Genomic DNA, 72,089 nt, shown 5'->3' on the forward strand with positions numbered 1-72,089 from the left:
CTCGCCAGGACGAACAAGAGTCTCTGCTATCAGGAGCCAGCGTCCCCCAGCTAAGGAGAGAAGGTACACTCCACGTAGCGATCTATGGTTTTACCTCCGTGAGCATGGAGAAGATATGAGGAAGTGGGATGGGAAACCCACCTCTTCCTTAGCAGCCCGGGTACGTGAACTGAAAAGAGGAACAAATACCATAAAGAACTCTTCAAGGGTAAACGTTGCTCCAGTCTCTCGTGGGCGAGACTCCAGACGGTACAGGAATGATGATACGTCTGATCCTCTTGAAGGGACCTCCAGGTCATACCCACAAGAAGAGCACAATGAGTACCATGACCAGGACTAGGGGTGCCCTGCCTCTAGCCAGGTAGAGGAGAGGGACAATCGAGTCTATTGGACTGTGTGGATTCGGTGGCCTGGCACATCAGAGCCACAAAGATATAAGGCTTTAGTGGACACTGGCGCACAATGTACATTAATGCCATCAAGATACGTAGGGGCAGAATCCATCTCCATTTCTGGGGTGACAGGGGGATCCCAACAGCTGACTGTACTGGAAGCTGAAGTGAGCCTGACTGGGAAGGAATGGCACAGACACCCCATCGTGACTGGTCCAGAGGCCCCGTGTATCCTTGGCATAGATTACCTGAGGAGTGGGTATTTCAAAGACCCAAAAGGACTTCGTTGGGCTTTTGGCATAGCTGCTGTGGAGACGGAGGAAATTAGACAGTTGAACACCTTGCCTGGTCTCTCAGAGGACCCCTCTGCTGTGGGACTGCTGAAGGTTGAAGAACAGTTGGTACCGATAGCCACAGCAACAGTGCACCGTCGGCAATACCGCACCGACCGAGACTCTGTGACCCCTATACATAAGATGATCCGTGAACTGGAGACCCAGGGGGTGGTCAGCAAGACTCGCTCACCCTTTAATAGCCCTATATGGCCAGTGCGTAAGTCCAGCGGAGAGTGGAGGCTGACGGTGGATTACCGTGGACTCAATGAAGTCACACCACCCCTGAGTGCTGCTGTGCCGGACATGCTGGAGCTCCAGTACGAGTTGGAGTCCAAGGAAGCCAAGTGGTATGCCACCATTGACATAGCCAATGCCTTTTTCTCCATTCCTTTGGCAGCGGAGTGCAGGCCACAATTTGCTTTCACTTGGAGAGGTGTGCAGTACACCTGGAATCGACTGCCTCAGGGGTGGAAACACAGTCCCAGCATTTGCCATGGACTGATCCAGACTGCACTGGAAAAGGGTGAGGCTCCAGAGCACCTACAGTACATTGATGACATCATCGTATGGGGGAACACAGCGGGCAAAGTCTTCGAGAAAGGAGAGAAGATAATCCAGATTCTCCTAAGAGCCGGTTTTGCCATTAAACGGAGTAAGGTCAAGGGACCTGCTCAGGAAATTCAGTTCCTAGGAGTGAAGTGGCAAGATGGACGCCGTCTAATTCCAATGGAGGTGATTAACAAAATAGCAGCCATGTCCCCACCAACCAGCAAGAAGGAAACACAGGCTTTCCTAGGCGCTGTGGGCTTTTGGAGGATGCATATCCCCGAGTATAGTCAGATTGTAAGCCCTCTCTACCTTGTGACACGGAAGAAAAATGATTTCCAGTGGGGCCCCGAACAACAACAAGCCTTTGAACAAATTAAACAGGAGATTGCCCATGCGGTAGCCCTTGGGCCAGTAAGGACAGGACAGGACGTGAAGAACGTGCTCTACACCGCAGCCGGGGAGAATGGCCCCTCTTGGAGCCTCTGGCAGAAAGTGCCTGGGGAGACCCGAGGACGACCGCTGGGATTCTGGAGTCGGGGATACAAAGGATCTGAAGCCAGCTATACACCAACTGAGAAAGAGATCCTGGCTGCCTATGAAGGAGTTCGAGCTGCCTCAGAAGTAATCGGCACCGAAGCGCAGCTCCTCCTGGCACCCCGACTACCAGTGCTGGGCTGGATGTTCAAGGGAAGAGTTCCTTCCACACATCATGCCACCGATGCCACATGGAGTAAGTGGATGGCTCTGATCACGCAGCGAACCCGGATAGGGAATCCTAATCGCCCTGGGATTCTGGAAATTATCACCAATTGGCCCGAAGGTGAGAGTTTCGGACTATCCTCTGAAGAAGAGGAGGAGAAGGTGACACGAGCTGAGGAGGCCCCACCATATGACAAGCTACCCGCAGATGAAAGGCGATATGTGCTCTTCACGGATGGCTCCTGCCGCATTGTAGGGACAAACCGAAAATGGAAGGCAGCTGTATGGAGTCCCACACGGCGAGTTGCAGAAGCGACCGAAGGACAAGGTGGGTCAAGTCAGTTTGCAGAGCTTAAAGCCGTTCAGTTGGCTCTGGATATAGCTGAACGAGAGAAGTGGCCAAGACTCTATCTCTACACTGACTCATGGATGGTGGCCAATGCTCTGTGGGGATGGCTGGAGCGATGGAAAAAGGCCAACTGGCAGCGCCAAGGGAAACCCATCTGGGCGGCGGAGATGTGGCAGGACATCGCTGGCCGGGTAGAGAAGCTGAGTGTGAAGGTCCGTCACGTAGACGCTCATGTAGGCAAGAAACGGGCTAATGAGGAGCATCGTAACAACGAGCAGGCGGACCGAGCTGCCAGGATTAAAGTCTCTCAGGTAGATCTGGATTGGCAGCACAAAGGAGAATTATTTCTGGCTCGATGGGCCCATGACGCCTCCGGTCACCAGGGGAGAGATGCAACATACAGATGGGCTCGTGACCGAGGGGTGGACTTAACCAAGGACATTGTCTCACAGGTCATCCATGACTGTGAGACATGTGCTGCCATCAAGCAGGCCAAGCGGGTGAAGCCTCTGTGGTATGGTGGACGGTGGTCGAAGTACAGGTATGGGGAAGCCTGGCAAGTTGACTACATCACGCTCCCCAAAACCCGCCAAGGCAAGCACTACGTACTGACCATGGTAGAAGGAAGCACTGGATGGTTGGAGACATACCCCGTGCCTCATGCCACTGCCCGGAATACCATCCTGGGCCTTGAAAAACAAGTCCTGTGGCGACACGGCACCCCGGAGAGAATTGAGTCTGATAATGGGACCCATTTCAAGAATGGCCTCGTAGACACCTGGGCCAAAGAGCACGGCATTGAGTGGGTGTATCATATCCCCTACCATGCACCAGCTGCTGGAAAAGTTGAGCGGTGCAACGGACTGCTGAAAACCACTCTGAAGGCACTGTGTGGGGAGACTCTCAAACACTGGGAGCTGCATTTAGCAAAGGCCACCTAGTTGGTCAACACCCGAGGTTCCATCAATCGAGCTGGCCCTGCCCAATCAGAACTTTTGCATACTGTAGATGGAGATAAAGTCCCCGTGGTACATATGAGAGGAATGTTAGGGAAGACTGTTTGGATTAGTCCCACCTCAAGCAAAGGCAAACCCATCCGAGGGATTGTTTTTGCTCAGGGACCTGGTTCCACGTGGTGGGTAATGCAAAAAGATGGGGAGACACGTTGTGTACCACAAGGGGACCTAATTTTGAGTGAGAATGGTCTGTAATGTTTCATTGTATATATATATATAGATAGATAGATAGATAGATGTATATAGTTTTAAAGGGATATAGTTTTTAAAGGGGGTTAATTTGGGCATGACATGGATGGCATAGAATAAGGGGTGGATAATGTCCTAGTTAGGACAGCTGAGATCAGTTCATCATGGTGGGTGTAACCCAAAACTGTATTCTATAGCCTTCCATGTCATTTCCCAGAAACTAGACTATTGTTGTCAATAGACTATTCGCACCTTCTGCCCATAGAGCCTGACTCCTCAGGCTATAAACTAGGTGTTAAGAGGCCTGTGAGATAGGAAGATGTTTCTGTCCTCACACCCTTTGTGAACTCCCCGCCCTGAGGAGAGTACCAAGCATTCCTGCCTGAACTGGAGGATATATAATCTTGGAGTTTTGGAACATTTTTCAACCCACTCGTGGGATCCAGAGGACGGCTGCATCTCATCGCTCTCAACCAGACTTAGACCACCACTGGACTGCGATCACCAGTTCTGGCCAGACTGCAGCAGCTCTCCCACCAGCAGGTTCTTCCCCTCTCCCTTTACTTTGGACTCAAACAGGGCCCAAGGAACACCACTTTGTTCAGGCCCCAGGGTACTGGGTTATACATTTGGGTTTTTGTGGGTTGAGACCAATTGTTTGTTTGTATTATTGTACTTACTGTATTATTTTAATAAATTGTCATTCTGACTTATAATCTCTCCTTTGAGTTGGGTTCATGGTTTTGCAAATATTGGGCCCAAGTAATACACAGCAAGAGTCAAACAATGCCCATGCTAGTCCAAAGACTGGAATCCAGGTCTGCAGTGGCTACAGGATCATGCCTTCTCAAAGCAATGCCCATTCCTGAATACACTAGAAGTTATTATTCTGTACCATTAAGTCCATGATATTACCATTCTTATTTTGTTCTAAGAGACAATTCTACAGCAATGACATATCAGAAAGAAACTACAACATAACAAAAGGGTAAAACTTACTTGCAAGGCATTCTAAGTTACAGGGAATTTTCTGTATTATTAGCTTTAAACAGCAAGATTTTAACTGGGGATTTTTTCAGCTTGCTTAGTTGTAGAATGCACGTATCATACAGTAAAAAATGCCCAATTTTATGCTGAAAGTGATAAGTGAATAATGTATATACTTCCTTTGTTTCAGACAATTAGTAGAGGCTTGAAAGGGATGCAGTTGTTAGATTTTATAGTTTACTCATTCTAAACTGAAGCGTATAAACATACATGGTTATAAATGTAAGTTATCATGAGTTAAACTTGCATTATTTAAGATATGGAAAAACTATACTGAATTATATCTGTTGATTCCATTCTATTTAGAGTCTACAAAAGGAACTATTAGAGTAGTAAAACTGATGGGAAAATGCAATAAAATAATGACAATATTATATTTTATGTCCCCCAAATGTTTTCCTGTGATTATTTTCTAAGGATATTTATGGTTAAGAAAAGTGCCTGGCTTTTAGAATAAGTGATGCTAAATCTGCAGCCAAGCACAAAGAAGTCATCCCTCTAGAATAAGCATATGATAAATTCTAGAAAGTGCTTGGGAATTCATATCACTGCTAATAGATGAGGTGTAGCAACTCACTGATAAAGGCCAAAAATCCCTCTTCCTATAATGGCCAGCAAATCTGGCTTGAAGCTTAGGATCACAGACCACTTTCAAACTGCAGAGGAACTTTAGCAGTCAGCCACGTCTGGTTTGAGCAGAATCTCTGTAGTAACAAAGAGAACTTTCACCCTTTAATTCCCTTCAGATGTTGTCTTAGTATCTGAGCATTGCAGTCAGCAAGATCAAGTGAGGCTATCAAGATCCCAACGAGAAGTTTCCCTACTGTCATCATCTCATTGCTTTCCCATTCCTCTGTATTGCCCTTCCTTTTAATTATCTCCAAATCCTTCTTCACAAAGACTTCACTTAAGTTTTCTGAAATACAGCTGTTTAAGTGTCAGCATATAATGATAGGTAATTGAATAACTGTCAGCAGGAGATACTGGAGGAGACACACAGAACTCCCCCTTCTCAGCATCAGTATAAATTATCGGACATACAGACAGCAACAGCACACTATATCTCCAGTTACACAAGGAAAGCTATCCCATGCAGTGTCACTCCAATGAAAATGCTTCCGATTTTAAATATTTACTTCCAAGGCTTGATCATCAAGCTTTTACAAAAATCCATGAGAGCCTCAAAAGACATCTTGTATTCAAGTGCACATAACTGGTTGCAGAGCCCCTGTCAGATGTTACATTTCCAAATCCCAACCCTGCAAGCAGATATTCACACATTTTATAATTTTTTTATTTGTGGAGATAATATCACCCATTAGAGTCTTGTGGATAGAAGTACTTCTCTGTGAGGAAAAGCTGTCCAGAATACTTATTACACAGCAACTCCCAGGTTTTATCTTCTTCCTGTATGGACCTCACATACATGGGCCTTCTCTGCATCAGCCTGCTGCTCAACAGGAATAAAATAGCTGGGGAATATCATTCCTAAAAAATGACACACTGATTACAGACTCTCCCTTTGACATCAGACTTTCTCCTACATTCATGATGCCAGACTCCCTCCTTCTTCAATGCCAAAAACCTTCTTTCCTCTATGATGCCAAACTCCCTTCTTTCTCTATAATGCCAGACTATTTCTTTCCTCTGTGTTGCCAGATGCATGTGTTACTCTATAATTCCAGACTCCTTCATTCTTCTTTGATGACAGATTCTCTTCTTCCTTCATCATGCCAGATTCCCTTCTTTCTCTGTGATGCCAGAATATTTCCTTCCTCTGTGATGCAGACTCCCTCTTAGCTCTATGATGACAGACTCCTTTCTTCCCTAGTGACGCCAGATTCTCTCCATTCCTCTTTAATGCCAGCCTCCCTATATCTTATATGATGCAAGACACCCTCTTACCTCTTTGACGGCAGACTCCCTCTTACCACTACCATACAAACTCCTACCTTCCTCTATGATTCCAAAATCCCTCTCATCTCTATGCTGGATCTCCTTTCTTCCTCTATGATTACAGATTTCATCCTTCCTCTATGATGCCAGACTCACTCCTTCCACGATGTTCCATTCCCTCCTTTCTCTATGATGCAAGACCCCCACTCACCTCAGTGATGCAAGACTCCCTGCTTCTTTTATGATACCTAAATTCCTTACCTCTAGGATGCCAGACTCCTTGGTTCCTCTATGATGCATGATAACATCCATGCTCTATAATGCCATACACCACTGTTGTTCCGTGACACCAGATTCCATCGTTCCTCTATGACTGCAGATTCCCTCCTTCTACTTTGATGCAAGATTCTCTCTCACCTCTATGATACCAGACTCCTTCCTCAATGACCTGATTCCCTTCCTCCCTCTCACCACTATGATAAAACTACTACCTTTTTCCATGATTCCAGACTCCATATAACCTCAATGATGACAGGCACCCTCCTTAACCCCTCATAGCAGAATTTATTACTTCAAGATGCCAGACTCCTTCCTTCCTCTATGATGCTGACAAAGTACTTTCTTTTTTCCTCAATGAAGAAACAATCCTCATCCTCCCTGACGCCAGACACCCTCCTTCCTCCATAAACCCCATACATCTCACAGTGATGCAGGCCTCATAAACGCAATGACTTCATAAAGCCCCTAAACCTCATAAAGAGGTTCTCATCATAAAAACAATGTCCTCATAAAACCATAAATATCAAAAAGCCTCTGTCCACATAAAGCCAACCCACCTCATAATACTGCAGGCCTCATGAAAGCACTGACCTCACTGAGTCCATAAACATCATAATGGGGCTCTCATCATAAAAGCAATGTACTCAGGAATGCCATGAACCTTGTAAAGGCACTGTCCTCATAAAGCCCATACTTCTCATAATGGTGAAGGCCTCATAAAGGGAATTTCCTCATAAAATCCATAAATGTCATAATGGTAGAGCCTTGATAAAGGCTCTGTCATAATAAATGCCATACACCTCATAGTGATGCAGGCCTCATAAATGCACTGTCTTCATAAAGTCCATAAACCTCATAAAGAGGCACATCATAAAGACGGTGTCCTCATAAATGCCATAAAGGTATTGTGCTCATAAAACCCATACAAAAATAATTATGCAAACTTCATAAAAACTCTGAACTCATAAACCCCATACATCTCATAGTGATGAAGGTGTCATAAAATCCGTGTCCTCTTAAACTCCATAAACCTCATAAAGAGGCTATCACCATAAAGATGATGACCTCATAAACACTATAAATGTCATAAAAACTCTACCCTCAAAAGGTCCATACACATCATAATGGTGTAGGCCTCAAAAAAGCATTGACCCCATAAACCCCATATATCTAATAACGATACAGACCTGATAAAGGTATTGTCCTCATGAAGCCCATAAACCTCATAATAGTGAGGCTTTCATAAAAGCTCTGTCATCATAAATGCCATACAACTCATGATGCTGCAGGCCTCATAAATGCACTCTCCTCATAAAGTCTATAAACCTCATAAAGGGGCACATCATAAACACAGTCTCTACAAAAACCCCATAAATGTCAAAAAGCCTCTGACCCCATAAAGCCCATACACCTCATAATGGTGCAAACCTCATAAAAAACACTGACCTCATAAACCCATTCACCTCATAATGGTGCAGGTCTCCTAAAGGTACTGACCTCATAAAGCCCAGAAACCTCATAATGGTGGAGCCTTCATAAATGCTATGTCATCATAAACACCATTTACCTCATAAAGATGCAGGCCTCATAAACACATTGTCTTCATAATGTCCAAAATCTCAAAAAAACAGGCATCGTAAAGAGGATGCCCTCATAAACCCCATGACCCTCATAAAGATTTTGCTCTCATAAACCCCATCCATAAAGGTACTGTCATCATAAAGCCCATAACCCTCATAATAGTGGAGCCCTGATAAAAGCTCTGTCATCATAATTGCCATCCACATCATAATGAGGAAGGCCTCATAAACATACTGTCCTCTTAAATTCTCTAAACCACATAAAGAGGCTCTCGTTATAAACACGATATCCTCATAAACCCCATAAACGTAACAAAGACTCTGACCTCATAAAGCCCATCCAACTCATAAAAGTACAGGCTTCATAAAAGCAATGACATCCTAAACCCCATACATCTCATAGTGGTACAGGCCTCATAAAGGGACTTTCCACATAAAGCCAAGAAACCTCATCATGGCAGAGCCTTAACAAAAGATCTCTTATTATTAACGCCATAAACATTATAGTGATGCAGGTCTCATAAATGCACTGACACCATAGAGCCCTTACAATTCATAAAGAGGTTTTCATTATAAATGTTATACACTCAAAGACCCTATGAATGTCATGAAGGATCTACCCAAATAAAGCTCATGAACCTTATAATGGCGCAGGCCACATAAATACACTGACCTCATAAAGCGAATGCATGTCATAATGGTGCAGGTCTCATGAAGGCACTGACCTCATAAAGCCCAGACACGTCATAATGGTGCAGACCTCATCATCACAGTGACCTCATAAAGCCCAGACAGGTCATAAAGCTGCAGACCTCATCATCACAGGGACCTCATAAAGCCCAGACACGTCATAAAGGTGCAGACCTCATCATCACAGTGACCTCATAAAGCCCAGACAGGTCATAAAGCTGCAGACCTCATCATCACACTGACCTCATAAAGCCCAGACACGTCATAATGGTGCAGACCTCATCATCACACTGACCTCGTAAAGCCCAGACACGTCATAAAGGTGCAAACCTCATCATCACACTGACCTCATAAAGCCCAGGTATGTCATAATGGTGCAGACCTCATCATCAGACTGATCTCATAAAGCCCAGACACGTCATAATGGTGCAGACCTCATCATCAGACTGATCTCATAAAGCCCAGACACGTCATAATGGTGCAGACCTCATCATCAGACTGACCTCATTAAGCCCAGGTATGTCATAATGGTGCAGACCTCATCATCACACTGACCTCATAAAGCCCAGACGCGTCATAATGGTGCAGACCTCATCATCACACTGACCTCATAAAGCCCAGACACGTCATCATGGTGCAGGTCTCATCATCACAGTGACCTCAGAAAGCCCAGACACGTCATAAAGGTGCAGACCTCATCATCACAGTGACCTCATATAGCCCAGACACGTCATAATGGTGCAGACCTCATCATCACACTGACCTCATAAAGCCCAGACATGTCTTAAATGTGCAGACCTCATCATCACAGTGACCTCATAAAGCCCAGACAGGTCATAAAAGTGCAGACCTCATCATCACAGTGACCTCATAAAGCCCAGACATGTCATAACTGTGCAGACCTCATCATCACAGTGACCTCATAAAGCCCAGACATGTCAAAAATGTGCAGACCTCATCATCAAAGTGACCTCATAAAGCCCAGACATGAAATAAATGTGCAGACCTCATCATCACAGTGACCTCATAAAGCCCAGACATGTCATAAAGGTGCAGACCTCATCATCACAGTGACCTCATAAAGCCCAGACATGTCATAAAGGTGCAGACCTCATCATCACAGTGACCTCATAAAGCCCAGACAGGTAATAAAGGTGCAGACCTCATCATCACAGTGACCTCATAAAGCCCAGACAGGTCATAAAGGTGCAGACCTCATCATCACAGTGACCTCATAAAGCCCAGAAAGGTCATAAAGGTGCAGACCTCATCATCACACTGACCTCATAAAGCGCAGACACCTCATAAAGGTGCAGACCTCATCATCACACTGACCTCATAAAGCCCAGACACGTCATAATGGAGCAGACCTCATCATCAGACTGACCTCATAAAGCCCAGACACGTCATAATGGTGCAGACCTCATCATCACACTGACCTCATAAAGCCCAGACACGTCATAATATTGCAAAACTCATCATCAGACTGACCTCAAAAATCCCAGACACGTCATAATGGTGCAGGCCTCATCATATGACTGACTTCATAAAGCCCAGACATGTCATAAAGGTGCAGACCTCATCATCACAGTGACCTCATAAAGCCCAGACACGTCATAAACGTTCAGACATCATCATCACAGTGACTTCATAAAGCCCAGACACGTCATAATGGTGCAGACCTCATCATCACAGTGACTTCATAAAGCCCAGACACGTCATAATGGTGCAGACCTCATCATCACAGTGACCTCATAAAGCCCAGACACGTCATAATGGTGCAGACCTCATCATCATACTGACCTCATAAAGCCCAGACACGTCATAATGGTGCAGACCTCATCATCACAGTGACCTCATAAAGCCCAGACATGTCATAACGGTGCAGACCTCATCATCACACTGACCTCATAAAGCCCAGACATGTCATAATGGTGCGGACCATATCATCGCAGTGACCTCATAAAGCCCAGACATGTCATAATGGTGCAGACCTCCTCATCACACTGACCTCATAAAGCCCAGGTATGTCATAATGGCGCAGACCTCATCATCACACTGACCTCATAAAGCCTAGACACCGAATAATGGTGCAGACCTAATCAGCACAGTGACCTCATAAAGCCCAGACATGTCATAATGGTGCAGACCTCATCATCAAAGTGACCTCATAAAGCCCAGACATGTCATAATGGTGCAGACCTCATCATCACAGTGACCCCATAAAGCCCAGACATGTCATAATGGTGCAGACCTCATCATCACAGTGACCCCATAAAGCCCAGACATGTCATAATGGTGCAGACCTCATCATCAGACTGACCTCATAAAGCCCAGACATGTCATAATGGTGCAGACCTCATCATCACAGTGACCTCATAAAGCCCAGACATGTCATAATGGTGCAGAACTCATCATGACAGTGACCTCATAAAGCCCAGACATGTCATAATGGTGCAGACCTCATCATCAGACTGACCTCATAAAGCCCAGACATGTCATAATGGTGCAGACCTCATCATCACAGTGACCTCATAAATGCCACACATGTCATAAAGGTGCAGACCTCATCATCAGTGACCTCATAAAGCCCAGACATGTCATAATGGTGCAGACCTCATCATCACAGTGACCTCATAAAGCACAGACACGTCATAATGGTGCAGACCTCATCATCACAGTGACCTCATAAAGCCCAGACAGGTCATAAAGGTGCAGACCTCATCATCACAGTGACCTCGTAAAGCCCAGACACCTCATAATGGTGCACACCTCATCATCAGACTGACCTCATAAAGCCTAGACACGTCATAATGGTGCAGACCTCATCATCACAGTGACCTCAAAAAGCCCAGACACGTCATAATGGTGCAGACCTCATCATCACACTGACCTCATTAAGCCCAGGTATGTCATAATGGTGCAGACCTCATCATCACACTGACCTCATAAAGCCCAGACACGTCATAATGGTGCAGACCTCATCATCACAGTGACCTCATAAAGCCCAGACATGTCATAATGGTGCAGACCTCATCATCACACTGACCTCATAAAGCCCAGACACGTCAGAATGGTGCAGACCTCATCATCAGACTGACCTCATAAAGCCCAGACACGTCATAAGGTGCAGACATCATCATCACACTGACCTCATAAAGCCCAGACACGTCATAATGGTGCAGACCTCATCATCACAGTGACCTCATAAAGCCCAGACACGTCACAATGGTGCAGACCTCATCATCACAGTGACCTCATAAAGCTCAGACACGTCACAATGGTGCAGACCTCATCATCACAGTGACCTCATAAAACCCAGACACGTCATAATGGTGCAGACCTCATCATCACAGTGACCTCATAAAGCCCAGACACGTCATAATGGTGCAGACCTCATCATCACACTGACCTCATAAAGCCCAGACACGTCATAATGGTGCAGACCTCATAATCACAGTGACCTCATAAAGCCCAGACACGTCATAATGGTGCAGACCTCATCATCAGACTGACCTCATAAAGCCCAGACATGTCATAATGGTGCAGACCTCATCATCACAGTGACCTCATAAAGCCCAGACATGTCATAATGGTGCAGAACTCATCATGACAGTGACCTCATAAAGCCCAGACATGTCATAATGGTGCAGACCTCATCATCAGACTGACCTCATAAAGCACAGACATGTCATAATGGTGCAGACCTCATCATCACAGTGACCTCATAAATGCCACACATGTCATAAAGGTGCAGACCTCATCATCACAGTGACCTCATAAAGCCCAGACATGTCATAATGGTGCAGACCTCATCATCACAGTGACCTCATAAAGCACAGACACGTCATAATGGTGCAGACCTCATCATCACAGTGACCTCATAAAGCCCAGACAGGTCATAAAGGTGCAGACCTCATCATCACAGTGACCTCGTAAAGCCCAGACACCTCATAATGGTGCACACCTCATCATCAGACTGACCTCATAAAGCCTAGACACGTCATAATGGTGCAGACCTCATCATCACAGTGACCTCAAAAAGCCCAGACACGTCATAATGGTGCAGACCTCATCATCACAGTGACCTCATAAAGTCCAGGTATGTCATAATGGTGCAGATCTCATCATCAGACTAATCTCATAAAGCCCAGACACGTCATAATGGTGCAGACCTCATCATCACACTGACCTCATTAAGCCCAGGTATGTCATAATGGTGCAGACCTCATCATCACACTGACCTCATAAAGCCCAGACACGTCATAATGGTGCAGACCTCATCATCAGACTGACCTCATAAAGCCCAGACACGTCATAAGGTGCAGACATCATCATCACACTGACCTCATAAAGCCCAGACACGTCATAATGGTGCAGACCTCATCATCACAGTGACCTCATAAAGCCCAGACACGTCACAATGGTGCAGACCTCATCATCACAGTGACCTCATAAAGCTCAGACACGTCACAATGGTGCAGACCTCATCATCACAGTGACCTCATAAAGCCCAGACACGTCATAATGGTGCAGACCTCATCATCACAGTGACCTCATAAAGCCCAGACACGTCATAATGGTGCAGACCTCATCATCACAGTGACCTCATAAAGCCCAGACACGTCATAATGGTGCAGACCTCATCATCACACTGACCTCATAAAGCCCAGACACGTCATAATGGTGCAGACCTCATAATCACAGTGACCTCATAAAGCCCAGACACGTCATAATGGTGCAGACCTCATAATCACAGTGACCTCATAAAGCCCAGACATGTCATAATGGTGCAGACCTCATCATCACAGTGACCTCATAAAGCCCAGACACGTCATAATGGTGCAGACCTGATCATCACAGTGACCTCATAAAGCCCAGACACGTCATAATGGTGCAGACCTCATCATCATACTGAGCTCATAAAGCCCAGACACGTCATAATGGTGCAGACCTCATCATCACAGTGACCTCATAAAGCCCAGACATGTCATAACGGTGCAGACCTCATCATCACAGTGACCTCATAAAGCCCAGACACGTCATCATGGTGCAGGTCTCATCATCACACTGACCTCATAAAGCCCAGACATGTCATAATGGTGCGGACCATATCATCGCAGTGACCTCATAAAGCCCAGACATGTCATAATGGTGCAGACCTCCTCATCACACTGACCTCATAAAGCCCAGGTATGTCATAATGGCGCAGACCTCATCATCACACTGACCTCATAAAGCCTAGACACCGAATAATGGTGCAGACCTAATCAGCACAGTGACCTCATAAAGCCCAGACATGTCATAATGGTGCAGACCTCATCATCAAAGTGACCTCATAAAGCCCAGACATGTCATAATGGTGCAGACCTCATCATCACAGTGACCCCATAAAGCCCAGACATGTCATAATGGTGCAGACCTCATCATCAGACTGACCTCATAAAGCCCAGACATGTCATAATGGTGCAGACCTCATCATCACAGTGACCTCATAAAGCCCAGACATGTCATAATGGTGCAGAACTCATCATGACAGTGACCTCATAAAGCCCAGACATGTCATAATGGTGCAGACCTCATCATCAGACTGACCTCATAAAGCCCAGACATGTCATAATGGTGCAGACCTCATCATCACAGTGACCTCATAAATGCCACACATGTCATAAAGGTGCAGACCTCATCATCACAGTGACCTCATAAAGCCCAGACATGTCATAATGGTGCAGACCTTATCATCACAGTGACCTCATAAAGCACAGACACGTCATAATGGTGCAGACCTCATCATCACAGTGACCTCATAAAGCCCAGACAGGTCATAAAGGTGCAGACCTCATCATCACAGTGACCTCGTAAAGCCCAGACACCTCATAATGGTGCACACCTCATCATCAGACTGACCTCATAAAGCCTAGACACGTCATAATGGTGCAGACCTCATCATCACAGTGACCTCAAAAAGCCCAGACACGTCATAATGGTGCAGACCTCATCATCACACTGACCTCATAAAGCCCAGGTATGTCATAATGGTGCAGATCTCATCATCAGACTAATCTCATAAAGCCCAGACACGTCATAATGGTGCAGACCTCATCATCACACTGACCTCATTAAGCCCAGGTATGTCATAATGGTGCAGACCTCATCATCACACTGACCTCATAAAGCCCAGACACGTCATAATGGTGCAGACCTCATCATCACAGTGACCTCATAAAGCCCAGACATGTCATAATGGTGCAGACCTCATCATCACACTGACCTCATAAAGCCCAGACACGTCAGAATGGTGCAGACCTCATCATCAGACTGACCTCATAAAGCCCAGACACGTCATAAGGTGCAGACATCATCATCACACTGACCTCATAAAGCCCAGACACGTCATAATGGTGCAGACCTCATCATCACAGTGACCTCATAAAGCCCAGACACGTCACAATGGTGCAGACCTCATCATCACAGTGACCTCATAAAGCTCAGACACGTCACAATGGTGCAGACCTCATCATCACAGTGACCTCATAAAGCCCAGACACGTCATAATGGTGCAGACCTCATCATCACAGTGACCTCATAAAGCCCAGACACGTCATAATGGTGCAGACCTCATCATCACAGTGACCTCATAAAGCCCAGACACGTCATAATGGTGCAGACCTCATCATCACAGTGACCTCATAAAGCCCAGACACGTCATAATGGTGCAGACCTCATCATCACACTGACCTCATAAAGCCCAGACACGTCATAATGGTTCAGACCTCATAATCACAGTGACCTCATAAAGCCCAGACACGTCATAATGGTGCAGACCTCATCATCACAGGGACCTCATAAACCCCAGACACGTCATAAAGGTGCAGACCTCATCATAACAGTGACCTCATAAAGCCCAGACATGTCATAATGGTGCAGACCTCATCATCACAGTGACCTCATAAAGCCCAGACACGTCATAATGGTGCAGACCTCATCATCACAGTGACCTCATAAAGCCCAGACACCTCATAATGGTACACACCTCATCATCACACTGACCTCATAAAGCCCAGGTATGTCATAATGGTGCAGACCTCATCATCAGACTGACCTCATAAAGCCCAGGTATGTCATAATGGTGCAGACCTCATCATCACAGTGACCTCATAAAGCCCAGACACGTCATAATGGTGCAGACCTCATCATCACACTGACCTCATAAAGCCCAGACACATCATAATGGTGCAGACCTCATCATCACACTGACCTCATAAAGCCCAGACACGTCATAATGGTGCAGACCTCATCATCACAGTGACCTCATAAAGCCCAGACACGTCATAAAGGTGCGGACCTCATCATCACAGTGACCTCATAAAGCCCAGACACGTCATAATGGTGCGGACCTCATCATCACACTGACCTCATAAAGCCCAGACACGTCATAATGGTGCAGACCTCATCATCACAGTGACCTCATAAAGCCCAGACACGTCATAATGGTGCACACCTCATCATCACACTGACCTCATAAAGCCCAGACACGTCATAAAGGTGCAGACCTCATCATCACACTGACCTCATAAAGCCCAGACACGTCATAATGGTGCAGACCTCATCATCAGACTGACCTCATAAAGCCCAGACACGTCATAAAGGTGCAGACCTCATCATCAAAGTGACTTCATAAAGCCCTGACACGACATAATGGTGCAGACCTCATCATCACAGTGACCTCATAAAGCCCAGACATGTCATAAATGTGCAGACCTCATCATCACAGTGACCTCATAAAGCCCAGACATGTCAAAAATGTGCAGACCTCATCATCACAGTGACCTCATAAAGCCCAGACATGTCATAAAGGTGCAGACCTCATCATCACAGTGACCTCATAAAGCCCAGACATGTCATAAAGGTGCAGACCTCATCATCACAGTGACCTCATAAAGCCCAGACAGGTCATAAAGGTGCAGACCTCATCATCACAGTGACCTCATAAAGCCCAGACAGGTCATAAAGGTGCAGACCTCATCATCACAGTGACCTCATAAAGCCCAGACAGGTCATAAAGGTGCAGACCTCATCATCACAGTGACCTCATAAAGCCCAGACAGGTAATAAAGGTGCAGACCTCATCATCACAGTGACCTCATAAAGCCCAGACAGGTCATAAAGGTGCAGACCTCATCATCACAGTGACCTCATAAAGCCCAGACAGGTCATAAAGGTGCAGACCTCATCATCACACTGACCTCATAAAGCCCAGACATGTCATAATGGTGCAGACCTCATCATCACACTGACCTCATAAAGCCCAGACATGTCATAAAGGTGCAGACCTCATCATCACACTGACCTCATAAAGCCCAGACATGTCATAATGGTGCAGACCTCATCATCACAGTGACCTCATAAAGCCCAGACATGTCATAAAGGTGCAGACCTCATCATCACAGTGACCTCATAAAGCCCAGACACGTCATAAAGGTGCGGACCTCATCATCACAGTGACCTCATAAAGCCCAGACACGTCATAAAGGTGCGGACCTCATCATCAGACTGACCTCATAAAGTCCAGACATGTCATAATGGTGCAGACCTCATCATCACAGTGACCTCATAAAGCCCAGACATGTCATAAAGGTGCAGACCTCATCATCACACTGACCTCATAAAGCCCAGACACGTCATAATATTGCAAAACTCATCATCAGACTGACCTCAAAAATCCCAGACACGTCATAATGGTGCAGGCCTCATCATATGACTGACCTCATAAAGCCCAGACATGTCATAATGGTGCAGACCTCATCATCACAGTGACCTCATAAAGCCCAGACACGTCATAATGGTGCAGACCTCATCATCACAGTGACCTCATAAAGCCCAGACACGTCATAATGGTGCAGACCTCATCATCATACTGACCTCATAAAGCCCAGACACGTCATAATGGTGCAGACCTCATCATCACAGTGACCTCATAAAGCCCAGACATGTCATAAACGTTCAGACCTCATCATCAAAGTGACTTCATAAAGCCCAGACACGTCATAATGGTGCAGACCTCATCATCACAGTGACCTCATAAAGCCCAGACATGTCATAAACGTTCAGACCTCATCATCAAAGTGACTTCATAAAGCCCAGACACGTCATAATGGTGCAGACCTCATCATCACAGTGACCTCATAAAGCCCAGACATGTCAAAATGGTGCAGACCTCATCATCACAGTGACCTCATAAAGCCCAGACATGTCAAAATTGTGCAGACCTCATTATCACAGTGACCTCATAAAGCCCAGACATGTCAAAATGGTGCAGACCTCATCATCACAGTGACCTCATAAAGCCCAGGTATGTAATAATGGTGCAGACCTCATCATCACAGTGACCTCATAAAGCCCAGACATGCCATAATGGTACAGACCTCATCATCACAGTGACCTCATAAAGCCCGGACATGTCATAATCGTGCAGACCTCATCATCAGACAGACCTCATAAAGCCCAGTCATGTCATAATCGTGCAGACCTCATCATCAGACTGACCTCATAAAGTCCAGACATATCATAATGGTGCAGATCTCATCATCAGACTGACCTCATAAAGCCCAGACATGTCATAATGGTGCAGACCTCATCATCAGACTGACCTCATAAAGTCCAGACACGTCATAATGGTGCAGACCTCATCATCAGACTGACCTCATAAAGCCCAGACACGTCATAAAGGTGCAGACCTCATCATCAGACTGACCTCATAAACACTAGCCAACTCATAATGGTGCAGACATCATCATTACACTGACCTCACAAAGCCTAGACACGTCAGAATGGTGCAGACCTCATCATTAGACTGACCTCATAAAGACTAGCCAACTCATAATGGTGCAGACCTCATCATCACAGTGACCTCATAAAGGCCAGACACGTCATAATATTGCAAAACTCATCATCAGACTGACCTCAAAAATCCCAGACACGTCATAAAGGTGCAGACCTCATCATCACAGTGACCTCATAAAGCCCAGACACGTCATAATGGTTCAGACCTCATCATCACAGTGACCTCATAAAGCCCAGACACGTCAGAATGGTGCAGACCTCATCATCACACTGACCTCATAAAGCCCAGACACGTCAGAATGGTGCAGACCTCATCATTACCCTGACCTCATGAAGCCCAGACACGTCATAATGGTGCAGACCTCATGATCAGACTGATCTCATAAAGCCCAGACACGTCATAATGGTGCAGACCTCATCATCACAGTGACCTCATAAAGCCCAGACACGTCATAATGGTGCAGACCTCATCATCACAGTGACCTCATAAACCCCAGACATGTCATAATGGTGCAGACCTCATCATCACAGTGACCTCATAAAGCCCAGACATGTCATCATGGTGCAGGTCTCATCATCACAGTGACCTCATAAAGCCCAGACATGTCATAATGGTGCAGACCTCATCATCACAGTGACCTCATAAAGCCCAGACACGTCATAAAGGTGCGGACCTCATCATCACAGTGACCTCATAAAGCCCAGACACCTCATAATGGTGCGGAACTCATCATCACACTGACCTCATAAAGTCCAGTCAAGTCATAATGGTGCAGACCTCATCATCACACTGACCTCATAAAGCCCAGACATGTCATAAAGGTGCAGACCTCATCATCACAGTGACCTCATAAAGCCCAGACAGGTCATAAAGGTGCAGACCTCATCATCACAGTGACCTCATAAAGCCCAGACAGGTCACAAAGGTGCAGACCTCATCATCACAGTGACCTCATACAGCCCAGACAGGTCATAAAGGTGCAGACCTCATCATCACAGTGACCTCATAAAGCCCAGACAGGTCATAAAGGTGCAGACCTCATCATCACAGTGACCTCATAAAGCCCAGACAGGTCATAAAGGTGCAGACCTCATCATCACAGTGACCTCATAAAGCCCAGACAGGTCATAAAGGTGCAGACCTCATCATCACACTGACCTCATAAAGCCCAGACATGTCATAATGGTGCAGACCTCATCATCACACTGACCTCATAAAGCCCAGACATGTCATAAAGGTGCAGACCTCATCATCACACTGACCTCATAAAGCCCAGACATGTCATAATGGTGCAGACCTCATCATCACAGTGACCTCATAAAGCCCAGACATGTCATAAAGGTGCAGACCTCATCATCACAGTGACCTCATAAAGCCCAGACATGTCATAAAGGTGCGGACCTCATCATCACAGTGACCTCATAAAGCCCAGACACGTCATAAAGGTGCGGACCTCATCATCAGACTGACCTCATAAAGTCCAGATATGTCATAATGGTGCAGACCTCATCATCACAGTGACCTCATAAAGCCCAGACATGTCATAAAGGTGCAGACCTCATCATGGCACTGACCTCATAAAGCCCAGACACGTCATAATATTGCAAAAGTCATCATCAGACTGACCTCAAAAATCCCAGACACGTCATAATGGTGCAGGCCTCATCATATGACTGACCTCATAAAGCCCAGACATGTCATAAAGGTGCACACCTCATCATCACAGTGACCTCATAAAGCCCAGACACGTCATAAACGTTCAGACCTCATCATCACAGTGACTTCATAAAGCCCAGACACCTCATAATGGTGCACACCTCATCATCACAGTGACTTCATAAAGCCCAGACACGTCATAATGGTGCAGACCTCATCATCACAGTGACTTCATAAAGCCCAGACACGTCATAATGGTGCAGACCTCATCATCACAGTGACTTCGTAAAGCCCAGACACGTCATAATGGTGCAGACCTCATCATCACAGTGACTTCGTAAAGCCCAGACACGTCATAATGGTGCAGACCTCATCATCACAGTGACTTCATAAAGCCCAGACACGTCATAATGGTGCAGACCTCATCATCACAGTGACTTCATAAAGCCCAGACACGTCATAATGGTGCAGACCTCATCATCACAGTGACTTCATAAAGCCCAGACACGTCATAATGGTGCAGACCTCATCATCACAGTGACCTCATAAAGCCCAGACACGTCATAATGGTGCAGACCTCATCATCACAGTGACCTCATAAAGCCCAGACACGTCATAATGGTGCAGACCTCATCATCATACTGACCTCATAAAGCGCAGACACGTCATAATGGTGCAGACCTCATCATCACAGTGACCTCATAAAGCCCAGACACGTCATAATGGTGCAGACCTCATCATCACAGTGACCTCATAAAGCCCAGACACGTCATAATGGTGCAGACCTCATCATCACAGTGACCTCATAAAGCCCAGACATGTCATAAACGTTCAGACCCCATCATCAAAGTGACTTCATAAAGCCCAGACACGTCATAATGGTGCAGACCTCATCATCACAGTGACCTCATAAAGCCCAGACATGTCATAATGGTGCAGACCTCATCATCACAGTGACCTCATAAAGCCCAGACATGTCAAAATGGTGCAGACCTCATCATCACAGTGACCTCATAAAGTCCAGACATGTCAAAATGGTGCAGACCTCATCATCACAGTGACCTCATAAAGCCCAGACATGTCAAAATGGTGCAGACCTCATCATCACAGTGACCTCATAAAGCCCAGGTATGTAATAATGGTGCAGACCTCATCATCACAGTGACCTCATAAAGCCCAGACATGCCATAATGGTACAGACCTCATCATCACAGTGACCTCATAAAGCCCGGACATGTCATAATCGTGCAGACCTCATCATCAGACAGACCTCATAAAGCCCAGTCATGTCATAATCGTGCAGACCTCATCATCAGACTGACCTCATAAAGTCCAGACATATCATAATGGTGCAGACCTCATCATCAGACTGACCTCATAAAGCCCAGACATGTCATAATGGTGCAGACCTCATCATCAGACTGACCTCATAAAGTCCAGACATGTCATAATGGTGCAGACCTCATCATCAGACTGACCTCATAAAGCCCAGACACGTCATAAAGGTGCAGACCTCATCATCAGACTGACCTCATAAACACTAGCCAACTCATAATGGTGCAGACATCATCATTACACTGACCTCACAAAGCCTAGACACGTCAGAATGGTGCAGAACTCATCATCAGACTGACCTCATAAAGACTAGCCAACTCATAATGGTGCAGACCTCATCATCACAGTGACCTCATAAAGGCCAGACACGTCATAATATTGCAAAACTCATCATCAGACTGACCTCAAAAATCCCAGACACGTCATAATGGTGCAGGCCTCATCATCAGACTGACCTAATAAAGCCCAGACATGTCATAAAGGTGCAGACCTCATCATCACAGTGACCTCATAAAGCCCAGACACGTCATAATGGTTTAGACCTCATCATCACAGTGACCTCATAAAGCCCAGACACGTCAGAATGGTGCAGACCTCATCATCACACTGACCTCATAAAGCCCAGACACGTCATAATGGTGCAGACCTCATCATTACCCTGACCTCATGAAGCCCAGACACGTCATAATGGTGCAGACCTCATCATCACAGTGACCTCATAAAGCCCAGACAAGTCATAATGGTGCAGACCTCATCATCACAGTGACCTCATAAAGCCCAGACACGTCATAATGGTGCAGACCTCATCAGCACAGTGACCTCATAAAACCCAGACATGTCATAATGGTGCAGACCTCCTCATCACACTGACCTCATAAAGTCCAGGTATGTCATAATGGCGCAGACCTCATCATCACACTGACCTCATAAAGCCTAGACATGTCATAATGGTGCAGACCTAATCAGCACAGTGACCTCATAAAGCCCAGACATGTCATAATGGTGCAGACCTCATCATCAAAGTGACCTCATAAAGCCCAGACATGTCATAATAGTGCAGACCTCATCATCACAGTGACCCCATAAAGCCCAGACATGTCATAATGGTGCAGACCTCATCATCAGACTGACCTCATAAAGCCCAGACATGTCATAATGGTGCAGACCTCATCATCACAGTGACCTCATAAAGCCCAGACATGTCATAACGGTGCAGACCTCATCATCAGACTGACCTCATAAAGCCCAGACATGTCATAATGGTGCAGACCTCATCATCACAGTGACCTCATAAATGCCACACATGTCATAAAGGTGCAGACCTCATCATCACAGTGACCTCATAAAGCCCAGACATGTCATAATGGTGCAGACCTCATCATCACAGTGACCTCATAAAGCCCAGACATGTCATAAAGGTGCAGACCTCATCATCACAGTGACCTCATAAAGCACAGACACGTCATAAAGGTGCAGACCTCATCATCACAGCGACCTCATAAAGCACAGACACGTCATAATGGTGCAGACCTCATCATCACAGTGACCTCATAAAGCCCAGACACGTCATAAAGCTGCAGACCTCATAATCACAGTGACCTCATAAAGCCCAGACACGTCATAAAGGTGCAGACCTCATCATCACAGTGACCTCATAAAGCCCAGACAGGTCATAAAGGTGCAGACCTCATCATCACAGTTACCTCGTAAAGCCCAGACACGTCATAATGGTGCAGACCTCATCATCATACTGACCTCATAAAGCCCAGACACGTCATAATGGTGCAGACCTCATCATCACAGTGACCTCATAAAGCCCAGACATGTCATAAACGTTCAGACCTCATCATCAAAGTGACATCATAAAGCCCAGACACGTCATAATGGTGCAGACCTCATCATCACACTGACCTCATAAAGCCCAGACATGTCATAAACGTTCAGACCTCATCATCAAAGTGACTTCATAAAGCCCAGACACGTCATAATGGTGCAGACCTCATCATCACAGTGACCTCATAAAGCCCAGACATGTCATAATGGTGCAGACCTCATCATCACAGTGACCTCATAAAGCCCAGACATGTCAAAATGGTGCAGACCTCATCATCACAGTGACCTCATAAAGCCCAGACATGTCAAAATGGTGCAGACCTCATCATCACAGTGACCTCATAAAGCCCAGACATGTCAAAATGGTGCAGACCTCATCATCACAGTGACCTCATAAAGCCCAGACATGGCAAAATGGTGCAGACCTCATCATCACAGTGACCTCATAAAGCCCAGACATGGCAAAATGGTGCAGACCTCATCATCACAGTGACCTCATAAAGCCCAGGTATGTAATAATGGTGCAGACCTCATCATCACAGTGACCTCATAAAGCCCAGACATGTCATAATGGTACAGACCTCATCATCACAGTGACCTCATAAAGCCCGGACATGTCATAATGGTGCAGACCTCATCATCAGACAGACCTCATAAAGCCCAGTCATGTCATAATGGTGCAGACCTCATCATCAGAGTGACCTCATAAAGTCCAGACATATCATAATGGTGCAGACCTCATCATCAGACTGACCTCATAAAGCCCAGACATGTCATAATGGTGCAGACCTCATCATCAGACTGACCTCATAAAGTCCAGACATGTCATAATGGTGCAGACCTCATCATCAGACTGACCTCATAAAGCCCAGACACATCATAAAGGTGCAGACCTCATCATCACAGTGACCTCATAAACCCCAGACACGTCATAAAGGTGCAGACCTCATCATCACAGTGACCTAATAAAGCCCAGACAGGTCATAAAGCTGCAGACCTCATCATCACAGTGACCTCATAAAGCCCAGACACGTCATAATGGTGCAGACCTCATCATCACACTGACCTCGTAAAGCCCAGACACGTCATAAAGGTGCAGACCTCATCATCACACTGACCTCGTAAAGCCCAGACACGTCATAAAGGTGCAGACCTCATCATCACACTGACCTCGTAAAGCCCAGACACCTCATAATGGTGCACACCTCATCATCAGACTGACCTCATAAAGCCCAGACACGTCATAATGGTGCAGACCTCATCATCACAGTGACCTCATAAAGCCCAGACATGTCAAAATGGTGCAGACCTCATCAGCACAGTGACCTCATAAAGCCCAGACTCGTCATAAAGCTGCAGACCTCATCATCACAGTGACCTCATAAAGCCCAGAAACGTCATAAAGATGCAGACCTCATCATCACAGTGACCTCATAAACACTACCAAACTCATAATGGTGCAGACATCATCATTACACTGACCTCACAAAGCCTAGACACGTCAGAATGGTGCAGACCTCATCATCAGACTGACCTCATAAAGACTAGCCAACTCATAATGGTGCAGACCTCATCATCACAGTGACCTCATAAAGGCCAGACACGTCATAATATTGCAAAACTCATCATCAGACTGACCTCAAAAATCCCAGACACGTCATAATGGTGCAGGCCTCATCATCAGACTGACCTCATAAAGCCCAGACATGTCATAAAGGTGCAGACCTCATCATCACAGTGACCTCATAAAGCCCAGACACGTCATAAACGTTCAGACCTCATCATCACAGTGACCTCATAAAGCCCAGACACGTCAGAATGGTGCAGACCTCATCATCACACTGACCTCATAAAGCCCAGACACGTCATAATGGTGCAGACCTCATCATTACCCTGACCTCATGAAGCCCAGACACGTCATAATGGTGCAGACCTCATCATCACAGTGACCACATAAAGCCCAGACACGTCATAATGGTGCAGACCTCATCATCACAGTGACCTCATAAAGCCCAGACATGTCATAATGGTGCAGACCTCATCAGCACAGTGACCTCATAAAGCCCAGACATGTCATAATGGTGCAGACCTCCTCATCACACTGACCTCATAAAGCCCAGGTATGTCATAATGGCGCAGACCTCATCATCACACTGACCTCATAAAGCCTAGACACCGAATAATGGTGCAGACCTAATCAGCACAGTGACCTCATAAAGTCCAGACATGTCATAATGGTGCAGACCTCATCATCAAAGTGACCTCATAAAGCCCAGACATGTCATAATGGTGCAGACCTCATCATCACAGTGACCCCATAAAGCCCAGACATGTCATAATGGTGCAGACCTCATCATCAGACTGACCTCATAAAGCCCAGACATGTCATAATGGTGCAGACCTCATCATCACAGTGACCTCATAAAGCCCAGACATGTCATAATGGTGCAGACCTCATCATCAGACTGACCTCATAAAGCCCAGACATGTCATAATGGTGCAGACCTCATCATCAGACTGACCTCATAAAGCCCAGACATGTCATAATGGTGCAGACCTCATCATCACAGTGACCTCATAAATGCCACACATGTCATAAAGGTGCAGACCTCATCATCACAGTGACCTCATAAAGCCCAGACATGTCATAATGGTGCAGACCTCATCATCACAGTGACATCATAAAGCACAGACACGTCATAATGGTGCAGACCTCATCATGACAGTGACCTCATAAAGCCCAGACACGTCATAATGGTGCAGACCTCATCATCACAGTGACCTCATAAAGCCCAGACACGTCATAAAGCTGCAGAACTCATAATCACAGTGACCTCATAAAGCCCAGACACGTCATAAAGGTGCAGACCTCATAATCACAGTGACCTCATAAAGCCCAGACATGTCATAAAGGTGCAGACCTCATCATCACAGTGACCTCGTAAAGCCCAGACACGTCATAATGGTGCAGACCTCATCATCACACTGACCTCGTAAAGCCCAGACACCTCATAATGGTGCACACCTCATCATCACACTGACCTCGTAAAGCCCAGACACCTCATAATGGTGCACACCTCATCATCAGACTGACCTCGTAAAGCCTAGACATGTCATAATGGTGCAGACCTCATCATCACAGTGACCTCATAAAGCCCAGACACGTCATAATGGTGCAGACCTCATCATCACAGTGACCTCATAAAGCCCAGACACGTCATAATGGTGCAGACCTCATCATCACACTGACCTCATAAAGCCCAGACACGTCATAATGGTGCAGACCTCATAATCACAGTGACCTCATAAAGCCCAGACACGTCATAATGGTGCAGACCTCATAATCACAGTGACCTCATAAAGCCCAGACACGTCATAATGGTGCAGACCTCATCATCACAAGGACCTCATAAACCCCAGACACGTCATAAAGGTGCAGACCTCATCATCACAGTGACCTCATAAAGCCCAGACATGTCATAATGGTGCAGACCTCATCATCACAGTGACCTCATAAAGCCCAGACACGTCATAATGGTGCAGACCTCATCATCACAGTGACCTCATAAAGCCCAGACACCTCATAATGGTACACACCTCATCATCAGACTGACCTCATAAAGCCTAGACACGTCATAATGGTGCAGACCTCATCATCAGACTGACCTCATAAAGCCCAGACACGTCATAATGGTGCAGACCTCATCATCACACTGACCTCATAAAGCCCAGGTATGTCATAATGGTGCAGACCTCATGATCAGACTGATCTCATAAAGCCCAGGTATGTCATAATGGTGCAGACCTCATCATCACAGTGACCTCATAAAGCCCAGACACGTCATAATGGTGCAGACCTCATCATCACAGTGACCTCATAAACCCCAGACATGTCATAATGGTGCAGACCTCATCATCACAGTGACCTCATAAAGCCCAGACACGTCATAAAGGTGCGGACCTCATCATCACAGTGACCTCATAAAGCCCAGACACGTCATAATGGTGCGGACCTCATCATCACACTGACCTCATAAAGCCCAGACAAGTCATAATGGTGCAGACCTCATCATCAGACTGACCTCATAAAGCCCAGACACGTCATAATGGTGCAGACCTCAGCATCACAGTGACCTCATAAAGCCCAGACACGTCATAATGGTGCAGACCTCCTCATCACACTGACCTCATAAAGCCCAGACACGTCATAATGGTGCAGACCTCATCATCACAGTGACCTCATAAAGTCCAGACACGTCATAATGGTGCAGACCTCATCATCAGACTGACCTCATAAAGCCCAGACACGTCATAACGGTGCAGACCTCATCATCACACTGACCTCATAAAGCCCAGACACGTCATAATGGTGCAGACCTCATCATCAGACTGACCTCATAAAGCCCAGACACGTCATAAAGGTGCAGACCTCATCATAAGACTGACCTCATAAAGCCCAGACACGTCATAAAGGTGCAGACCTCATCATCACAGTGACCTCATAAAGCCCAGACATGTCATAATGGTGCAGACCTCATCATCACAGTGACCTCATAAAGCCCAGACATGTCATAAATGTGCAGACCTCATCATCACAGTGACCTCATAAAGCCCAGACATGTCAAAAATGTGCAGACCTCATCATCACAGTGACCTCATAAAGCCCAGACATGTCATAAAGGTGCAGACCTCATCATCACAGTGACCTCATAAAGCCCAGACATGTCATAAAGGTGCAGACCTCATCATCACAGTGACCTCATAAAGCCCAGACAGGTCATAAAGGTGCAGACCTCATCATCACAGTGACCTCATAAAGCCCAGACAGGTCATAAAGGTGCAGACCTCATCATCACAGTGACCTCATAAAGCCCAGACAGGTCATAAAGGTGCAGACCTCATCATCACAGTGACCTCATAAAGCTCAGACACGTCACAATGGTGCAGACCTCATCATCACAGTGACCTCATAAAGCCCAGACACGTCATAATGGTGCAGACCTCATCATCACAGTGACCTCATAAACCCCAGACACGTCATAAAGGTGCAGACCTCATCATCACAGTGACCTCATAAAGCCCAGACATGTCATAATGGTGCAGACCTCATCATCACAGTGACCTCATAAAGCCCAGACACGTCATAATGGTGCAGACCTCATCATCACAGTGACCTCATAAAGCCCAGACACCTCATAATGGTACACACCTCATCATCAGACTGACCTCATAAAGCCTAGACACGTCATAATGGTGCAGACCTCATCATCAGACTGACCTCATAAAGCCCAGACACGTCATAATGGTGCAGACCTCATCATCACACTGACCTCATAAAGCCCAGGTATGTCATAATGGTGCAGACCTCATGATCAGACTGATCTCATAAAGCCCAGGTATGTCATAATTGTGCAGACCTCATCATCACAGTGACCTCATAAAGCCCAGACACGTCATAATGGTGCAGACCTCATCATCACAGTGACCTCATAAACCCCAGACATGTCATAATGGTGCAGACCTCATCATCACAGTGACCTCATAAAGCCCAGACACGTCATAAAGGTGCAGACCTCATCATCACAGTGACCTCATAAAGCCCAGACACGTCATAAAGGTGAGGACCTCATCATCACAGTGACCTCATAAAGCCCAGACACGTCATAATGGTGCGGACCTCATCATCACACTGACCTCATAAAGCCCAGACAAGTCATAATGGTGCAGACCTCATCATCAGACTGACCTCATAAAGCCCAGACACGTCATAATGGTGCAGACCTCAGCATCACAGTGACCTCATAAAGCCCAGACACGTCATAATGGTGCAGACCTCCTCATCACACTGACCTCATAAAGCCCAGACACGTCATAATGGTGCAGACCTCATCATCACAGTGACCTCATAAAGTCCAGACACGTCATAATGGTGCAGACCTCATCATCAGACTGACCTCATAAAGCCCAGACACGTCATAACGGTGCAGACCTCATCATCACACTGACCTCATAAAGCCCAGACACGTCATAATGGTGCAGACCTCATCATCAGACTGACCTCATAAAGCCCAGACACGTCATAAAGGTGCAGACCTCATCATAAGACTGACCTCATAAAGCCCAGACACGTCATAAAGGTGCAGACCTCATCATCACAGTGACCTCATAAAGCCCAGACATGTCATAATGGTGCAGACCTAATCATCACAGTGACCTCATAAAGCCCAGACATGTCATAAATGTGCAGACCTCATCATCACAGTGACCTCATAAAGCCCAGACATGTCAAAAATGTGCAGACCTCATCATCACAGTGACCTCATAAAGCCCAGACAGGTCATAAAGGTGCAGACCTCATCATCACAGTGACCTCATAAAGCCCAGACAGGTCATAAAGGTGCAGACCTCATCATCACAGTGACCTCATAAAGCCCAGACAGGTCATAAAGGTGCAGACCTCATCATCACAGTGACCTCATAAAGCCCAGACAGGTCATAAAGGTGCAGACCTCATCATCACAGTGACCTCATAAAGCCCAGACAGGTCATAAAGGTGCAGACCTCATCATCACAGTGACCTCATAAAGCCCAGAAAGGTCATAAAGTTGCAGACCTCATCATCACACTGACCTCATAAAGCGCAGACACCTCATAAAGGTGCAGACCTCATCATCACACTGACCTCATAAAGCCCAGACATGTCATAATGGTTCAGACCTCATCATCACACTGACCTCATAAAGCCCAGACATGTCATAATGGTGCAGACCTCATCATCACACTGACCTCATAAAGCCCAGACATGTCATAAAGGTGCAGACCTCATCATCACACTGACCTCATAAAGCCCAGACATGTCATAATGGTGCAGACCTCATCATCACAGTGACCTCATAAAGCCCAGACATGTCATAAAGGTGCAGACCTCATCATCACAGTGACCTCATAAAGCCCAGACACGTCATAAAGGTGCGGACCTCATCATCACAGTGACCTCATAAAGCCCAGACACGTCATAAAGGTGCGGACCTCATCATCAGACTGACCTCATAAAGTCCAGACATGTCATAATGGTGCGGACCTCATCATCACAGTGACCTCATAAAGCCCAGACATGTCATAAAGGTGCAGACCTCATCATCACACTGACCTCATAAAGCCCAGACACGTCATAAAGGTGCGGACCTCATCATCACAGTGACCTCATAAAGCCCAGACACGTCATAAAGGTGCGGACCTCATCATCAGACTGACCTCATAAAGTCCAGACATGTCATAATGGTGCAGACCTCATCATCACACCGACTTCATAAAGCCCAGACACCTCATAATGGTGCACACCTCATCATCACAGTGACTTCATAAAGCCCAGACACGTCATAATGGTGCAGACCTCATCATCACAGTGACTTCATAAAGCCCAGACACGTCATAATGGTGCAGACCTCATCATCACAGTGACTTCATAAAGCCCAGACACGTCATAATGGTGCAGACCTCATCATCACAGTGACCTCATAAAGCCCAGACACGTCATAATGGTGCAGACCTCATCATCACAGTGACCTCATAAAGCCCAGACACGTCATAATGGTGCAGACCTCATCATCACAGTGACCTCATAAAGCCCAGACACGTCATAATGGTGCAGACCTCATCATCATACTGACCTCATAAAGCCCAGACACGTCATAATGGTGCAGACCTCATCATCACAGTGACCTCATAAAGCCCAGACATGTCATAAACGTTCAGACCTCATCATCAAAGTGACTTCATAAAGCCCAGACACGTCATAATGGTGCAGACCTCATCATCACAGTGACCTCATAAAGCCCAGACATGTCATAATGGTGCAGACCTCATCATCACAGTGACCTCATAAAGCCCAGACATGTCATAATGGTGCAGACCTCATCATCAGACTGACCTCATAAAGTCCAGACATGTCATAATGGTGCAGACCTCATCATCAGACTGACCTCATAAAGCCCAGACATGTCATAATGGTGCAGACCTCATCATCAGACTGACCTCATAAAGCCCAGACATGTCATAATGGTGCAGACCTCATCATCAGACTGACCTCATAAAGCCCAGAGACGTCATAAAAGTGCAGACCTCATCATCAGACTGACCTCATAAACACTAGCCAACTCATAATGGTGCAGACCTCCTCATCACAGTGACCTCATAAAGGCCAGAGACGTCATAATATTACAAAACTCATCATCAGACTGACCTCATAAAGCCCAGACATGTCATAAAGGTGCAGACCTCATCATCACACTGACCTCATAAAGCCCAGACACGTCATAAACGTTCAGACCTCATCATCACAGTGACCTCATAAAGCCCAGACACGTCATAATGGTGCAGACCTCATCATTACCCTGACCACATGAAGCCCAGACACGTCATAATGGTGCAGACCTCATCATCACAGTGACCACATAAAGCCCAGACACGTCATAAAGGTGCGGACCTCATCATCAGACTGACCTCATAAAGTCCAGACATGTCATAATGGTGCAGACCTCATCATCACAGTGACCTCATAAAGCCCAGACATGTCATAATGGTGCAGACCTCATCATCACAGTGACCTCATAAAGCCCAGACACCTCATAATGGTGCAGACCTCATCATCACACTGACCTCATAAAGCCCAGACACCTCATAATGGTGCAGACCTCATCATCACACTGACCTCATAAAGCCCAGACATGTCATAAAGGTGCAGACCTCATCATGACACTGACCTCATAAAGCCCAGACATGTCATAATGGTGCAGACCTCATCATCACACTGACCTCATAAAGCCCAGACATGTCATAATGGTGCAGACCTCATCATCACACTGACCTCATAAAGCCCAGACATGTCATAATGGTGCAGACCTCATCATCACAGTGACCTCATAAAGCCCAGACATGTCATAATGGTGTAGACCTCATCATCACAGTGACCTCATAAAGCCCAGACATGTCATAATGGTGCAGACCTCATCATCACAGTGACCTCATAATGCCCAGACACGTCATAATGGTGCAGACCTCATCATCACAGTGACCTCATAAAGCCCAGACACGTCATAATGGTGCAGACCTCATCATCACAGTGACCTCATAAAGCCCAGACACGTCATAATGGTGCAGACCTCATCATCACACTGACCTCATAAAGCCCAGACATGTCATAATGGTGCAGACCTAATCATCACACTGACCTCATAAAGCCCAGACTTGTCATAATGGTGCAGACCTCATCACCACACTGACCTCATAAAGCCCAGACACCTCATAAGAGTGCAGGTCACATCATCAGACTGACCCCATAAAGCCCAGACAGGTCATAATGGTGCAGACCTCATCATCACAGTGACCTCATAAAGCCCAGACATATCATAATGGTGCAGACCTCATCATCACACTGACCTCATAAACCCCAGATACGTCATAATGGTGCAGACCTCATCATCACAGTGACCTCATAAAGCCCAGACACGTCATAATGGTGCAGACCTCATCATCACAGTGACCTCATAAAGCACAGACACGTCATAATGGTGCAGACCTCATCATCACACTGACCTCATAAAGCCCAGACACGTCATAATGGTGCAGACCTCATCATCACACTGACCTCATAAAGCCCAGACACGTCATAAAGGTGCAGACCTCATCATCACACTGACCTCATAAAGACTAGCCAACTCATAATGGTGCAGACATCATCATCACAGTGACCTCATAAAGCCCAGACATGTCATAATGGTGCAGACCTCATCATCACAGTGACCTCATAAAGCCCAGACATGTCATAATGGTGCAGACCTCATCATCAGACTGACCTCATAAAGCCCAGACATGTCATAATGGTGCAGACCTCATCATCACAGTGACCTCATAAATGCCACACATGTCATAATGGTGCAGACCTCATCATCACAGTGACCTCATAAAGCCCAGACATGTCATAATGGTGCAGACCTCATCATCACAGTGACCTCATAAAGCCCAGACATGTCATAATGGTGCAGACCTCATCAGCACAGTGACCTCATAAAGCCCAGACATGTCATAAAGGTGCAGACCTCATCATCACAGTGACCTCATAAAGCCCAGACGTGTCATAATGGTGCAGACCTCATCATCACAGTGACCTCATAAAGCACAGACACGTCATAATGGTGCAGACCTCATCATCACAGTGACCTCATAAAGCCCAGACACGTCATAATGGTGCAGACCTCATCATCACAGTGATCTCATAAAGCCCAGACACGTCATAAAGGTGCAGACCTCATCATCACAGGGACCTCATAAACCCAAGACACGTCATAAAGGTGCAGACCTCATCATCACAGTGACCTCATAAAGCCCAGACAGGTCATAAAGGTGCAGACCTCATCATCACAGTGACCTCATAAACCCCAGACACGTCATAATGGTGCAGACCTCATCATCAGACTGACCTCATTAAGCCCAGGTATGTCATAATGGTGCAGACCTCATCATCACACTGACCTCATAAAGCCCAGACACGTCATAATGGTGCAGACCTCATCATCAGACTGACCTCATTAAGCCCAGGTATGTCATAATGGTGCAGACCTCATCATCACAGTGACCTCATAAAGCCCAGACACGTCATAATGGTGCAGACCTCATCATCACACTGACCTCATAAAGCCCAGACACGTCATAATGGTGCAGACCTCATCATCACACTGACCTCATAAAGCCCAGACACGTCATAAGGTGCAGACCTCATCATCACACTGACCTCATAAAGCCCAGACACGTCATAATGGTGCAGACCTCATCATCACAGTGACCTCATAAAGCCCAGACACGTCACAATGGTGCAGACCTCATCATCACAGTGACCTCATAAAGCCCAGACATGTCATAATGGTGCAGACCTCATCATCACAGTGACCTCATAAAGCCCAGACACGTCATAATGGTGCAGACCTCATAATCACAGTGACCTCATAAAGCCCAGACACATCATAAAGGTGCAGACCTCATCATCACAGTGACCTCATAAACCCCAGACACGTCATAAAGGCGCAGACCTCATCATCACAGTGACCTCATAAAGCCCAGACAGGTCATAAAGCTGCAGACCTCATCATCACAGTGACCTCATAAAGCCCAGACACGTCATAATGGTGCAGACCTCATCATCACACTGACCTCGTAAAGCCCAGACACGTCATAAAGGTGCAGACCTCATCATCACACTGACCTCGTAAAGCCCAGACACCTCATAATGGTGCACACCTCATCATCAGACTGACCTCATAAAGCCCAGACACGTCATAATGGTGCAGACCTCATGATCACAGTGACCTCATAAAGCCCAGACATGTCAAAATGGTGCAGACCTCATCAGCACAGTGACCTCATAAAGCCCAGACACGTCATAAAGCTGCAGACCTCATCATCACAGTGACCTCATAAAGCCCAGAAACGTCATAAAGGTGCAGACCTCATCATCACAGTGACCTCATAAAGCCCAGACATGTCATAAAGGTGCAGACCTCATCATCACAGTGACCTCATAAAGCCCAGACATGTCATAAAGGTGCAGACCTCATCATCACAGTGACCTCATAAAGCCCAGACAGGTCATAAAGGTGCAGACCTCATCATCACAGTGACCTCATAAAGCCCACACAGGTCATAAAGGTGCAGACCTCATCATCACAGTGACCTCATAAAGCCCAGACACGTCATAATGGTGCAGACCTCATCATCACAGTGACCTCATAAAGCCCAGACACGTCATAATGGTACAGACCTCATCATCACAGTGACCTCATAAAGCCCAGACACCTCATAACAGTGCAGGTCACATCATCGGACTGACCTCATAAAGCCCAGACACGTCATAATGGTGCAGACCTCATCATCACAGTGACCTCATAAAGCCCAGACATGTCATAATGGTGCAGACCTCATCATCACAGTGACCTCATAAAGCCCAGACACCTCATAATGGTGCAGACCTCATCATCACACTGACCTCATAAAGCCCAGACACCTCATAATGGTGCAGACCTCATCATCACACTGACCTCATAAAGCCCAGACATGTCATAAAGGTGCAGACCTCATCATGACACTGACCTCATAAAGCCCAGATATGTCATAATGGTGCAGACCTCATCATCACACTGACCTCATAAAGCCCAGACATGTCATAATGGTGCAGACCTCATCATCACACTGACCTCATAAAGCCCAGACATGTCATAATGGTGCAGACCTCATCATCACACTGACCTCATAAAGCCCAGACATGTCATAATGGTGCAGACCTCATCATCACAGTGACCTCATAAAGCCCAGACATGTCATAATGGTGCAGACCTCATCATCACAGTGACCTCATAAAGCCCAGACATGTCATAATGGTGCAGACCTCATCATCACAGTGACCTCATAAAGCCCAGACATGTCATAATGGTGCAGACCTCATCATCACAGTGACCTCATAAAGCCCAGACACGTCATAATGGTGCAGACCTCATCATCACAGTGACCTCATAAAGCCCAGACACGTCATAATGGTGCAGTCGTCATCATCACAGTGACCTCATAAAGCCCAGACACGTCATAATGGTGCAGACGTCATCATCACAGTGACCTCATAAAGCCCAGACACGTCATAATGGTGCAGACCTCATCATCACAGTGACCTCATAAAGCCCAGACACGTCATAATGGTGCAGACCTCATCATCACAGTGACCTCATAAAGCCCAGACACGTCATAATGGTGCAGACCTCATCATCACACTGACCTCATAAAGCCCAGACATGTCATAATGGTGCAGACCTAATCATCACACTGACCTCATAAAGCCCAGACATGTCATAATGGTGCAGACCTCATCACCACACTGACCTCATAAAGCCCAGACACCTCATCAGAGTGCAGGTCACATCATCAGACTGACCCCATAAAGCCCAGACAGGTCATAATGGTGCAGACCTCATCATCACAGTGACCTCATAAAGCCCAGACATGTCATAATGGTGCAGACCTCATCATCACACTGACCTCATAAACCCCAGACACGTCATAATGGTGCAGACCTCATCATCACACTGACCTCATAAAGCCCAGACACGTCATAATGGTGCAGACCTCATCATCACACTGACCTCATAAAGCCCAGACACGTCATAAAGGTGCAGACCTCATCATCACACTGACCTCATAAAGACTAGCCAACTCATAATGGTGCAGACATCATCATCACAGTGACCTCATAAAGCCCAGACATGTCATAATGGTGCAGACCTCATCATCACAGTGACCTCATAAAGCCCAGACATGTCATAATGGTGCAGACCTCATCATCACAGTGACCTCATAAAGCCCAGACATGTCATAATGGTGCAGACCTCATCATCAGACTGACCTCATAAAGCCCAGACATGTCATAATGGTGCAGACCTCATCATCACAGTGACCTCATAAATGCCACACATGTCATAATGGTGCAGACCTCATCATCAGACTGACCTCATTAAGCCCAGGTATGTCATAATGGTGCAGACCTCATCATCACACTGACCTCATAAAGCCCAGACACGTCATAATGGTGCAGACCTCATCATCAGACTGACCTCATAAAGCCCAGGTATGTCATAATGGTGCAGACCTCATCATCACAGTGACCTCATAAAGCCCAGACATGTCATAATGGTGCAGACCTCATCATCACAGTGACCTCATAAAGCCCAGACACGTCATAATGGTGCAGACCTCATAATCACAGTGACCTCATAAAGCCCAGACACATCATAAAGGTGCAGACCTCATCATCACAGTGACCTCATAAACCCCAGACACGTCATAAAGGCGCAGACCTCATCATCACAGTGACCTAATAAAGCCCAGACAGGTCATAAAGCTGCAGACCTCATCATCACAGTGACCTCGTAAAGCCCAGACACCTCATAATGGTGCAGACCTCATCATCACACTGACCTCGTAAAGCCCAGACACGTCATAAAGGTGCAGACCTCATCATCACACTGACCTCGTAAAGCCCAGACACGTCATAAAGGTGCAGACCTCATCATCACACTGACCTCGTAAAGCCCAGACACCTCATAATGGTGCACACCTCATCATCAGACTGACCTAATAAAGCCCAGACACGTCATAATGGTGCAGACCTCATCATCACAGTGACCTCATAAAGCCCAGACATGTCAAAATGGTGCAGACCTCATCAGCACAGTGACCTCATAAAGCCCAGACACGTCATAAAGCTGCAGACCTCATCATCACAGTGACCTCATAAAGCCCAGAAACGTCATAAAGGTGCAGACCTCATCATCACAGTGACCTCATAAAGCCCAGACATGTCATAAAGGTGCAGACCTCATCATCACAGTGACCTCATAAAGCCCAGACATGTCATAAAGGTGCAGACCTCATCATCACAGTGACCTCATAAAGCCCAGACAGGTCATAAAGGTGCAGACCTCATCATCACAGTGACCTCATAAAGCCCACACAGGTCATAAAGGTGCAGACCTCATCATCACAGTGACCTCATAAAGCCCAGACAGGTCATAAAGGTGCAGACCTCATCATCACACTGACCTCATAAAGCCCAGACATGTCATAATGGTGCAGACCTCATCATCACACTGACCTCGTAAAGCCCAGACACCTCATAATGGTGCACACCTCATCATCAGACTGACCTCATAAAGCCCAGACACGTCATAATGGTGCAGACCTCATCATCACAGTGACCTCATAAAGCCCAGACACGTCATAATGGTGCAGACCTCGTCATCACAGTGACTTCATAAAGCCCAGACACGTCATAATGGTGCAGACCTCATCATCACAGTGACCTCATAAAGCCCAGACACGTCATAATGGTGCAGACCTCATCATCACACTGACCTCATAAAGTCCAGACACGTCATAATGGTGCAGACCTCATCATCACATTGACCTCATAAAGCCCAGACACGTCATAAGGTGCAGACCTCATCATCACACTGACCTCATAAAACCCAGACACGTCATAAGGTGCAGACCTCATCATCACAGTGACCTCATAAAGCCCAGACACGTCACAATGGTGCAGACCTCATCATCACAGTGACCTCATAAAGCCCAGACACGTCACAATGGTGCAGACCTCATCATCACAGTGACCTCATAAAGCCCAGACATGTCATAATGGTGCAGACCTCATCATCACAGTGACCTCATAAAGCCCAGACACGTCATAATGGTGCAGACCTCATAATCACAGTGACCTCATAAAGCCCAGACACATCATAAAGGTGCAGACCTCATCATCACAGTGACCTCATAAACCCCAGACACGTCATAAAGGCGCAGACCTCATCATCACAGTGACCTAATAAAGCCCAGACAGGTCATAAAGCTGCAGACCTCATCATCACAGTGACCTCGTAAAGCCCAGACACCTCATAATGGTGCAGACCTCATCATCACACTGACCTCGTAAAGCCCAGACACGTCATAAAGGTGCAGACCTCATCATCACACTGACCTCATAAAGCCCAGACACGTCATAAAGGTGCAGACCTCATCATCACACTGACCTCGTAAAGCCCAGACACCTCATAATGGTGCACACCTCATCATCACAGTGACCTCATAAAGCCCAGACATGTCAAAATGGTGCAGACCTCATCAGCACAGTGACCTCATAAAGCCCAGACACGTCATAATGGTGCAGACCTCATCATCACAGTGACCTCATAAAGCCCAGACACGTCATAATGGTGCAGACCTCATCATCACACTGACCTCATAAAGCCCAGACAAGTCATAATGGTGCAGACCTCATCATCACTCTGATCTCATAAAGCCCAGACACGTCATAATGGTGCAGACCTCATCATCACACTGACCTCATAAAGCCCAGACATGTCATAATGGTGCAGACCTCATCATCACAGTGACCTCATAAAGCCCAGACATGTCATAAAGGTGCAGACCTCATCATCACAGTGACCTCATAAAGCCCAGACAGGTCATAAAGGTGCGGACCTCATCATCACAGTGACCTCATAAAGCCCAGACACGTCATAAAGGTGCAGACCTCATCATCAGACTGACCTCATAAAGTCCAGACATGTCATAATGGTGCAGACCTCATCATCACAGTGACCTCATAAAGCCCAGACATGTCATAAAGGTGCAGACCTCATCATCACACTGACCTCATAAAGCCCAGACACGTCATAATATTGCAAAACTCATCATCAGACTGACCTCAAAAATCCCAGACAAGTCATAATGATGCAGGCCTCATCATATGACTGACCTCATAAAGCCCAGACATGTCATAAAGGTGCACACCTCATCATCACAGTGACTTCATAAAGCCCAGACACGTCATAATGGTGCAGACCTCATCATCACAGTGACTTCATAAAGCCCAGACACGTCATAATGGTGCAGACCTCATCATCACAGTGACTTCATAAAGCCCAGACACGTCATAATGGTGCAGACCTCGTCATCACAGTGACTTCATAAAGCCCAGACACGTCATAATGGTGCAGACCTCATCATCACAGTGACTTCATAAAGCCCAGACACGTCATAATGGTGCAGACCTCATCATCACAGTGACCTCATAAAGCCCAGACACGTCATAATGGTGCAGACCTCATCATCACAGTGACCTCATAAAGCCCAGACACGTCAGAATGGTGCAGACCTCATCATCACACTGACCTCATAAAGCCCAGACACGTCATAATGGTGCAGACCTCATCATCATACTGACCTCATAAAGCCCAGACACGTCATAATGGTGCAGACCTCATCATCACAGTGACCTCATAAAGCCCAGACACGTCATAATGGTGCAGACATCATCATCATACTGACCTCATAAAGCCCAGACACGTCATAATGGTGCAGACCTCATCATCACAGTGACCTCATAAAGCCCAGACATGTCATAAACGTTCAGACCTCATCATCAAAGTGACTTCATAAAGCCGAGACACGTCATAATGGTGCAGACCTCATCATCACAGTGACCTCATAAAGCCCAGACATGTCATAATGGTGCAGACCTCATCATCACAGTGACCTCATAAAGCCCAGACATGTCATAATGGTGCAGACCTCATCATCACAGTGACCTCATAAAGCCCAGACACGTCATAATGGTGCAGACCTCATCATCACAGTGACCTCATAAAGCCTAGACACGTCATAATGGTGCAGACCTCATCATCACAGTGACCTCATAAAGCCCAGACACGTCATAATGGTGCAGACCTCATCATCACACTGACCTCATAAAGCCCAGGTATGTCATAATGGTGCAGACCTCATCATCACAGTGACCTCATAAAGCCCAGACACCTCATAATGGTGCAGACCTCATCATCACAGTGACCTCATAAAGCCCAGACACCTCATAATGGTGCAGACCTCATCATCACACTGACCTCATAAAGCCCAGACATGTCATAAAGGTGCAGACCTCATCATGACACTGACCTCATAAAGCCCAGACATGTCATAATGGTGCAGACCTCATCATCACAATGACCTCATAAAGCCCAGACATGTCATAATGGTGCAGACCTCATCATCACAGTGACCTCATAAAGCCCAGACACGTCATAATGGTGCAGACCTCATCATCACAGTGACCTCATAAAGCCCAGACATGTCATAATGGTGCAGACCTCATCATCACAGTGACCTCATAAAGCCCAGACACGTCATAATGGTGCAGACCTCATCATCACAGTGACCTCATAAAGCCCAGACACGTCATAATGGTGCAGACCTCATCATCACAGTGACCTCATAAAGCCCAGACACGTCATAATGGTGCAGACCTCATCATCACAGTGACCTCATAAAGCCCAGACACGTCATAATGGTGCAGACCTCATCATTACCCTGACCTCATGAAGCCCAGACACGTCATAATGGTGCAGACCTCATCATCACAGTGACCACATAAAGCCCAGACACGTCATAATGGTGCAGACCTCATCATCACAGTGACCTCATAAACCCCAGACACGTCATAAAGGTGCAGACCTCATCATCACAGTGACCTCATAAACCCCAGACACGTCATAATGGTGCAGACCTCATCATCACACTGACCTCATTAAGACCAGGTATGTCATAATGGTGCAGACCTCATCATCACACTGACCTCATAAAGTCCAGACACGTCATAATGGTGCAGACCTCATCATGGCACTGACCTCATAAATCCCAGACACGACATAATGGTGCAGACCTCATCATCACAGTGACCTCATAAAGCCCAGACACGTCATAATGGTGCAGACCTCATCATCAGACTGACCTCATAAAGCCCAGACACGTCATAATGGTGCAGACCTCATCATCAGACTGACCTCATAAAGCCCAGACACGTCATAAGGTGCAGACCTCATCATCACACTGACCTCATAAAGCCCAGACACGTCATAATGGTGCAGACCTCATCATCACAGTGACCTCATAAAGCCCAGACACGTCACAATGGTGCAGATTTCATCATCACAGTGACCTCATAAAGCCCAGACATGTCATAATGGTGCAGACCTCATCATCACAGTGACCTCATAAAGCCCAGACACGTCATAATGGTGCAGACCTCATAATCACAGTGACCTCATAAAGCCCAGACACATCATAAAGGTGCAGACCTCATCATCACAGTGACCTCATAAAGCCCAGAAACGTCATAAAGGTGCAGACCTCATCATCACAGTGACCTCATAAAGCCCAGACATGTCATAAAGGTGCAGACCTCATCATCACAGTGACCTCATAAAGCCCAGACATGTCATAAAGGTGCAGACCTCATCATCACAGTGACCTCATAAAGCCCAGACAGGTCATAAAGGTGCAGACCTCATCATCACAGTGACCTCATAAAGCCCACACAGGTCATAAAGGTGCAGACCTCATCATCACAGTGACCTCATAAAGCCCAGACAGGTCATAAAGGTGCAGACCTCATCATCACACTGACCTCATAAAGCCCAGACATGTCATAATGGTGCAGACCTCATCATCACACTGACCACGTAAAGCCCAGACATGTCATAATGGTGCACACCTCATCATCAGACTGACCTCATAAAGCCCAGACACGTCATAATGGTGCAGACCTCATCATCAGACTGACCTCATAAAGCCCAGACATGTCATAATGGTGCAGACCTCATCATCAGACTGACCTCATAAAGCCCAGACATGTCATAATGGTGCAGACCTCATCATCAGACTGACCTCATAAAGCCCAGACACGTCATAAAGGTGCAGACCTCATCATCAGACTGACCTCATAAACACTAGCCAACTCATAATGGTGCAGACATCATCATTACACTGACCTCACAAAGCCTAGACACGTCAGAATGGTGCAGACCTCATCATCAGACTGACCTCATGAAGACTAGCCAACTCATAATGGTGCAGACCTCATCATCACAGTGACCTCATAAAGGCCAGAGACGTCATAATATTGCAAAACTCATCATCAGACTGACCTCAAAAATCCCAGACACGTCATAATGGTGCAGGCCTCATCATCAGACTGACCTCATAAAGCCCAGACATGTCATAAATGTGCAGACCTCATCATCACAGTGACCTCATAAAGCCCAGACACGTCATAAACGTTCAGACCTCATCATCACAGTGACCTCATAAAGCCCAGACACGTCAGAATGGTGCAGACCTCATCATCACAGTGACCACATAAAGCCCAGACACGTCATAATGGTGCAGACATCATCATCATACTGACCTCATAAAGCCCAGACACGTCATAATGGTGCAGACCTCATCATCACAGTGACCTCATAAAGCCCAGACATGTCATAAACGTTCAGACCTCATCATCAAAGTGACTTCATAAAGCCCAGACACGTCATAATGGTGCAGACCTCATCATCACAGTGACCTCATAAAGCCCAGACATGTCATAATGGTGCAGACCTCATCATCACAGTGACCTCATAAAGCCCAGACATGTCATAATGGTGCAGACCTCATCATCACAGTGACCTCATAAAGCCCAGACACGTCATAATGGTGCAGACCTCATCATCACAGGGACCTCATAAACCCCAGACACGTCATAAAGGTGCAGACCTCATCATCACAGTGACCTCATAAAGCCCAGACATGTCATAATGGTGCAGACCTCATCATCACAGTGACCTCATAAAGCCCAGACACGTCATAATGGTGCAGACCTCATCATCACAGTGACCTCATAAAGCCCAGACACGTCATAATGGTACACACCTCATCATCAGACTGACCTCATAAAGCCTAGACACGTCATAATGGTGCAGACCTCATCATCACAGTGACCTCATAAAGCCCAGACACGTCATAATGGTGCAGACCTCATCATCACACTGACCTCATAAAGCCCAGGTATGTCATAATGGTGCAGACCTCATCATCACAGTGACCTCATAAAGCCCAGACACGTCATAATGGTGCAGACCTCATCATCACAGTGACCTCATAAAGCCCAGACATGTCATAATGGTGCAGACCTCATCATCAGACTGACCTCATAAAGCCCAGACATGTCATAATGGTGCAGACCTCATCATCAGACTGACCTCATAAAGTCCAGACATGTCATAATGGTGCAGACCTCATCATCAGACTGACCTCATAAAGTCCAGACATGTCATAATGGTGCAGACCTCATCATCAGACTGACCTCATAAAGCCCAGACATGTCATAATGGTGCAGACCTCATCATCAGACTGACCTCATAAAGCCCAGACACGTCATAATGGTGCAGACCTCATGATCACACTGACCTCATAAAGCCCAGACACCTCATAATGGTGCAGACCTCATCATCACACTGACCTCATAAAGCCCAGACATGTCATAAAGGTGCAGACCTCATCATGACACTGACCTCATAAAGCCCAGACATGTCATAATGGTGCAGACCTCATCATCACACTGACCTCATAAAGCCCAGACATGTCATAATGGTGCAGACCTCATCATCACACTGACCTCATAAAGCCCAGACATGTCATAATGGTGCAGACCTCATCATCACAGTGACCTCATAAAGCCCAGACACGTCATAATGGTGCAGACCTCATAATCACAGTGACCTCATAAAGCCCAGACACATCATAAAGGTGCAGACCTCATCATCACAGTGACCTCATAAACCCCAGACACGTCATAAAGGCGCAGACCTCATCATCACAGTGACCTAATAAAGCCCAGACATGTCATAATGGTGCAGACCTCATCATCAGACAGACCTCATAAAGCCCAGACATGTCATAATGGTGCAGACCTCATCATCACACTGACCTCGTAAAGCCCAGACACGTCATAAAGGTGCAGACCTCATCATCACACTGACCTCGTAAAGCCCAGACACGTCAAAAAGGTGCAGACCTCATCATCACACTGACCTCGTAAAGCCCAGACACCTCATAATGGTGCACACCTCTTCATCAGACTGACCTCATAAAGCCCAGACACGTCATAATGGTGCAGACCTCATCATCACAGTGACCTCATAAAGCCCAGACATGTCAAAATGGTGCAGACCTCATCAGCACAGTGACCTCATAAAGCCCAGACACGTCATAAAGCTGCAGACCTCATCATCACAGTGACCTCATAAAGCCCAGAAACGTCATAAAGGTGCAGACCTCATCATCACAGTGACCTCATAAAGCCCAGACACGTCATAAAGGTGCAGACCTCATCATCACAGTGACCTCATAAAGCCCAGACACGTCATAAAGGTGCAGACCTCATCATCACAGTGACCTCATAAAGCCCACACAGGTCATAAAGGTGCAGACCTCATCATCACAGTGACCTCATAAAGCCCAGACAGGTCATAAAGGTGCAGACCTCATCATCACACTGACCTCATAAAGCCCAGACATGTCATAATGGTGCAGACCTCATCATCACACTGACCACGTAAAGCCCAGACACCTCATAATGGTGCACACCTCATCATCAGACTGACCTCATAAAGCCCAGACACGTCATAATGGTGCAGACCTCATCATCAGACTGACCTCATAAAGCCCAGACATGTCATAATGGTGCAGACCTCATCATCAGACTGACCTCATAAAGCCCAGACATGTCATAATGGTGCAGACCTCATCATCAGACTGACCTCATAAAGCCCAGACACGTCATAAAGGTGCAGACCTCATCATCAGACTGACCTCATAAACACTAGCCAACTCATAATGGTGCAGACCTCATCATTACACTGACCTCACAAAGCCTAGACACGTCAGAATGGTGCAGACCTCATCATCAGACTGACCTCATGAAGACTAGCCAACTCATAATGGTGCAGACCTCATCATCACAGTGACCTCATAAAGGCCAGAGACGTCATAATATTGCAAAACACATCATCAGACTGACCTCAAAAATCCCAGACACGTCATAATGGTGCAGGCCTCATCATCAGACTGACCGCATAAAGCCCAGACATGTCATAAATGTGCAGACCTCATCATCACAGTGACCTCATAAAGCCCAGACACGTCATAAACGTTCAGACCTCATCATCACAGTGACCTCATAAAGCCCAGACACGTCAGAATGGTGCAGACCTCATCATCACACTGACCTCATGAAGCCCAGACACGTCATAATGGTGCAGACCTCATCATCACAGTGACCACATAAAGCCCAGACACGTCATAATGGTGCAGACCTCATCATCACAGTGACCTCATAAAGCCCAGACACGTCATAATGGTGCAGACCTCATCATCACAGTGACCTCATAAAGCCCAGACACCTCATAAGAGTGCAGGTCACATCATCGGACTGACCTCATAAAGCCCAGACACGTCATAATGGTGCAGACCTCATCATCAGACTGACCTCATTAAGCCCAGGTATGTCATAATGGTGCAGACCTCATCATCAGACTGACCTCATTAAGCCCAGGTATGTCATAATTGTGCAGACCTCATCATCACACTGACCTCATAAAGCCCAGACACGTCATAATGGTGCAGACCTCATCATCAGACTGACCTCATTAAGCCCAGGTATGTCATAATGGTGCAGACCTCATCATCACAGTGACCTCATAAAGCCCAGACACGTCATAATGGTGCAGACCTCATCATCACACTGACCTCATAAAGCCCAGACAAGTCATAATGGTGCAGACCTCATCATCACTCTGATCTCATAAAGCCCAGACACGTCATAATGGTGCAGACCTCATCATCACACTGACCTCATAAAGCCCAGACATGTCATAATGGTGCAGACCTCATCATCAGACTGACCTCATAAAGCCCAGACATGTCATAATGGTGCAGACCTCATCATCAGACTGACCTCATAAAGACCAGACATGTCATAATGGTGCAGACCTCATCATCAGACTGACCTCATAAAGTCCAGACATGTCATAATGGTGCAGACCTCATCATCAGACTGACCTCATAAAGCCCACACATGTCATAATGGTGCAGACCTCATCATCACACTGACCTCATAAAGCCCAGACATGTCATAATGGTGCAGACCTCATCATCAGACTGACCTCATAAAGCCCAGACATGTCATAATGGTGCAGACCTCATCATCAGACTGACCTCATAAAGTCCAGACATGTCATAATGGTGCAGACCTCATCATCAGACTGACCTCATAAAGTCCAGACATGTCATAATGGTGCAGACCTCATCATCAGACTGACCTCATAAAGTCCAGACATGTCATAATGGTGCAGACCTCATCATCAGACTGACCTCATAAAGCCCAGACATGTCATAATGGTGCAGACCTCATCATCAGACTGACCTCATAAAGCCCAGACATGTCATAATGGTGCAGGCCTCATCATCAGACTGACCTCATAAAGCCCAGACATGTCATAAAGGTACAGACCTCATCATCACAGTGACCTCATAAAGCCCAGACACGTCATAAACGTTCAGACCTCATCATCACAGTGACCTCATAAAGCCCAGACACGTCAGAATGGTGCAGACCTCATCATCACACTGACCTCATAAAGCCCAGACACGTCATAATGGTGCAGACCTCATCATCACAGTGACCACATAAAGCCCAGACACGTCATAATGGTGCAGACCTCATCATCACAGTGACCTCATAAAGCCCAGACACGTCATAATGGTGCAGACCTCATCATCACAGTGACCTCATAAAGCCCAGACACCTCATAAGAGTGCAGGTCACATCATCGGACTGACCTCATAAAGCCCAGACACGTCATAATGGTGCAGACCTCATCATCACAGTGACCTCATAAAGCCCAGACATGTCATAATGGTGCAGACCTCATCATCACAGTGACCTCATAAAGCCCAGACACCTCATAATGGTGCAGACCTCATCATCACAGTGACCTCATAAAGCCCAGACACGTCATAATGGTGCAGACCTCATCATCACACTGACCTCATAAAGCCCAGACACGTCATAATGGTGCAGACCTCATCATTACCCTGACCTCATGAAGCCCAGACACGTCATAATGGTGCAGACCTCATCATCACAGTGACCACATAAAGCCCAGACACGTCATAATGGTGCAGACCTCATCATCAGACTGACCTCATAAAGCCCAGGTATGTCATAATTGTGCAGACCTCATCATCACACTGACCTCATAAAGCCCAGACACGTCATAATGGTGCAGACCTCATCATCAGACTGACCTCATTAAGCCCAGGTATGTCATAATGGTGCAGACCTCATCATCAGACTGACCTCATTAAGCCCAGGTATGTCATAATTGTGCAGACCTCATCATCACACTGACCTCATAAAGCCCTGACACGTCATAATGGTGCAGACCTCATCATCAGACTGACCTCATTAAGCCCAGGTATGTCATAATGGTGCAGACCTCATCATCACAGTGACCTCATAAAGCCCAGACACGTCATAATGGTGCAGACCTCATCATCACACTGACCTCATAAAGCCCAGACAAGTCATAATGGTGCAGACCTCATCATCACTCTGATCTCATAAAGCCCAGACACGTCATAATGGTGCAGACCTCATCATCACACTGACCTCATAAAGCCCAGACATGTCATAATGGTGCAGACCTCATCATCAGACTGACCTCATAAAGCCCAGACATGTCATAATGGTGCAGACCTCATCATCAGACTGACCTCATAAAGCCCAGACATGTCATAATGGTGCAGACCTCATCATCAGACTGACCTCATAAAGTCCAGACATGTCATAATGGTGCAGACCTCATCATCAGACTGACCTCATAAAGCCCACACATGTCATAATGGTGCAGACCTCATCATCACACTGACCTCATAAAGCCCAGACATGTCATAATGGTGCAGACCTCATCATCACACTGACCTCATAAAGCCCAGACATGTCATAATGGTGCAGACCTCATCATCAGACTGACCTCATAAAGCCCAGACATGTCATAATGGTGCAGACCTCATCATCAGACTGACCTCATAAAGTCCAGACATGTCATAATGGTGCAGACCTCATCATCAGACTGACCTCATAAAGTCCAGACATGTCATAATGGTGCAGACCTCATCATCAGACTGACCTCATAAAGCCCAGACATGTCATAATGGTGCAGACCTCATCATCAGACTGACCTCATAAAGCCCAGACATGTCATAATGGTGCAGACCTCATCATCAGACTGACCTCATAAAGCCCAGACATGTCATAATGGTGCAGGCCTCATCATCAGACTGACCTCATAAAGCCCAGACATGTCATAAAGGTGCAGACCTCATCATCACAGTGACCTCATAAAGCCCAGACACGTCATAAACGTTCAGACCTCATCATCACAGTGACCACATAAAGCCCAGACACGTCATAATGGTGCAGACCTCATCATCACAGTGACCTCATAAAGCCCAGACACGTCATAATGGTGCAGACCTCATCATCACAGTGACCTCATAAAGCCCAGACACCTCATAAGAGTGCAGGTCACATCATCGGACTGACCTCATAAAGCCCAGACACGTCATAATGGTGCAGACCTCATCATCACAGTGACCTCATAAAGCCCAGACATGTCATAATGGTGCAGACCTCATCATCACAGTGACCTCATAAAGCCCAGACACCTCATAATGGTGCAGACCTCATCATCACAGTGACCTCATAAAGCCCAGACACCTCATAATGGTGCAGACCTCATCATCACACTGACCTCATAAAGCCCAGACATGTCATAATGGTGCAGACCTCATCATCACACTGACCTCATAAAGCCCAGACATGTCATAATGGTGCAGACCTCATCATCACACTGACCTCATAAAGCCCAGACATGTCATAATGGTGCAGACCTCATCATCACACTGACCTCATAAAGCCCAGACATGTCATAATGGTGCAGACCTCATCATCACAGTGACCTCATAAAGCCCAGACATGTCATAATGGTGCAGACCTCATCATCACAGTGACCTCATAAAGCCCAGACATGTCATAATGGTGCAGACCTCATCATCACACTGACCTCATAAAGCCCAGACACGTCATAATGGTGCAGACCTCATCATCACAGTGACCTCATAAAGCCCAGACACGTCATAATGGTGCAGACCTCATCATCACAGTGACCTCATAAATCCCAGACACGTCATAATGGTGCAGACCTCATCATCACACTGACCTCATAAAGCCCAGACATGTCATAATGGTGCAGACCTAATCATCACACTGACCTCATAAAGCCCAGACATGTCATAATGGTGCAGACCTCATCACCACACTGACCTCATAAAGCCCAGACACCTCATAAGAGTGCAGGTCACATCATCAGACTGACCCCATAAAGCCCAGACAGGTCATAATGGTGCCGACCTCATCATCACAGTGACCTCATAAAGCCCAGACACGTCATAATGGTGCAGACCTCATCATCACAGTGACCTCATAAAGCCCAGACACGTCATAAAGGTGCAGACATCATCATCACACTGACCTCATAAAGCCCAGACACGTCATAAAGGTGCAGACCTCATCATCACACTGACCTCATTAAGCCCAGGTATGTCATAATGGTGCAGACCTCATCATCACACTGACCTCATAAAGCCCAGACACGTCATAATGGTGCAGACCTCATCATCACAGTGACCTCATAAAGCCCAGACACGTCATAAAGCTGCAGACCTCATAATCACAGTGACCTCATAAAGCCCAGACACGTCATAATGGTGCAGACCTCATCATCACAGTGATCTCATAAAGCCCAGACACGTCATAAAGGTGCAGACCTCATCATCACAGGGACCTCATAAACCCAAGACACGTCATAAAGGTGCAGACCTCATCATCACAGTGACCTCATAAAGCCCAGACAGGTCATAAAGGTGCAGACCTCATCATCACAGTGACCTCATAAAGCCCAGACACGTCATAATGGTGCAGACCTCATCATCAGACTGACCTCATTAAGCCCAGGTATGTCATAATGGTGCAGACCTCATCATCACACTGACCTCATAAAGCCCAGACACGTCATAATGGTGCAGACCTCATCATCAGACTGACCTCATTAAGCCCAGGTATGTCATAATGGTGCAGACCTCATCATCACAGTGACCTCATAAAGCCCAGACACGTCATAATGGTGCAGACCTCATCATCACATTGACCTCATAAAGCCCAGACACGTCATAATGGTGCAGACCTCATCATCAGACTGACCTCATAAAGCCCAGACACGTCATAAGGTGCAGACCTCATCATCACACTGACCTCATAAAGCCCAGACACGTCATAATGGTGCAGACCTCATCATCACAGTGACCTCATAAAGCCCAGACACGTCACAATGGTGCAGACCTCATCATCACAGTGACCTCATAAAGCCCAGACATGTCATAATGGTGCAGACCTCATCATCACAGTGACCTCATAAAGCCCAGACACGTCATAATGGTGCAGACCTCATAATCACAGTGACCTCATAAAGCCCAGACACATCATAAAGGTGCAGACCTCATCATCACAGTGACCTCATAAACCCCAGACACGTCATAAAGGCGCAGACCTCATCATCACAGTGACCTAATAAAGCCCAGACAGGTCATAAAGCTGCAGACCTCATCATCACAGTGACCTCATAAAGCCCAGACACGTCATAATGGTGCAGACCTCATCATCACACTGACCTCGTAAAGCCCAGACATGTCATAAAGGTGCAGACCTCATCATCACAGTGACCTCATAAAGCCCAGACATGTCATAAAGGTGCAGACCTCATCATCACAGTGACCTCATAAAGCCCAGACATGTCATAATGGTGCAGACCTCATCATCACAGTGACCTCATAAAGCCCAGACACGTCATAATGGTCCAGACCTCATAATCACAGTGACCTCATAAAGCCCAGACACATCAAAAAGGTGCAGACCTCATCATCACAGTGACCTCATAAACCCCAGACACGTCATAAAGGCGCAGACCTCATCATCACAGTGACCTAATAAAGCCCAGACAGGTCATAAAGCTGCAGACCTCATCATCACAGTGACCTCATAAAGCCCAGACACGTCATAATGGTGCAGACCTCATCATCACACTGACCTCGTAAAGCCCAGACACGTCATAAAGGTGCAGACCTCATCATCACACTGACCTCGTAAAGCCCAGACACCTCATAATGGTGCACACCTCATCATCACACTGACCTCATAAAGCCCAGACACGTCATAATGGTGCAGACCTCATCATCACAGTGACCTCATAAAGCCCAGACATGTCAAAATGGTGCAGACCTCATCAGCACAGTGACCTCATAAAGCCCAGACACGTCATAAAGCTGCAGACCTCATCATCACAGTGACCTCATAAAGCCCAGAAACGTCATAAAGGTGCAGACCTCATCATCACAGTGACCTCATAAAGCCCAGACATGTCATAAAGGTGCAGACCTCATCATCACAGTGACCTCATAAAGCCCAGACATGTCATAAAGGTGCAGACCTCATCATCACAGTGACCTCATAAAGCCCAGACAGGTCATAAAGGTGCAGACCTCATCATCACAGTGACCTCATAAAGCCCACAAAGGTCATAAAGGTGCAGACCTCATCATCACAGTGACCTCATAAAGCCCAGACAGGTCATAAAGGTGCAGACCTCATCATCACACTGACCTCATAAAGCCCAGACATGTCATAATGGTGCAGACCTCATCATCACAGTGACCTCGTAAAGCCCAGACACCTCATAATGGTGCACACCTCATCATCAGACTGACCTCATAAAGCCCAGACACGTCATAATGGTGCAGACCTCATCATCACAGTGACCTCATAAAGCCCAGACACGTCATAATGGTGCAGACCTCATCATCACAGTGACCTCATAAAGCCCAGACACGTCATAATGGTGCAGACCTCATCATCACAGTGACCTCATAAAGCCCAGACACGTCATAATGGTGCAGACCTCATCATCACACTGACCTCATAAAGCCCAGACAAGTCATAATGGTGCAGACCTCATCATCACTCTGATCTCATAAAGCCCAGACATGTCATAATGGTGCAGACCTCATCATCACACTGACCTCATAAAGCCCAGGTATGTCATAATGGTGCAGACCTCATGATCAGACTGATCTCATAAAGCCCAGACACGTCATAATGGTGCAGACCTCATCATCAGACTGACCTCATAAAGCCCAGGTATGTCATAATGGTGCAGACCTCATCATCACAGTGACCTCATAAAACCCAGACACGTCATAATGGTGCAGACCTCATCATCACACTGACCTCATAAAGCCCGGACATGTCATAATGGTGCAGACCTCATCATCAGACTGACCTCATAAAGCCCAGACATGTCATAATGGTGCAGACCTCATCATCAGACTGACCTCATAAAGTCCAGACATGTCATAATGGTGCAGACCTCATCATCAGACTGACCTCATAAAGTCCAGACATGTCATAATGGTGCAGACCTCATCATCAGATTGACCTCATAAAGCCCACACATGTCATAATGGTGCAGACCTCATCATCAGACTGACCTCATAAAGCCCAGACACGTCATAAAGGTGCAGACCTCATCATCAGACTGACCTCATAAACACTAGCCAACTCATAATGGTGCAGACATCATCATTACACTGACCTCATAAAGCCTAGACACGTCAGAATGGTGCAGACCTCATCATCAGACTGACCTCATAAAGACTAGCCAACTCATAATGGTGCAGACCTCATCATCACAGTGACCTCATAAAGGTCAGACACATCATAATATTGTAAAACTCATCATCAGACTGACCTCAAAAATCCCAGACACGTCATAATGGTGCAGGCCTCATCATCAGACTGACCTCATAAAGCCCAGACATGTCATAAAGGTGCAGACCTCATCATCACAGTGTCCTCATAAAGCCCAGACACGTCATAAACGTTCAGACCTCATCATCACAGTGACCTCATAAAGCCCAGACACGTCAGAATGGTGCCGACTTCATCATAACACTGACCTCATAAAGACCAGACACGTCATAATGGTGCAGACCTCATCATTACCCTGACCTCATGAAGCCCAGACAAGTCATAATGGTGCAGACCTCATCATCACAGTGACCGCATAAAGCCCAAACACGTCATAATGGTGCAGACCTCATCATCACAGTGACCTCATAAAGCCCAGACAAGTCATAATGGTGCAGACCTCATCATCACAGTGACCTCATAAAGCCCAGACACGTCATAATGGTGCAGACCTCATCATCACAGTGACCTCATAAAGCCCAGACACCTCATAAGAGTGCAGGTCACATCATCGGACTGACCTCATAAAGCCCAGACACGTCATAATGGTGCAGACCTCATCATCACACTGACCTCATAAAGCCCAGACACGTCATAATGGTGCAGACCTCATCATCACAGTGACCTCATAAAGCCCAGACACCTCATAATGGTGCAGACCTCATCATCACAGTGACCTCATAAAGCCCAGACACCTCATAATGGTGCAGACCTCATCATCACAGTGACCTCATAAAGCCCAGACAACTCATAATGGTGCAGACCTCATCATCAGACTGACCCCATAAAGCCCAGACAGGTCATAAAGGTGCAGACCTCATCATCACAGTGACCTCATAAAGCCCAGACATGTCATAATGGTGCAGACCTCATCATCACACTGACCTCATAAACCCCAGATACGTCATAATGGTGCAGACCTCATCATCACACTGACCTCATAAAGCCCAGACACGTCATAATGGTGCAGACCTCATCATCACAGTGACCTCATAAAGCACAGACACGTCAGAATGGTGCAGACCTCATCATCACAGTGACCTCATAAAGCCCAGACACGTCATAATGGTGCAGACCTCATCATCACACTGACCTCATAAAGCCCAGACACGTCATAAAGGTGCAGACCTCATCATCACACTGACCTCATAAAGACTAGTCAACTCATAATGGTGCAGACATCATCAGCACACTGACCTCATAAAGCCCAGACATGTCATAATGGTGCAGACCTCATCATCACAGTGACCTCATAAAGCCCAGACATGTCATAATGGTGCAGACCTCATCATCAGACTGACCTCATAAAGCCCAGACATGTCATAATGGTGCAGACCTCATCATCAGACTGACCTCATAAAGCCCAGACATGTCATAATGGTGCAGACCTCATCATCACAGTGACCTCATAAATGCCACACATGTCATAATGGTGCAGACCTCATCATCACAGTGACCTCATAAATGCCACACATGTCATAATGGTGCAGACCTCATCATCACAGTGACCTCATAAAGCCCAGACATGTCATAATGGTGCAGACCTCATCATCACAGTGACCTCATAAAGCCCAGACATGTCATAATGGTGCAGACCTCATCATCACAGTGACCTCATAAAGCCCAGACATGTCATAATGGTGCAGACCTCATCATCACACTGACCTCATAAAGTCCAGACATGTCATAAAGGTGCAGACCTCATCATCACAGTGACCTCATAAAGCCCAGACGTGTCATAATGGTGCAGACCTCATCATCACAGTGACCTCATAAAGCACAGACACGTCATAAAGCTGCAGACCTCATAATCACAGTGACCTCATAAAGCCCAGGTATGTCATAATGGTGCAGACCTCATCATCACAGTGACCTCATAAAGCCCAGACACGTCATCAAGGTGCAGACCTCATCATCACAGGGACCTCATAAACCCAAGACACGTCATAAAGGTGCAGACCTCATCATCACAGTGACCTCATAAAGTCCAGACAGGTCCTAAAGGTGCAGACCTCATCATCACAGTGACCTCATAAACCCCAGACACGTCATAATGGTGCAGACCTCATCATCAGACTGACCTCATTAAGCCCAGGTATGTCATAATGGTGCAGACCTCATCATCACACTGACCTAATAAAGCCCAGACACGTCATAATGGTGCAGACCTCATCATCAGACTGACCTCATTAAGCCCAGGTATGTCATAATGGTGCAGACCTCATCATCACAGTGACCTCATAAAGCCCAGATATGTCATAAAGGTGCAGACCTCATCATCACAGTGACCTCATAAAGCCCAGATAGGTCATAAAGGTGCAGACCTCATCATCACAGTGACCTCATAAAGCCCAGACAGGTCATAATGGTGCAGACCTCATCATCAGACTGACCTCATAAAGCCCAGACATGTCATAAAGGTGCAGACCTCATCATCACAGTGACCTCATAAAGCCCAGACATGTCATAATGGTGCAGACCTCATCATCACAGTGACCTCATAAAGCCCAGACACGTCATAATGGTCCAGACCTCATAATCACAGTGACCTCATAAAGCCCAGACACATCAAAAAGGTGCAGACCTCATCATCACAGTGACCTCATAAACCCCAGACACGTCATAAAGGCGCAGACCTCATCATCACAGTGACCTAATAAAGCCCAGACAGGTCATAAAGCTGCAGACCTCATCATCACAGTGACCTCATAAAGCCCAGACACGTCATAATGGTGCAGACCTCATCATCACACTGACCTCGTAAAGCCCAGACACGTCATAAAGGTGCAGACCTCATCATCACACTGACCTCGTAAAGCCCAGACACCTCATAATGGTGCACACCTCATCATCACACTGACCTCATAAAGCCCAGACACGTCATAATGGTGCAGACCTCATCATCACAGTGACCTCATAAAGCCCAGACATGTCAAAATGGTGCAGACCTCATCAGCACAGTGACCTCATAAAGCCCAGACACGTCATAAAGCTGCAGACCTCATCATCACAGTGACCTCATAAAGCCCAGAAACGTCATAAAGGTGCAGACCTCATCATCACAGTGACCTCATAAAGCCCAGACATGTCATAAAGGTGCAGACCTCATCATCACAGTGACCTCATAAAGCCCAGACATGTCATAAAGGTGCAGACCTCATCATCACAGTGACCTCATAAAGCCCAGACAGGTCATAAAGGTGCAGACCTCATCATCACAGTGACCTCATAAAGCCCACAAAGGTCATAAAGGTGCAGACCTCATCATCACAGTGACCTCATAAAGCCCAGACAGGTCATAAAGGTGCAGACCTCATCATCACACTGACCTCATAAAGCCCAGACATGTCATAATGGTGCAGACCTCATCATCACAGTGACCTCGTAAAGCCCAGACACCTCATAATGGTGCACACCTCATCATCAGACTGACCTCATAAAGCCCAGACACGTCATAATGGTGCAGACCTCATCATCACAGTGACCTCATAAAGCCCAGACACGTCATAATGGTGCAGACCTCATCATCACAGTGACCTCATAAAGCCCAGACACGTCATAATGGTGCAGACCTCATCATCACAGTGACCTCATAAAGCCCAGACACGTCATAATGGTGCAGACCTCATCATCACACTGACCTCATAAAGCCCAGACAAGTCATAATGGTGCAGACCTCATCATCACTCTGATCTCATAAAGCCCAGACATGTCATAATGGTGCAGACCTCATCATCACACTGACCTCATAAAGCCCAGGTATGTCATAATGGTGCAGACCTCATGATCAGACTGATCTCATAAAGCCCAGACACGTCATAATGGTGCAGACCTCATCATCAGACTGACCTCATAAAGCCCAGGTATGTCATAATGGTGCAGACCTCATCATCACAGTGACCTCATAAAACCCAGACACGTCATAATGGTGCAGACCTCATCATCACACTGACCTCATAAAGCCCGGACATGTCATAATGGTGCAGACCTCATCATCAGACTGACCTCATAAAGCCCAGACATGTCATAATGGTGCAGACCTCATCATCAGACTGACCTCATAAAGTCCAGACATGTCATAATGGTGCAGACCTCATCATCAGACTGACCTCATAAAGTCCAGACATGTCATAATGGTGCAGACCTCATCATCAGATTGACCTCATAAAGCCCACACATGTCATAATGGTGCAGACCTCATCATCAGACTGACCTCATAAAGCCCAGACACGTCATAAAGGTGCAGACCTCATCATCAGACTGACCTCATAAACACTAGCCAACTCATAATGGTGCAGACATCATCATTACACTGACCTCATAAAGCCTAGACACGTCAGAATGGTGCAGACCTCATCATCAGACTGACCTCATAAAGACTAGCCAACTCATAATGGTGCAGACCTCATCATCACAGTGACCTCATAAAGGTCAGACACATCATAATATTGTAAAACTCATCATCAGACTGACCTCAAAAATCCCAGACACGTCATAATGGTGCAGGCCTCATCATCAGACTGACCTCATAAAGCCCAGACATGTCATAAAGGTGCAGACCTCATCATCACAGTGTCCTCATAAAGCCCAGACACGTCATAAACGTTCAGACCTCATCATCACAGTGACCTCATAAAGCCCAGACACGTCAGAATGGTGCCGACTTCATCATAACACTGACCTCATAAAGACCAGACACGTCATAATGGTGCAGACCTCATCATTACCCTGACCTCATGAAGCCCAGACAAGTCATAATGGTGCAGACCTCATCATCACAGTGACCGCATAAAGCCCAAACACGTCATAATGGTGCAGACCTCATCATCACAGTGACCTCATAAAGCCCAGACAAGTCATAATGGTGCAGACCTCATCATCACAGTGACCTCATAAAGCCCAGACACGTCATAATGGTGCAGACCTCATCATCACAGTGACCTCATAAAGCCCAGACACCTCATAAGAGTGCAGGTCACATCATCGGACTGACCTCATAAAGCCCAGACACGTCATAATGGTGCAGACCTCATCATCACACTGACCTCATAAAGCCCAGACACGTCATAATGGTGCAGACCTCATCATCACAGTGACCTCATAAAGCCCAGACACCTCATAATGGTGCAGACCTCATCATCACAGTGACCTCATAAAGCCCAGACACCTCATAATGGTGCAGACCTCATCATCACAGTGACCTCATAAAGCCCAGACAACTCATAATGGTGCAGACCTCATCATCAGACTGACCCCATAAAGCCCAGACAGGTCATAAAGGTGCAGACCTCATCATCACAGTGACCTCATAAAGCCCAGACATGTCATAATGGTGCAGACCTCATCATCACACTGACCTCATAAACCCCAGATACGTCATAATGGTGCAGACCTCATCATCACACTGACCTCATAAAGCCCAGACACGTCATAATGGTGCAGACCTCATCATCACAGTGACCTCATAAAGCACAGACACGTCAGAATGGTGCAGACCTCATCATCACAGTGACCTCATAAAGCCCAGACACGTCATAATGGTGCAGACCTCATCATCACACTGACCTCATAAAGCCCAGACACGTCATAAAGGTGCAGACCTCATCATCACACTGACCTCATAAAGACTAGTCAACTCATAATGGTGCAGACATCATCAGCACACTGACCTCATAAAGCCCAGACATGTCATAATGGTGCAGACCTCATCATCACAGTGACCTCATAAAGCCCAGACATGTCATAATGGTGCAGACCTCATCATCAGACTGACCTCATAAAGCCCAGACATGTCATAATGGTGCAGACCTCATCATCAGACTGACCTCATAAAGCCCAGACATGTCATAATGGTGCAGACCTCATCATCACAGTGACCTCATAAATGCCACACATGTCATAATGGTGCAGACCTCATCATCACAGTGACCTCATAAATGCCACACATGTCATAATGGTGCAGACCTCATCATCACAGTGACCTCATAAAGCCCAGACATGTCATAATGGTGCAGACCTCATCATCACAGTGACCTCATAAAGCCCAGACATGTCATAATGGTGCAGACCTCATCATCACAGTGACCTCATAAAGCCCAGACATGTCATAATGGTGCAGACCTCATCATCACACTGACCTCATAAAGTCCAGACATGTCATAAAGGTGCAGACCTCATCATCACAGTGACCTCATAAAGCCCAGACGTGTCATAATGGTGCAGACCTCATCATCACAGTGACCTCATAAAGCACAGACACGTCATAAAGCTGCAGACCTCATAATCACAGTGACCTCATAAAGCCCAGGTATGTCATAATGGTGCAGACCTCATCATCACAGTGACCTCATAAAGCCCAGACACGTCATCAAGGTGCAGACCTCATCATCACAGGGACCTCATAAACCCAAGACACGTCATAAAGGTGCAGACCTCATCATCACAGTGACCTCATAAAGTCCAGACAGGTCCTAAAGGTGCAGACCTCATCATCACAGTGACCTCATAAACCCCAGACACGTCATAATGGTGCAGACCTCATCATCAGACTGACCTCATTAAGCCCAGGTATGTCATAATGGTGCAGACCTCATCATCACACTGACCTAATAAAGCCCAGACACGTCATAATGGTGCAGACCTCATCATCAGACTGACCTCATTAAGCCCAGGTATGTCATAATGGTGCAGACCTCATCATCACAGTGACCTCATAAAGCCCAGATATGTCATAAAGGTGCAGACCTCATCATCACAGTGACCTCATAAAGCCCAGATAGGTCATAAAGGTGCAGACCTCATCATCACAGTGACCTCATAAAGCCCAGACAGGTCATAAAGGTGCAGACCTCATCATCACAGTGACCTCATAAAGCCCAGAAAGGTCATAAAGGTGCAGACCTCATCATCACACTGACCTCATAAAGCGCAGACACCTCATAAAGGTGCAGACCTCATCATCACACTGACCTCATAAAGCCCAGACACGTCATAATGGTGCAGACCTCATCATCACAGTGACCTCATAAAGCCCAGACACGTCATAATGGTGCAGACCTCATCATCACACTGACCTCATAAAGCCCAGACACGTCATAATGGTGCAGACCTCATCATCACACTGACCTCATAAAGCCCAGACACGTCATAATGGTGCAGACCTCATCATCACACTGACCTCATAAAGCCCAGACACGTCATAATGGTGCAGACCTCATCATCACACTGACCTCATAAAGCCCAGACACGTCATAATGGTGCAGACCTCATCATTACCCTGACCTCATGAAGCCCAGACACGTCATAATGGTGCAGACCTCATCATCACAGTGACCTCATAAAGCCCAGACACGTCATAAAGGTGCAGACCTCATCATCACAGTGACCTCATAAAGTCCAGACACGTCATAAAGGTGCAGACTTCATCATCACACTGACCTCATAAAGCCCAGACATGCCATAATGGTGCAGACCTCATCATCACAGTGACCTCATAAAGCCCAGACACGTCATAATGGTGCAGACCTCATCATCACACTGACTTCATAAAGCCCAGACATGTCATAATGGTGCAGACCTCATCATCACAGTGACCTCATATAGCCCAGACATGTCATAAAGGTGCAGACCTCATCATCACAGTGACTTCATAAAGCCCAGACATGTCATAATGGTGCAGACCTCATCATCACAGTGACCTCATAAAGGTCAGACTCGTCATAATCTTACAAACCTCATCATCAGACTGATCTCATAAACTCCAGACACGTCATAATGGTGAAGACCTCATCATCACACTGACCTCATAAAGCCCAGACACGTCATAAGGTGCAGACCTCATCATCACAGTGACCTCATAAAGCCCAGACACGTCATAAGGTGCAGACCTCATCATCACAGTGACCTCATAAAGCCCAGACACGTCATAAGGTGCAGACCTCATCATCACAGTGACCTCATAAAGCCCAGACACGTCATAACGGTGCAGACCTCATCATCACAGTGACCTCATAAAGCCCAGACACGTCATAATGGTGCAGACCTCATCATCACAGTGACCTCATAAAGCCCAGACACGTCATAATGGTGCTGAACTCATCATCACACTGACCTCATAAAGCCCAGACATGTCATAAATGTGCAGACCTCATCATCACAGTGACCTCATAAAGCCCAGACATGTCATAATGGTGCAGACCTCATCATCACAGTGACCTCATAAAACCCAGACAGGTCATAAAGGTGCAGACCTCATCATCACAGTGACCTCATAAAGCCCAGACATGTCATAAAGGTGCAGACCTCATCATCAGACTGACCTCATAAAGCCCAGACACGTCATAATGGTGCAGACCTCAGCATCACAGTGACCTCATAAAGCCCAGACACGTCATAATGGTGCAGACCTCCTCATCACACTGACCTCATAAAGCCCAGACACGTCATAATGGTGCAGACCTCATCATCACAGTGACCTCATAAAGTCCAGACACGTCATAATGGTGCAGACCTCATCATCAGACTGACCTCATAAAGCCCAGACACGTCATAACGGTGCAGACCTCATCATCACACTGACCTCATAAAGCCCAGACACGTCATAATGGTGCAGACCTCATCATCAGACTGACCTCATAAAGCCCAGACACGTCATAAAGGTGCAGACCTCATCATAAGACTGACCTCATAAAGCCCAGACACGTCATAAAGGTGCAGACCTCATCATCACAGTGACCTCATAAAGCCCAGACATGTCATAATGGTGCAGACCTAATCATCACAGTGACCTCATAAAGCCCAGACATGTCATAAATGTGCAGACCTCATCATCACAGTGACCTCATAAAGCCCAGACATGTCAAAAATGTGCAGACCTCATCATCACAGTGACCTCATAAAGCCCAGACAGGTCATAAAGGTGCAGACCTCATCATCACAGTGACCTCATAAAGCCCAGACAGGTCATAAAGGTGCAGACCTCATCATCACAGTGACCTCATAAAGCCCAGACAGGTCATAAAGGTGCAGACCTCATCATCACAGTGACCTCATAAAGCCCAGACAGGTCATAAAGGTGCAGACCTCATCATCACAGTGACCTCATAAAGCCCAGACAGGTCATAAAGGTGCAGACCTCATCATCACAGTGACCTCATAAAGCCCAGAAAGGTCATAAAGTTGCAGACCTCATCATCACACTGACCTCATAAAGCGCAGACACCTCATAAAGGTGCAGACCTCATCATCACACTGACCTCATAAAGCCCAGACATGTCATAATGGTTCAGACCTCATCATCACACTGACCTCATAAAGCCCAGACATGTCATAATGGTGCAGACCTCATCATCACACTGACCTCATAAAGCCCAGACATGTCATAAAGGTGCAGACCTCATCATCACACTGACCTCATAAAGCCCAGACATGTCATAATGGTGCAGACCTCATCATCACAGTGACCTCATAAAGCCCAGACATGTCATAAAGGTGCAGACCTCATCATCACAGTGACCTCATAAAGCCCAGACACGTCATAAAGGTGCGGACCTCATCATCACAGTGACCTCATAAAGCCCAGACACGTCATAAAGGTGCGGACCTCATCATCAGACTGACCTCATAAAGTCCAGACATGTCATAATGGTGCGGACCTCATCATCACAGTGACCTCATAAAGCCCAGACATGTCATAAAGGTGCAGACCTCATCATCACACTGACCTCATAAAGCCCAGACACGTCATAAAGGTGCGGACCTCATCATCACAGTGACCTCATAAAGCCCAGACACGTCATAAAGGTGCGGACCTCATCATCAGACTGACCTCATAAAGTCCAGACATGTCATAATGGTGCAGACCTCATCATCACACCGACTTCATAAAGCCCAGACACCTCATAATGGTGCACACCTCATCATCACAGTGACTTCATAAAGCCCAGACACGTCATAATGGTGCAGACCTCATCATCACAGTGACTTCATAAAGCCCAGACACGTCATAATGGTGCAGACCTCATCATCACAGTGACTTCATAAAGCCCAGACACGTCATAATGGTGCAGACCTCATCATCACAGTGACCTCATAAAGCCCAGACACGTCATAATGGTGCAGACCTCATCATCACAGTGACCTCATAAAGCCCAGACACGTCATAATGGTGCAGACCTCATCATCACAGTGACCTCATAAAGCCCAGACACGTCATAATGGTGCAGACCTCATCATCATACTGACCTCATAAAGCCCAGACACGTCATAATGGTGCAGACCTCATCATCACAGTGACCTCATAAAGCCCAGACATGTCATAAACGTTCAGACCTCATCATCAAAGTGACTTCATAAAGCCCAGACACGTCATAATGGTGCAGACCTCATCATCACAGTGACCTCATAAAGCCCAGACATGTCATAATGGTGCAGACCTCATCATCACAGTGACCTCATAAAGCCCAGACATGTCATAATGGTGCAGACCTCATCATCAGACTGACCTCATAAAGTCCAGACATGTCATAATGGTGCAGACCTCATCATCAGACTGACCTCATAAAGCCCAGACATGTCATAATGGTGCAGACCTCATCATCAGACTGACCTCATAAAGCCCAGACATGTCATAATGGTGCAGACCTCATCATCAGACTGACCTCATAAAGCCCAGAGACGTCATAAAAGTGCAGACCTCATCATCAGACTGACCTCATAAACACTAGCCAACTCATAATGGTGCAGACCTCCTCATCACAGTGACCTCATAAAGGCCAGAGACGTCATAATATTACAAAACTCATCATCAGACTGACCTCATAAAGCCCAGACATGTCATAAAGGTGCAGACCTCATCATCACACTGACCTCATAAAGCCCAGACACGTCATAAACGTTCAGACCTCATCATCACAGTGACCTCATAAAGCCCAGACACGTCATAATGGTGCAGACCTCATCATTACCCTGACCACATGAAGCCCAGACACGTCATAATGGTGCAGACCTCATCATCACAGTGACCACATAAAGCCCAGACACGTCATAAAGGTGCGGACCTCATCATCAGACTGACCTCATAAAGTCCAGACATGTCATAATGGTGCAGACCTCATCATCACAGTGACCTCATAAAGCCCAGACATGTCATAATGGTGCAGACCTCATCATCACAGTGACCTCATAAAGCCCAGACACCTCATAATGGTGCAGACCTCATCATCACACTGACCTCATAAAGCCCAGACACCTCATAATGGTGCAGACCTCATCATCACACTGACCTCATAAAGCCCAGACATGTCATAAAGGTGCAGACCTCATCATGACACTGACCTCATAAAGCCCAGACATGTCATAATGGTGCAGACCTCATCATCACACTGACCTCATAAAGCCCAGACATGTCATAATGGTGCAGACCTCATCATCACAGTGACCTCATAATGCCCAGACACGTCATAATGGTGCAGACCTCATCATCACAGTGACCTCATAAAGCCCAGACACGTCATAATGGTGCAGACCTCATCATCACAGTGACCTCATAAAGCCCAGACACGTCATAATGGTGCAGACCTCATCATCACACTGACCTCATAAAGCCCAGACATGTCATAATGGTGCAGACCTAATCATCACACTGACCTCATAAAGCCCAGACTTGTCATAATGGTGCAGACCTCATCACCACACTGACCTCATAAAGCCCAGACACCTCATAAGAGTGCAGGTCACATCATCAGACTGACCCCATAAAGCCCAGACAGGTCATAAAGGTGCAGACCTCATCATCACAGTGACCTCATAAAGCCCAGACATATCATAATGGTGCAGACCTCATCATCACACTGACCTCATAAACCCCAGATACGTCATAATGGTGCAGACCTCATCATCACAGTGACCTCATAAAGCCCAGACACGTCATAATGGTGCAGACCTCATCATCACAGTGACCTCATAAAGCACAGACACGTCATAATGGTGCAGACCTCATCATCACACTGACCTCATAAAGCCCAGACACGTCATAATGGTGCAGACCTCATCATCACACTGACCTCATAAAGCCCAGACACGTCATAAAGGTGCAGACCTCATCATCACACTGACCTCATAAAGACTAGCCAACTCATAATGGTGCAGACATCATCATCACAGTGACCTCATAAAGCCCAGACATGTCATAATGGTGCAGACCTCATCATCACAGTGACCTCATAAAGCCCAGACATGTCATAATGGTGCAGACCTCATCATCAGACTGACCTCATAAAGCCCAGACATGTCATAATGGTGCAGACCTCATCATCACAGTGACCTCATAAATGCCACACATGTCATAATGGTGCAGACCTCATCATCACAGTGACCTCATAAAGCCCAGACATGTCATAATGGTGCAGACCTCATCATCACAGTGACCTCATAAAGCCCAGACATGTCATAATGGTGCAGACCTCATCAGCACAGTGACCTCATAAAGCCCAGACATGTCATAAAGGTGCAGACCTCATCATCACAGTGACCTCATAAAGCCCAGACGTGTCATAATGGTGCAGACCTCATCATCACAGTGACCTCATAAAGCACAGACACGTCATAATGGTGCAGACCTCATCATCACAGTGACCTCATAAAGCCCAGACACGTCATAATGGTGCAGACCTCATCATCACAGTGATCTCATAAAGCCCAGACACGTCATAAAGGTGCAGACCTCATCATCACAGGGACCTCATAAACCCAAGACACGTCATAAAGGTGCAGACCTCATCATCACAGTGACCTCATAAAGCCCAGACAGGTCATAAAGGTGCAGACCTCATCATCACAGTGACCTCATAAACCCCAGACACGTCATAATGGTGCAGACCTCATCATCAGACTGACCTCATTAAGCCCAGGTATGTCATAATGGTGCAGACCTCATCATCACACTGACCTCATAAAGCCCAGACACGTCATAATGGTGCAGACCTCATCATCAGACTGACCTCATTAAGCCCAGGTATGTCATAATGGTGCAGACCTCATCATCACAGTGACCTCATAAAGCCCAGACACGTCATAATGGTGCAGACCTCATCATCACACTGACCTCATAAAGCCCAGACACGTCATAATGGTGCAGACCTCATCATCACACTGACCTCATAAAGCCCAGACACGTCATAAGGTGCAGACCTCATCATCACACTGACCTCATAAAGCCCAGACACGTCATAATGGTGCAGACCTCATCATCACAGTGACCTCATAAAGCCCAGACACGTCACAATGGTGCAGACCTCATCATCACAGTGACCTCATAAAGCCCAGACATGTCATAATGGTGCAGACCTCATCATCACAGTGACCTCATAAAGCCCAGACACGTCATAATGGTGCAGACCTCATAATCACAGTGACCTCATAAAGCCCAGACACATCATAAAGGTGCAGACCTCATCATCACAGTGACCTCATAAACCCCAGACACGTCATAAAGGCGCAGACCTCATCATCACAGTGACCTCATAAAGCCCAGACAGGTCATAAAGCTGCAGACCTCATCATCACAGTGACCTCATAAAGCCCAGACACGTCATAATGGTGCAGACCTCATCATCACACTGACCTCGTAAAGCCCAGACACGTCATAAAGGTGCAGACCTCATCATCACACTGACCTCGTAAAGCCCAGACACCTCATAATGGTGCACACCTCATCATCAGACTGACCTCATAAAGCCCAGACACGTCATAATGGTGCAGACCTCATGATCACAGTGACCTCATAAAGCCCAGACATGTCAAAATGGTGCAGACCTCATCAGCACAGTGACCTCATAAAGCCCAGACACGTCATAAAGCTGCAGACCTCATCATCACAGTGACCTCATAAAGCCCAGAAACGTCATAAAGGTGCAGACCTCATCATCACAGTGACCTCATAAAGCCCAGACATGTCATAAAGGTGCAGACCTCATCATCACAGTGACCTCATAAAGCCCAGACATGTCATAAAGGTGCAGACCTCATCATCACAGTGACCTCATAAAGCCCAGACAGGTCATAAAGGTGCAGACCTCATCATCACAGTGACCTCATAAAGCCCACACAGGTCATAAAGGTGCAGACCTCATCATCACAGTGACCTCATAAAGCCCAGACACGTCATAATGGTGCAGACCTCATCATCACAGTGACCTCATAAAGCCCAGACACGTCATAATGGTACAGACCTCATCATCACAGTGACCTCATAAAGCCCAGACACCTCATAACAGTGCAGGTCACATCATCGGACTGACCTCATAAAGCCCAGACACGTCATAATGGTGCAGACCTCATCATCACAGTGACCTCATAAAGCCCAGACATGTCATAATGGTGCAGACCTCATCATCACAGTGACCTCATAAAGCCCAGACACCTCATAATGGTGCAGACCTCATCATCACACTGACCTCATAAAGCCCAGACACCTCATAATGGTGCAGACCTCATCATCACACTGACCTCATAAAGCCCAGACATGTCATAAAGGTGCAGACCTCATCATGACACTGACCTCATAAAGCCCAGATATGTCATAATGGTGCAGACCTCATCATCACACTGACCTCATAAAGCCCAGACATGTCATAATGGTGCAGACCTCATCATCACACTGACCTCATAAAGCCCAGACATGTCATAATGGTGCAGACCTCATCATCACACTGACCTCATAAAGCCCAGACATGTCATAATGGTGCAGACCTCATCATCACAGTGACCTCATAAAGCCCAGACATGTCATAATGGTGCAGACCTCATCATCACAGTGACCTCATAAAGCCCAGACATGTCATAATGGTGCAGACCTCATCATCACAGTGACCTCATAAAGCCCAGACATGTCATAATGGTGCAGACCTCATCATCACAGTGACCTCATAAAGCCCAGACACGTCATAATGGTGCAGACCTCATCATCACAGTGACCTCATAAAGCCCAGACACGTCATAATGGTGCAGTCGTCATCATCACAGTGACCTCATAAAGCCCAGACACGTCATAATGGTGCAGACGTCATCATCACAGTGACCTCATAAAGCCCAGACACGTCATAATGGTGCAGACCTCATCATCACAGTGACCTCATAAAGCCCAGACACGTCATAATGGTGCAGACCTCATCATCACAGTGACCTCATAAAGCCCAGACACGTCATAATGGTGCAGACCTCATCATCACACTGACCTCATAAAGCCCAGACATGTCATAATGGTGCAGACCTAATCATCACACTGACCTCATAAAGCCCAGACATGTCATAATGGTGCAGACCTCATCACCACACTGACCTCATAAAGCCCAGACACCTCATCAGAGTGCAGGTCACATCATCAGACTGACCCCATAAAGCCCAGACAGGTCATAATGGTGCAGACCTCATCATCACAGTGACCTCATAAAGCCCAGACATGTCATAATGGTGCAGACCTCATCATCACACTGACCTCATAAACCCCAGACACGTCATAATGGTGCAGACCTCATCATCACACTGACCTCATAAAGCCCAGACACGTCATAATGGTGCAGACCTCATCATCACACTGACCTCATAAAGCCCAGACACGTCATAAAGGTGCAGACCTCATCATCACACTGACCTCATAAAGACTAGCCAACTCATAATGGTGCAGACATCATCATCACAGTGACCTCATAAAGCCCAGACATGTCATAATGGTGCAGACCTCATCATCACAGTGACCTCATAAAGCCCAGACATGTCATAATGGTGCAGACCTCATCATCACAGTGACCTCATAAAGCCCAGACATGTCATAATGGTGCAGACCTCATCATCAGACTGACCTCATAAAGCCCAGACATGTCATAATGGTGCAGACCTCATCATCACAGTGACCTCATAAATGCCACACATGTCATAATGGTGCAGACCTCATCATCACAGTGACCTCATAAAGCCCAGACATGTCATAATGGTGCAGACCTCATCATCACAGTGACCTCATAAAGCCCAGACATGTCATAATGGTGCAGACCTCATCAGCACAGTGACCTCATAAAGCCCAGACATGTCATAAAGGTGCAGACCTCATCATCACAGTGACCTCATAAAGCCCAGACGTGTCATAATGGTGCAGACCTCATCATCACAGTGACCTCATAAAGCACAGACACGTCATAATGGTGCAGACCTCATCATCACAGTGACCTCATAAAGCCCAGACACGTCATAAAGCTGCAGACCTCATAATCACAGTGACCTCATAAAGCCCAGACACGTCATAATGGTGCAGACCTCATCATCACAGTGATCTCATAAAGCCCAGACACGTCATAAAGGTGCAGACCTCATCATCACAGGGACCTCAGAAACCCAAGACACGTCATAAAGGTGCAGACCTCATCATCACAGTGACCTCATAAAGCCCAGACAGGTCATAAAGGTGCAGACCTCATCATCACAGTGACCTCATAAACCCCAGACACGTCATAATGGTGCAGACCTCATCATCAGACTGACCTCATTAAGCCCAGGTATGTCATAATGGTGCAGACCTCATCATCACACTGACCTCATAAAGCCCAGACACGTCATAATGGTGCAGACCTCATCATCAGACTGACCTCATAAAGCCCAGGTATGTCATAATGGTGCAGACCTCATCATCACAGTGACCTCATAAAGCCCAGACATGTCATAATGGTGCAGACCTCATCATCACAGTGACCTCATAAAGCCCAGACACGTCATAATGGTGCAGACCTCATAATCACAGTGACCTCATAAAGCCCAGACACATCATAAAGGTGCAGACCTCATCATCACAGTGACCTCATAAACCCCAGACACGTCATAAAGGCGCAGACCTCATCATCACAGTGACCTAATAAAGCCCAGACAGGTCATAAAGCTGCAGACCTCATCATCACAGTGACCTCGTAAAGCCCAGACACCTCATAATGGTGCAGACCTCATCATCACACTGACCTCGTAAAGCCCAGACACGTCATAAAGGTGCAGACCTCATCATCACACTGACCTCGTAAAGCCCAGACACGTCATAAAGGTGCAGACCTCATCATCACACTGACCTCGTAAAGCCCAGACACCTCATAATGGTGCACACCTCATCATCAGACTGACCTAATAAAGCCCAGACACGTCATAATGGTGCAGACCTCATCATCACAGTGACCTCATAAAGCCCAGACATGTCAAAATGGTGCAGACCTCATCAGCACAGTGACCTCATAAAGCCCAGACACGTCATAAAGCTGCAGACCTCATCATCACAGTGACCTCATAAAGCCCAGAAACGTCATAAAGGTGCAGACCTCATCATCACAGTGACCTCATAAAGCCCAGACATGTCATAAAGGTGCAGACCTCATCATCACAGTGACCTCATAAAGCCCAGACATGTCATAAAGGTGCAGACCTCATCATCACAGTGACCTCATAAAGCCCAGACAGGTCATAAAGGTGCAGACCTCATCATCACAGTGACCTCATAAAGCCCACACAGGTCATAAAGGTGCAGACCTCATCATCACAGTGACCTCATAAAGCCCAGACAGGTCATAAAGGTGCAGACCTCATCATCACACTGACCTCATAAAGCCCAGACATGTCATAATGGTGCAGACCTCATCATCACACTGACCTCGTAAAGCCCAGACACCTCATAATGGTGCACACCTCATCATCAGACTGACCTCATAAAGCCCAGACACGTCATAATGGTGCAGACCTCATCATCACAGTGACCTCATAAAGCCCAGACACGTCATAATGGTGCAGACCTCGTCATCACAGTGACTTCATAAAGCCCAGACACGTCATAATGGTGCAGACCTCATCATCACAGTGACCTCATAAAGCCCAGACACGTCATAATGGTGCAGACCTCATCATCACACTGACCTCATAAAGTCCAGACACGTCATAATGGTGCAGACCTCATCATCACATTGACCTCATAAAGCCCAGACACGTCAT

At 46.6% G+C, this 72,089-nt stretch overlaps 1 long non-coding RNA gene across 2 annotated transcripts; it reads right to left on the reverse strand.

Annotated features, from left to right (window-relative positions):
• Nucleotides 1-9,022: 9,022 nt before the first annotated feature.
• LOC127469096 (uncharacterized) lies at nucleotides 9,023-47,151 on the reverse strand. 2 transcript variants are annotated; one of them, XR_007903831.1, is made up of 3 exons: nucleotides 47,112-47,151; nucleotides 27,859-27,927; nucleotides 9,023-9,039 (listed from the first exon to the last, which is right to left on the reverse strand). It is a non-coding gene; the product is annotated as an uncharacterized LOC127469096 (long non-coding RNA). The 2 variants fall into 2 exon arrangements; XR_007903832.1 differs by lacking the exon at nucleotides 27,859-27,927 and adding an exon at nucleotides 29,523-29,591.
• Between the last annotated feature and the right edge of the window lie 24,938 nt (nucleotides 47,152-72,089).

The sequence above is a fragment of the Manacus candei genome, unplaced genomic scaffold, assembly GCF_025592945.1.
Source record: "Manacus candei isolate 608988 ecotype Guabito, Panama unplaced genomic scaffold, ASM2559294v1 h1tg000017l, whole genome shotgun sequence".
NCBI lineage: Eukaryota > Metazoa > Chordata > Aves > Passeriformes > Pipridae > Manacus > Manacus candei.